We start from the raw sequence: 72,089 nt of genomic DNA, 5'->3' as shown, positions 1-72,089 counted from the left end.
TGCAGGGAGGGCCAAGGCCAGGCATTGTGAAGGGAATAGAATAAAGGTGCAGAGTTTCTTGAGATGACAGTTTTCTGTTTGGTTTGATGAAGAGGTGTAGGTTTTATGTTCAGTTAAATAATCTACACTACCAAGTCTTAATATTTATCAAGATACTAATTAATAGTTGGATCTTTAAACTCAAATAGTGATCCAGAACTTGTATTATTAAGTATAATATTATTGGAAAGAAAGCCATTTTCAGCAAGTATTTTTTGAGTACATATTATGTGCCAAACACTGTTCTAGGCACTGAGGATGCAGCAGACTTTCTACTCTCGGTGCTTGCGTCCTGGGAAAGAGTGGGTAAGGGTAGAGAGAGACAGTAAATATATATATGCATACAAATAAAATATATCAGGTGGCCGTAGGTGCTGTGGAGAAAAATGTGGCAGGGAAATGAGTTGGGAATGATTTGCAGGGAGAACCTCTTTAATAAGGTGACATTTCAGTGGGGAACTTTATGAAGTGACAGAGTGAAGCAAGTGGCTACCTGGGGGAAGAGTGAGGCTGTCAGCAAACACTATTCTGCTAAGCTCAGTCAAGGACCAATAAGGAGGCCATTGTCACTTCAGTGGAGTGAGCAAATCAGAACGGGTAAGATATGGCCAGAGAAGTAGGCAGGAGCTAGGACCTTTAGACCTTGGTAGGGAGTTTGGATGGTGGTGTTAGAGCATTACAGAACTTAATTTTTTTTAAAGAGCAGTACTCTCGCCAAATCAAAGACATTTAATTACACATTGCCCTCCTGTCATAGGTGTATATAAGTGTCCTTGTGGTAGATCAAAGTATTATAGCAGGCAGGGATGTAAGAATATAATGTATATTGCATTTTAAAAACCAGTACTTTTAGTTTGCATTTTAAATATTTATACCAGGAATCCCTGTATATAAATGCTATATGATAAGTAGATTTTGGTTTGATCAAAATGTCATTATTTTAGCTAAAAAAAAAATCTAGGTCTATTTTTCTTTTTAAAAATAATTTTAAAAGGATCTGCACGACCACTTACCAATGAATAGAAATAAGGCACTCTTTCATATCATGTTCAATCGAAAGAGTATGACATGGAGCCAGAAGTGATCGTCACATAAATAGAATTTATATCAGCAGAGTTCTAAGCTTACTTCAATTATTGAAAATTAATTCATTTCCAGACTTCAGCATCTGATTTTCAGAGTACAAGAAGCTTGATGGAAAAAGAAACTGAATGCAATCAGCCTCTCCTTATGTGTTTGGTTTAAAACTGTTTAGGCTGTCGTATGTGATATGAATCAGAGAGACTTGATAAATATTCGTTAGAACACCTAGATGCTCACCTTAGTGGATGTGTAATTGCCTGTGAAATTCAGACTGAAACAAGCAAATTTAGAATAAAACGGAATGTTTAATAATTGTACTTTCACGTTTCTAAGACATTTGCCAAAATAACAGGTGATGACTTCATTGGAGAGCCACAAGAAGAAAATGGATCTTGGCAGATGGTCAGCAATTTGAGGTTAATGAAACGCAGCTCATGTACAGAAATTGAGAAGCATTTTATTTATTTTTAGGGAAATCACTACTTTTACAGTGCTTTTCAATTTGGAAATTACAATGGTAGTAGCAGAGTATTCAGAGAATATTTCCCACCAGGCTAGGAAAAATTATTGTTCAAATATTTGAAATGCCAGGAATATTAGATTGTGACTAACTTCATTGCATAAAGTAGCTTTTCTATGAATAAAGTTTTACATAAGTTTGAAGACGAGAAAATATGAAGATTTGTAAATAAGCTGTAGTAATTAAAGTTGTGTTATACTTTCATAAATATTGACCTTCATATCGATGGCCTTGAATAGACAATCCAGAAACAGCATTCATTCTATACTATAATTTAGCACATAATTAAGGTAGCATTCAAAATCACTGAATCAAAGTGTCTAATAAATTATGGAATACTAAATAAATATTTTTAAAAGCCCAAGAGCTTTCCTGTATAACAAAATTTCCTACAAAGACAATTATCAGCAATTGGCAAATAATAATTACTTTGGCTTTGCCTTCCAATAGCCAAATGTCTTATTCTGTTCATTGCATTGACTATAATTTTCTGAACAATATTAAATAATAGTAGTGCTAGCATGTCTTATCCCAGATTTTACTGGGGATGCTTCTAAGGTCGTACTGTTGAATGTGGTTTAAGATAGCTATACTTTAACACGCTATAGCTATACTTTAACAAGGACATGAGGAAATGTCCTTATATTCCTAGTTTACCAATATTTATAACTTTCTCTCCCATCCATAAGAGGAGAGAGATTTTGCTCTAGTCTGTACTGTATCCCCATAGTTTAGAAAGTGCCTGGCACAGGTGAGCACTCAATAAATGCTTGGCAAATGAATAAGAAATTAAGAGGATTGTATCAAGAAAACATATGAAGTGTCAATAAAATTTTCCGAAAAAATTTGAGATCTTAATAATTTATCTAACAATATTGGAATTATACATATAGAAAAGTTGTATTACTGGGATTGACATAGACACACTACTATATATAAAATAGATAACTAATAAGAACCTACTGTATAGCACAGGGAACTCTTCTCAATACTCTGTAATGACCTATATGGAAAAAGAATCTAAAAAAGAGTGGATATGTGTATATGTATAACTGATTCACTTTGCTGTGCAGAAGAAACTAATACAACATTGTAAATCAACTCTACTCCAATAAAAATTTTAAAAAACTAAAAAAAAGAGAAAAGTTGCATTAGAAAAATATATCCATTATCTTAAAATAAGTAAAATTTTTGATAGTTTGTACAATAATTAAAGTACCTTAAAATGCATAAAGATCTTTAAACTGGTCATTAAAAAAAATAAAGAACAAAACCCAGTTTGACTGACTTTTACCTCCTTCAAGTGAAAAATAATTTTCAAATTGCTTTAGGTAAACTCTACTTACATGGACTAATCTTCAGAGGCTTTGGCATTTTAAAGAAAAACGTTATATAGCACTAAGTTTTGAAATGGTTAAAATTAGTCCCCTAAACATTTAAATAGATGGCAAAGTGTATATTCAAACATTAAATTATTTATTTAAAAATATAACTGTTAGGTCTTCCCCAGTGGCGCAGTGCTTGAGAGTCCGCCTGCCAATGCAGGGGACATGGGTTCATGCCCAGGTCCGGGAAGATCCCACATGCCGCGGAGCGGCTGGGCCTGTGAGCCATGGCCGCTGAACCTGCGCGTCCGGAGCCTGTGCTCCGCAATGGGAGAGGCCACAACAGTGAGAGGCCCGCGTACCACACACACACACACACACACACACACACAAATATATATATATATATATAAAACTGTTAGTTTTGCATTTAGTAGAAAAGTATAGTATTTATTGAAGTTTATTCAGCTAGTCATTCAACAAACATCTACGAAATGCCTACTACTATGCACCATGTGCTGGGCTTTTGGAAGAGGGCTAAATAACATTAAAGTTTGTTAGGGAGACAGACATTACAATGTAGCACAATAAGTTTTATAAGAGGAGTACTGAGAGTATTGTTTTGTTTTTTTTTTTAATTTTTATTGGAGTATAGTTGCTTTACAATGTCGTGTTAGTTGTTAGTACAGCAAAGCAAATCAGCTGTACATATACATATATCCCCTCTTTTTTGGATTTCCTTCCCATTTATGTCACCACAGAGCACTGAGTAGAGTTTCCTGAGCTATACAATGGGTTCTCATTTAGTTATCTACTTTATACATAGTATCAATAGTGTATATATGTCAATCCCAATCTCCCAATTCACCCAGCCCCCCTTTCCCCATTAGTATACATATGTTTGTTCTGTATGTCTGTGGCTCTATTTCTGCTTTGTAAATAAGATCGTCTATGCCAATCTTTTCAGATTCCACATATATACATTAATATACAATATTTATTTTTCTCTTTCTGACTTACTTCAGTCTGTATGACAGCCTCTAGGTCCATCCATGTCTCTACAAATGCCCCAGTTTCATTCCTTTTTATGGCTGAGTAATATGCCATTGTATATATGTACCACATCTTTATCCATTCCTCTGTTGATGGACATTTAGGTTGTTTCCATGTCCTGGCTATTGTAAATAGTGCTGCAGTGAATATTGGGGTGCATGTGCCCTTTTGAATTATGGTTTTCTCTAGGTGTATGTCCAGTAGTGGGATAGCTGGGTCACATGGTAGTTCTATTTTTAGTTTTTTAAGGAACCTCCATACTGTTCTCCATAGTGACTGTATCAATTTACATTCCCACCAATAGTGTAATAGGGTTCCCTTTTCTCCACACCCTCTCCAGCATTTATTGTTTGTAGTAATGAGAGTATCTTGCAGACAGGTCTTTGAAGAATTGGAGCTCAAAGTAGAGTTGAAATTTGGCTTGGATCTATACCAACCAGACACAAGGCATGGGGGAAGGAGATAAGGACACTGCAGGTATGGGACAGCATATGCAAAGGCACAAAATCCTGAAAGTACATGAAGTGTACAGAGAATAGGGAGAAATGCAGTGTGACTAGAGTATTTGTACTTTCAAAAGTTCAAGTTGCACATTTGGTTGAGGGTGTAGGATCTTGAGTCAATGAGTTCAAATTCTGATTCTGCCACTCGCTAGCTGGATGACTTTGAGCAGATAACTAAGTCTCAGTTCTTTCCTCTGTAAGATGGAGATAGTAATAGTACCAAGGGCTAGTAGGAAGACTACTAACTAGAGTAAGACTCAATAAATGTTAGTCATCTTTACATTGGTATATAGATAAATCTGTTAGTGACTCCTTTAAGTAGTATCAAGTAGTGATTTGCTTATGTAGTGCTGAGAATTATTTACCTCATGTTTCTTTTTAACTTAAAAAGCAGAATAATTCTTATGTTAGTGCTAATAATGAGCTCACTTTTCCGTAAAGAACCCAAGAGGAAGTATCACTTTTCCTGAGCAAAAAGACTGTAAACACGTTACCTCAGCTCCTATCCACTTTAGAGAAAAATTCCACCCCAGAATCAGTGGTTTATGCAACTGCCAGTAATAGAACTCTATAGCTTTAAAATTCTGAAAGAACATCTACTACGTGGTAAATAGCCAAAAAGCATAACACTTCTATTAATTCACACATAAGCATGTGGCTTTGCAAGTATTTTAAAATCATTTGCACTAGTGTCTGTCCCTTGGAAGTGTAAGCTGTATTTATATGTCTATTTCTTGCCTCAGCCTGTTGCACTCAGATTTCTGTGCCTATTCTCTTTTGACTTCTCTGACAAATATTGTAAATTGATGTCTAATGACAAAACCCAGTGATTTTTTTTTTTTTTAGCTTTTAGTTTCCATCATCTCTTTTCAGAATTTAACATGGTTGAAATGCCTCTGCTTTTTTGAAATTCTCTCTGTGCTTTGGCTTCATGAAGCCACACTCACCTGGTTTTCTTACATCTGCTTTCTTACATCTCTGACTGTTTCTTCTTGGTATGGTTCATCTTTCCTCTTTTCATTAGCTGTCCCTGAATGCTGGGGGTCTGCAGGGTACTTTCTTTGGCTCTCTTCTCATTCCACACACTCTCCATAGTGTATCTCATCCTCTCCATTGCCTTCAGTGAGCAGACGTATGATTAGATGAGTCTCAAATTTTCTCTCTCTCCCTGACCTCTTTCTATGGCTTCTGATATGTATCTGTCTCCAGTTATCAACAGAACATCTCCATCTGGCTGTCCCAGAGACACTTAAAATCATTATGTCCCATTTGAAGTTAATCCCTTTTTTTCTCAACTTATTCTTTCTCCTTCATTCTGATCTTGGTGACTGGCGCCCCCTCACAACCTGGAAACCTGGGAGCTAGCTTAGATTTCTCTTTTTCCTTAGCCAAATGCCCTCCACATATCCAATCAAGTGTCCAAGTCCTATGGATTCTACTTTAACATTTTTCGGCCTCTTCTGTCCATTCTCCTTACTCCCAGCTTCTCACACCTTGACTCCTGCCATATATCCTAAGCAATCTCCTGTCCTTCACTCTTAATTAGTCAAGTTGCTTTTATTCCCCTATAAAACTTCTCTGGGGGCTTTTCATGCAAACTCCACTGTATCATGTGTCACATTCAGCCCACCTTTGCCTCTTCTTTCCTTCCACACTTTCTTTCCTGGTCACATGGCTCCATGCTGTTGTAAACCTTTTCCTGAGCTGCTGACTGCAAAGCCCTTCACCAACCATGCGTGCAGAAGTAGAATTGCCCAGTCCTGTGTCTTCACTTGTATCCATTACCCAGATAGGTTTTATTGAACTTATTTGTTTACATGCATTATTTATTCTGTATCTCTGGCATCTCATAGTTTGTATTTAAAACCATTTTTTTTGCATCAATATCAACAGATATTTATCAAGCACTTCCTCAAATGGGAAAATGAGAACTACCTTCAATGTCTTTGACATTGTCTCAAAGTGCTCTATCTCTAGCATGTAATAAATCTTTTCTGACTGAAAATTAATGTGATCCCTGGTTGCATATATTGCTGGTTTCCACTCCAATGAGTCTGTATGTTCTTTGAAAAGACAATGTAGTTATGCCTTACTTGAATTAAATTGACTTGATCTCTACAACCTTCCCATAAAATATTTACTATTATCATCATCATTGTCATCATAACCCTGCTCCTCAGCAGCATCATCACCCCCATATTATACGTAGTAGGGAAATGCTATGGTGGTCTCTAAGTATACAACCTAGCAGGCTATCCCAGAGGTCCTGGAACTGAAATGCTCATAAACCAAATTAAGATGCTCAAATCATTTAGTTTGTTAAATCTACTTAAAACATACAGTGAGAAGCAAGAGGAAAGAGAATAGGTAGGTTAAGACATTTAGTGAAAGCAGGTAGAATGACCACACTACTTGTGGGTCACTTAAGGCTCCTATATCCTGACTCTTTGCCTCAACTGCCTACACCACAGATCGTGTGGTTATAAGAACCAGAGTTGAGGGCAAACAAGCAAGTTCAGAGGTGGAAGGTTCATGGTCCCAAAATGCTTGTTCTACTGGAGAGATGAAAAGGCAAGTATGCATGGCCACAGCTATAGCTCGGTGATGACTTGGTGGGCAGCAGTGCATGCTTTAACCACAGGATAAGTGGGCTAGAATGGGTAGATACTAGTGGGTGTCCAATTTGAGTTAGGTAAAGCTGAACCATGCTTTGTGAACATTTAAGGTTTTGCTTTCCATCACTCTCTATCTACAAATTAACACTCTCATTTGTTTCATCAGTTTAATCTACATTTAACACATAAGTGTCTATTATTTTTTCTTTTTTTTTCTCATTAAACTTTTTTAATGGGTCTCAAATTCTGTGACAGATTTTTGGTCAAGTTGTTTCCATTAAGAAGTACTGAGTTTAAAAACTAATAACTTAAAACTGCCACACACAAAACAAATGGTCCACAACACATTCTCCTTTCCTTCTGAAGGTTTTACGATGCATTGTTATCATTAACCAGTCTTTTGCTATTAAACTTAAATGGCCAATTGGACAAAGTTCTGGGGCCGTTCTTCCACCACTGATTAAGACTGGGGTGGCAGGTATTGGGGATAACATTCATTTAGCCCTTTGAGCTTTCTGTGCAGACTTGGTGACCTTGCCAGCTCCAGCTGCCTTCTTGTCCACTGCTTTGATGACACCCACAGCAACCGTCTGTCTCATGTCACGAACAGCAAAGCGGCCCAGAGGAGGATAGTCAGAGAAGCTCTCAACACACATGGGTTTGCCAGGAACCATATCAACGATGGCAGCATCACCAGATTTCAAGAATTTGGGGCCATCTTCCAGCTTTTTCCCAGAACGACGATCAATCTTCTCCTTCAGCTCAGCAAACTTGCAGGCAATGTGAGCTAGGTGACAATCCAGCACAGCTGCACAGCCAACACTGGTTTGGCCTGGATGGTTCAAGATAATCACCTGAGCTGTGAAGCCAGCTGCTTCCATTTGTGGGTCATTTTTGCTCTCACCAGCCACATTGCCACGACGAACATCTTTGACAGACACGTTCTTGACATTGAAGCCCACATTGTCCCCAGGAAGGGCTTCACTCAAAGCTTCATGGTGCATTTCAACAGATTTCACTTCAGTTGTCACATTGACTGGAGCAAAGGTGACCACCAGGCCAGGTTTGAGAACACCAGTCTCCACTCGACCCACAGGGACAGTGCCAATACCACCAATTTTGTAGATGTTCTGGAGGGGCAAACACAAGGGTTTGTCAGTTGGGCGAGTTGGTGGCAGGACGCAATCTAGAGCTTCAAGCAGTGTGGTTCCACTGGCACTGCCATCCTTACGGGTGACTTTCTATCCCTTGAACCACAGCATGTTAGCACTTGGCTCCAGCATGTTTTCATCATTCCAGCCAGAAACTGGCACAAATGCTGCTGTGTCGGGATTGTAGCCAATTTTCTTAATGTAGGTGCTGACTTCCTTTACAATTTCCTCGTATCTCTTCTGGCTGTATGGTGGCTCGGTGGAATCCATTTTGTTAACTCCAACAATTAGTTGTTTCACACCCAGAGTGTAGGCCAGAAGGGCATGCTCACAGGTCTGCCCATTCTTGGAAATACCTGCTTCAAATTCACCAACACCAGCAGCAACAGTCAGGACAGCACAGTCAGCCTGGGATGTACCTGTAATCATGTTTTTGATGAAGTCTCTGGGTCCTGGGGCATCAATGATGGTCACATAGTACTTGCTGGTCTCGAATTTCCATAGGGATATATCAATGGTGATACCACGCTCGCGTTCAGCTTTCAGTTTGTCCAAGACCCAGGCATACTTGAAGGAGCGCTTCCCCATCTCGGCAGCCTCCTTCTCGAACTTTTCAATGGTTCTCTTGTCGATCCCACAACATTTGTAGATCAGATGGCCAGTAGTGGTGGACTTCCCGGAATCTACGTGTCCGATGACAACGATGTTGATGTGCGTCTTCTCCTTTCCCATTTTTGCTTAGGTTTAGCGGTGGTTTTCACGACACCTGTATCCTGGCGGCAAACCCGTTGCGAAAAAGCCATTAGTGTCTATTTATTCTATCTATGTTTAACGTGTCTTATAGGTTAAAGATGTACTTACTATGTATTCTTAACATTTCTTATGAATTTCATCCATCCCATTGTTCTTTAAAGCAGAGTCTAAAATTCTTAAAGCAGAATCAAAAATTCTTAAAGCATACAGAAAACACTTATTCTGTTATGAATGAAGCACATTTCTGAGGTACAGGGCCATTAAACCACTTGCCTAAGATCCTCACATTTAGTGCATGGCAGAAACAGGGTTTCAAATATAGGAAATCTAGCTCTAGAGCCCACTTTTTAATCACCATCCTATCTTGATTCCTAATTTGCCTGAGAAAACACAGCTAGCAAGTCTAATCACAAGCCCAATGCTCTTTCTTGTAACTACTCTTCATGTATAAGTACCCTTGGGGCAGATCTGTCTTTTTCTTCTTTGCATTCTTATCACCAAGCATAGGAGCTGTTGATCAAGAGAATACCTCATGTTACATTTCTATTTTTAAGTTTAAATGGCCTGAGTGATTCCAATTTAACATTCAAGAAAATTTAACCTTTTGCATTTAAAGTTACACTGTCTTCCGTATCTGATTTTAAACGGAATTAACCTAAAGAGATCCAGTTGCTAGAAAGCAAAAGATAAGGATCCATGAACTGAGATCTAGCTCTGATTGTGAAATTGACCCGTTCAAAGAGGTTAAGTTGTTTCTCTATGCTTCATTTTCTCCAGTAGGAAAATAGCCCTAGTAATTCTTATCCACCCCCTTCACCAGGAACTGTTACATCTACTATTTTTCCTATCACTAGAATGTCATTAAAAAAAATAATGGTTGGGAATTCCCTGGAGGTCCAGTGGTTAGGACTCCACGCTCTCACTGCTGAGGTCTCAGGTTCAATCCCTGGTCAGGGAACTAAGATACCACAAGCCACGTGGCATGGCCAAAAAAAACAAAAAGGTTTCTGCATTACGGATTAGTAATTATAAAATATGTAACAAAATCTATCTATATATTCATAAAATTAACTATACACATATTAACAAGATTTAAAAAACAAATGTTTATAACCTTTTAAAGTAACATTTTATGCCACATTTGGACATGCTTAACAATCTGCAATGTGCTAAGATTCTACAGTTTTTCTCGTCCACTTGACTTTTCTGAAAGAAAAAAAATTAACAGCCTTCTGGAAGAAGCTAAGATGAATTACATGTTCTTAAAAATATATATATATATATATATATATATATATATATATACACACACACACACACACACACATTTTTTTCTCTAGGAAGTTGACGATAATCACAATGTATACAAAACCATTTAGAACTTATCACAGAGGTTGTTTAACCCTGGCTGCCCATTAGAATTACATGGGAAACAAAAACAAAACAAAACAAAAAAACCAATGCTCCAGCCCTATATCAAACCATTGAAGTCAGACTCTCTAGGAATGGAATGTAAGCAGCTGTATTTTTAAAAGCTCCACAGACATTCTACTAAATACTTGACCAGCCCTCTTCAAAACTGTCAAGTCATCATAAACAAGAAAAGTCTGAGAAACTGTCACAGACCAGAGGAGGCAAAGGAGACATTGATGACTAAACGTAATATGGTATCCGAAGTGGGATCCTGGAATAGAAAGAGGGTATTAGGGGAAAACTACGGAAATCTGAATAGATTGTGGAGTTAATAGTAATATACCAATGTAGGTTCCTTTGTTGTGACATATGTACTGTAGTAATGTTGTTAACAATGGGAAACTGGGTGGGGAGTAGATAGGAACTCTCTGTACTAGCTTTGTAACTTTTCCATAAATCTAAATATATTCTAAAATAGTTTACTTAAAAAAATCTATCTAATATGGAACCAGGGTTGAGAATCACTTACATAGATTCCACTTACATTTTACCAGAAAACAAAAGGACCCTGTGAAATATCAAGCCCAAGTGCCAGTTCCAACATGTATGGTCCTAAAGTCCTGACCCCTAGAAACAGTGGGCTGCTGCATTAGAACCGGTTACATTTCTAGAGGCACCTCCAGGGAAGCACAAATGGACTAATTGTAATAAACGTAACTGGAATAATCACAATCCTGATAATTAATTGCTTCCAAGATACAAAAATTCAAGAATGACTGCTTAGTAAAGGAGAAAAAACTACTCACAACCCATTTTTTATTTTAGAAAGCTTTCATTTTGATATATATGAGACGTATATATATCTGGATTCAATATAATGTCTCCATTATGGTACCTTAGTGGTTTGAGAAAATTACGAGTGATTTATCTTTACTAAGAGCTGTTAGTTCGCTTCTTATCTGTAAAGGAGATTTAGAACTGATCAGAAAGTTCTTCAATATCGAGTTAACTTTTCCTCTCCTGCCTCTCTCACTGTGGTAGGAAGAAGGCAAGGAAAAAATATCCTCTAGTCCTCCATAATGAAGTCAACCTGGACTTAGCTTGGTCACACTTCTCTTTTCCTAACCATAAAAGATATTTGTCATCTGTGTAAATCTCTAGAGGAAAGTCAGAATTGTACCTGAAGAAATCACTCTGCACAAGTAAACATTTGACAAACAACAAGTACGTGGAGATGGTGTTTCAAAACCTCCTTAAAGATTTTTTTTTTCGTACATTATTTTGTTCGGCAAAAATGTCAACGATTTATAATCCAGAACCCCTAGGCATCGTGGAATTAACAAATGGTATTAACAGTTTGTAGTCATCTGGATTACAATCCAGCTCCCTAACTCCACGCCACACTAGTTTAATAATTTCTCTGAGCTCATCTCAGTTTCTTATCTGTAAAACGAACGGTTTGGACTAAGCAATCCTCAATGTACCCTTTCATTCGGACACCGAGATTGGGTGAGAGGGATTTAGAAAAACAGACTGGGAGTTTTAGGATTTAGGTCTTTGGGTTCTGGTGGGCGAGATGGTATTGGAGAAACTGTTCTCCTGTTTGTGTTTTTAAAGTCGGAGGGATAAGTGATAGGGTAAGAATGCCTGAAGAGTAAGAGTATGACAACGACCGGGCGTACGTTCAACCCCCCGGATTTTTCTGGGACTGGCAGAGTATGCGGAGAGTTCGGTTGCCAGGCAACCGGTCCTCCTCTGGGTGGGTGGAGGACCCCAGTTGCAGGTGTCTAAGTCACTGCCTCTTACTTTAGCCACGGTTCCTTCTTCTAGAAAATTAATGAAATATGTAGTCTTTAAAAGTATATGATTTTTAAAGCCAAGGTTTGGCAGTGCTATAGCTGAGTTTTACTCGAGGTGGGTTTTCTTTTTCCAATTCTCAGGCGAGACGCGAGGCGCCTCTCTGGCAAGGCCCCTGCCCCCGCGCGTTGCCGGGCAGGGCTGGACGCCGCCTGCTCCTCGCCCCCCGCCCTCCCTGAGCTGGGCCCTGGTCTTTCTCGGAGCCGCCATGGGCTCGGAGATGGATCCGCTGCTCCTGGCCTGGAGCTATTTTAGGCGCAGGAAGTTCCAGCTCTGCGCCGACCTGTGCACGCAGATGCTGGAGAAGTCCCCTTATGACCAGGTACAGGCCGGACCCCGTCAGCCCTGTGGATCCCGGCAATAAGGCTGAGGGCTCTGGGGGATTCCCAGGTCCCCGGGAGGGGTCTCCAGGGAAGAAGGCGCAGGGCGAGGTTGACCTTGTGGTCAGCACAGGCACCTGGAGCGAGACCCCCTGGAGCCTTGGCCGGTGGGTCCTTGCCCGCGGGACCCACGAGTGCTGTGCCACGACCGCCCCCTCCTCAAACTTCAGCAGCCCCTTTCCTTCAGACGTCGCTTAAAGGAACAATTTGGTGACGAACTTTGTTAGTTCCTTTATACTTGCATGTGGATGGGCTCTTAAGCTCGCTGCACGTACGATATTGATTTCTAAAACCATTATGTATAAACATAAAGATCTGTAACTTCCCACTCCCTGTTGAAATAGCTGCCTTTTTTTCTTTTGATCAAACGTGTAATCCTTCTGCTTCATCTTAAGACTGTTGTCCAAGAGTGGGGAACCTTCGATGCTGGGGCTTGAGTGCAACTTGAGGCAAATAATGCAAATTAGAGGAATGAGAATCTGGGAGAGGATAAGATACATTCATTATTAGGAGGGATGGGAAAAAAGTTCCTGTAAAAGAAGGAAAGATGGCATTGATTATAGTAGTTTATTTAGGGTTTCTTAAATAAAGTATAATATTAAGTAAAGTGAGTGAAAAGGCTTTTATGCTAGGTATAAGAGAGGTACAACTCTGGGGGTCAGGTAGTTCCTGGAAGAGACAAAAAAGAAAAAGGGAGAGCAGAACTCTGGTAGCTTGTGAGTACGTCTATTAAATGCAGAACGTACCCATGTAGTTAGAGTTTCCCAGCTTTTCCTCTAGTGGTGTTGCCTTGGAGATGTTAGAAAAAAAAGGAAAATTGAGGGGGAGTTCCGTAAACTGAGGCGTGAAAACTGTCACTGGGCTCTGCCTTAGTGCCCAGCAAATGGATTGAGGATAACCTATGAAAGTGAATCTTTTGGCCTTCGGATAGATAGCACATCTCCCACAGAGCAATCTGTGTTAGTAGGAATGCTAAACTAGGTTGTGCTTGTGTTAGGTCACATTGGTTAATAGGACTGCATTTCCATAGACAAGCACGCTTCCAGATATGTTTCCTGGCATTGTAGTCCCACAAATGCTGCTTAAAAAAAAAAAAAGGATTTCACCCTCAAGTATGTTTGGGAACCACGACAAAATATGGACCCCTTTACATTTGTACAACCAAAGTTTGTTACAAGCTAGTGATGTACCAGACATTGTTCTATTTTTCCATTGAGTTAGGATAGTTTCCATTCTGTGTTCCAAAGAACAACAGTCCCAAGAGTGCTCAGTGAAAGAAAGTTTCCTCATTAAATGCATTTGGGAAATGTATATTCCCTACTTAGAGATTCGTACTAAAGGTTCTGAGGAGTTCTGCAGAAAGAAACTTTGCCTAATTTTGATGAATGCAATAGTTCTGAAACTTATTTGATCACTGATTCCTTTTTTGGCAGTGGGCGAGGCTCAGATATCTTTGCTGTTATCATCCTAGGGAGATGTTGTCACATTAGGAAATGTGTTATAGGCAAAGCAGCAGTGTTTTTATTAATGGTTAAGACCTTATAATCTTTTTTAAACCATTTTAAACCATTGAAGTATAGTTAATTTACAATGTTGTATTAATTTCAGGTATACAGCAAAGCAATTCAGTTATACATACATATATTCTTTTTCAGGTTTTCTTCACCCTGCTATCCCCTTTGGTAACCATAGTTTGTTTTCCATGTCTCTAATCTTAATGATGTAATCATAGTGACATTCAGTACTGCAATTCAGGTTTAGTTTGTGCTAGACACTGTGATCAGGACTTTACAGTGTTCAATGACCTTTTATTGAGTGCTTGCTACTTGCCAGGGATATATTCTATAAATTATGTGTATTTCTTTGCTTAGAATAACCTTGCAAAGTATGTAACAAAGATAATAGGTAACATTTATTGAGTATTTACTCTGTGTCAGGCTTGATTCAGAGGGTTTTATGTGTTATCTCATTTAATCCTCAGCTATTTTAGGAAGTTGGTACTATTTCCCCCATTTTACAGATAGAGCACACTGAGGCACATGGTGAAGTAATTTGTCCAAAGGTACAAAGCTGGTAAGCCCATTCCCTTTGTCTATCCTGTGCTGCTTCTTTGGTGCTTATGTAGCCTAATTTTTCAAAACTCTGTGTTTCTGAACTTTTTCCAGTACATTTTCCCATGTGCTGTTCCTTTTTCAAGATTTTTAGCTAAATGGGAATTTGACATATCTGTGTACTTGGATTAAAGGCTCTGAGAAGTCCTGAGAAAAGGTAACCTGCCTAATTTTGATTAAGACAGTATTCTGAAACTTACTTGACCACTGACTGATTCCTTTTTTGGGGGAGAGGTACAAATTTATCCTGGGGAGATGTTGTCACTTTGGGAACTGCATAGGCAAAGCATCAGCGTTTCTATTAATGGTTAAGAAGGAGCTGTAGCGGAGATCTTGACCCCTTTCCTTGTACCTAGGGAGAACAGGGTGAACAAATTAAGAACTTCATTTAAGGTCTCCAAAATTAACAGCTAAACAAGGCAGTAACTTGGATCTTTTTATTTGGCCTCTTATATCGTTCCCTTTAGGCCTTGCTGGCCCTCTTGGAAAATTAAGACTTGTTACAAGGAATGGTTAGTGGATCTTATTTTGATAATGGTAGTGAAGAATAAAAGATACAGGATCATACCGGGAAATACTGCTGTTGTCATTGGTTAACCATCTGACATGGTTAAGATCATTATGGCAACAGATCTTGTTAAGTCCTGGCCTCTTCCACTGTCCTATTTATTGTGGATTTGAAATAATACTTCGTAATGTGATACATAATTTTAATATCCTAGAAATGTTTTTTTTTAATGTAATTCTTTGTTACTGTTTTATTGTTACAAGCAGGGGTTGATATGTTTAGCTCCTACAAGTATCAAAGGCTGCCGAGGAGAATCTACCAGATCTAGAAGAAATTTATGACATTTTTCCCCTTTCTAATCCTTTTTATTTGTTATGCTGAGATAGTTTATTTAAGAAGGAACTATATATATTCTCAGAATGACGAGTAGCACTTCACCAGGAACATAAGTTTTGTTTATGTTTTGTTTTGTTTTTTGTGGTACGCGGGCCTCTCACTTTTGTGGCCTCTCCCGTTGCGGAGCACAGGCTCCCGATGCGCAGGCTCAGCGGCCATGGCTCACGGGCCCAGCCGCTCCGTGGCATGTGGGATCTTCCTGGACCGGGGCACGAACCCGTGTCCCCTGTATTGGCAGGCGGACTCTCAACCACTGTGCCACCAGGGAAGCCCGGAACAGAAGTTTAACTTGATGTTACCTTGCCAAACCGGCCTTTGGTTTCCTGGTTAGGGCCTCTGAAAAGTTTACATGGCTCACTCCTATTAGTTATTCTTTGATCCAGCCTTTAAACACTGCGCTTTTTCTCTGTATGCTTCTCTTAGCACCAATTTGTGCATTTTGTATCCAATTGTTATTTCATTTTGGAAATATTTTCCATTATGATTTCCCCAAGCTTAAAGCAATCCTGCTTTTTTCTTAATTAATTAAAAAGAATTTCAATATTTATGTTAGAGTGCTGATGCATTTAATGAAGAGCTTCAGGAAGCTTTAGGAGGTTCCTTTGATTAAAAGCTTGAAAATTCTCATTCTTTCTCTTAGAATATGAGTCCAGGATGGCAGATCTGTATGGAATGGCACAGAATCTGGCACACAGGTGCCGTCATTATGTATTTTGCTGAATGAGTGCCTTGATCATATTCATATATGCATCTGGATGGTGTTATTTATGTGTGCCAGCTTCCACTCTGTTTATGGAGATCACCCTAATTGCCTGGTGGTCTTTGCTTCTCCCTGCCCCCCATCCTAATTCTCAGCACCATAGGTTCTTATATGTGTTCACCTTTTCATACACATGTAATCGCATTATGGACATTCTTAATTCATTTCTTATCTCGAGGGTCAGTTTTTTTTTTTTTTAATCAGTTGAGTAAATTCTTCCTGGATCCCTCCAGGAGAGTGTTTCTGATAGTCATTATCATCATTGGTATTTCTTCACAATGCTCTTGTTTCAGTGGAGGAAGTTAAATGGAGAGACTAGCAATCTATGAAAAGCTAACGGTAATGTGATCAGAGCAGGGGCAGATGACTCTCAGCCCCTGCGGTTTCCCTGGTTTATCTTCATGTACCCCTTTAGCCTCATGGGCTTTTCTTTGAGGCTTCTACATTTTAAAGTAGAATATTTTTCTTCTGCAGCTTCTTGAATTACCATTGCTGTGCCACGCAACTGATCTGATTACAAATGAGTGACTTTGAAGCAGTGCCTGGACACATGGAAGAGAAAGGAAATTAAAATATTTCTCCTGAGTGCCAAATGGATTCATTTTTGCTCTTGCTTTTTTTTTTTCTAGAACAAAAATAGCTTTTGTTTTTTATGTTAATATTCACTTTGGGTTTTGCTTATTTTTCTCCCAGATGAGGAGAACCTCTCTAAAGTGATTTGCTATTTGCTAATCTTTTTATAACCTGGTCCAGGGAGCTTCAAGAAGACGTTTTGGTGGTGATACATTAACCTTTTGGAATGAAGCCCACCTCTAAGACTATTTCTTCTACATTTAGTTCTCCTTTAAGAGATACCATTTTGGTATAGTATCATCAAAAATATTTAATTAGTGCCTTGTATTTTCTATTAGGACATGTGGATTTTATTTAGTTTTGATTCTTGCCAAAGTCAGAGTAGTCAGGTTGGCTGGAGAGGTATGATATACTGTGGACCAGCTTGTTTCCTTAGAGTTACACAATTTTATTTGGATACAGGAGGACTGAAGGGTAGGTTGAAGGTAATAACATGATGTTTGGGAAGGGTTCCTGAAAAAGATGGATTCTGAACTGCTTTTCCCAGATGCAGAATGGTGTGAAACAGAGGGCAGGGTCTGTAAGCATGAAGGACATTAAAGTTCTGATCAGTTAAGAATAAAGAAGGATAACTGGTTAATTCATCATCGTAGTTTCCCCATTTGACAAAAGACAGTAGGAACAATCAATTCATAGAGAAGTGCTATCTTCTGTCAAAGTTTTCTCTAAATCGTGACTAGAAAAGTGGTTAAAAGTTATAAGGCCTAAAAGAGAGAAATGCAAAATGGCCTTCCATGCAGCAACATGACCTAGAGGGAATGCTTGCTTTTACGGCTCATGTCGGTCATCCTGATTAGTTGCTTAATCTGATTACTGTTCTTTGTGTTCCATATGTCAGATTCATGGCTTTAAAAGCAGCCCTGATTTTAGCTCCAGTATAATTCAACAGTTCATAAAACATAGAGGTAGTCGTTGATTTTTTTTTAAATATACTTTTCTTAATGAGGTAGATTTCTGATAGATTTTTAAATTGTTAAAATCTGTGATTCTGGGAGTGGGAGGGTTAGCTGTTTATCCGAATGGGGGTAATTCACATTTTTCTTGCCACCCCCAATCTCTGCTTATAATGAGAGAGGAGGGGGTTATTACTGTCAATGGTTTGAAGGTGGAGAAAAGGCTGAAAGCCACTGGCTTAGATGAAAGTTCGAGAAGCAGGGGTCCCCAGTGAGCTGTACGTTAGTAGCTGGTTGAGACAATGATCTGGTGATCCAAGCCAAATAAACATCTTTCTGTATGATTATCTAATTTATTTCCTCATTGGGGCATGGAGACTTATAACCAGGCATTCTTTTGATTCTGTACTCTGCAGAGCAGTTCACGTTGCTGAATTTTACAGATTGCATTCCCACTTGGCTCCTTGGTCACTAGATTTCCCTAAACCCTCTGAAATGCATTCATTTCTCTGTTCTCTTACATTCTTTTCCTTCCTGTTTTTGCTAAATTCTGAATAATGACTCTGTAGTTTAAGAGCAGAGTTGGGCAGACTCATTAGCCAGAGTAAGTATTGGTGGCAATTTGGAAGTTGCATTCAGAATCATCTGGAGATTTAATTCCCTAAAGTAATAGCAACAACCTAAGAGAAAAAGCTATACCCTAGGGAGGAAGGAAGGAAGCAAACTACTGTGAATTGAAGTTTATGCTGGTGAGTTTTTGCTGGTTCTAGGCAGTGCCACTCTACTTTCCCTGTCTTCGTACTTTCACGGAGATTCAAAGGGAAGTTTTAATTTGATGTGCCATAACTGGGAGTCAGTTCTGAGCTCTGAAAAAGGAAGTAATAGAGAGTTGGGTGCTTTTCTGTTCATTATGTACATGTATTTATAAAGAAATTCTGTGTGGTTAATACTTCTTGTTGAAAGTACTACCACCTTAGACTTCATGAACTACTGTGGTATAAGAACTCTGAAAATTATGAAATAATCTTCAAGGTTTTATTTTTAAAGCTATCCTATAAAGTAGGCACTATTGCTCTAATTTGAGAGGAGGACTGGGTAATGGAGGTTGTTCAAGGTCATGTAGCTAAGTGGCTCCCTGTGGATTAAGCCCGGGTTTTCTGACTCTAGGCCTGGGCCTGATGCTTTCTACTCAAACTATGCTGATAATACCCATGGAAATAATTTGCTAGACCAAGTGAACCTAAGTGGTTTCCTGTATATGTGGATTAATTTAAATCATAAAAACTATAATTGAGAGAGACCCAGATGAAGGTCTTAGTGATTTAAAAATTAAATCACTAAATTTGGGCTTCCCTGGTGGCGCAGTGGTTGAGAGTCCGCCTGCCGATGCAGGGGATGCGGGTTTGTGCCCCGGTCCGGGAAGATCCCACATGCCACGGAGCGGCTGGGCCCGTGAGCCATGGCCACTGAGCCGGCACGTCCAGAGCCTGTGCTCCGCAACGGGAGAGGCCACAACAGTGAGAGGCCCGCGTACCGCAAAACAAAACAAAACAAAACAAAATCACTGAATTTGCCCTGTCTCTAAATTAAAATATCCTGACTCTTTCCTCCATCGTTCTGCTGCTCCTGGTGGATCTCCAGACCAGCCATACCTGGCCTTGGTCTTCCCACACTCTGCAGTAGTCTGCGTTCCGGCCTTGCTATGGTCTCATATGTAAAGCAAAGTGCATGCTCTTGACTGAGAGAGTCTAGGTTCAAATACTGCCTGCACACTTTGACCTCAGAATTATCCGTAAAATGGCCATGATAACATACCTACCTCAAAGGGTTGTTGTGAGGGTTAAGTTCATTAACACATGCTAAGTGATCAAAAAAGTGAGCTGCTATTATCTCTACTTAGCTAGAGATATTTGCAGGTGGGATTCTGTCATATTTTTCTGAAAGGATTGTTGGTAATCTGGAGAGCATCTGTGAGGAAAGTGTCCAGTGAAATTGGTGATAAAATGATGTTGAATATAGTTCATAGATCATTGGTACACAATCATTTCCAGAATAATCTCTCTTTTTACCCTGACTTCCTTACCTCTTATGTTCTGCTTTTCTGTCCTCCATCTAAGTCATCTGTGATTGGTCCATGCTTGAGTATGGCATTTAACACATTGTACTGTAATTTATTTAATTATGTGCCTTCCCACATAGAATGTTTTCAGTGCCTCTCGGGGTTCCAGGGATGCCAGGAGAATGTTGTGGAATTAACGTATTCTCTGCTTACTCGTGGTTAAGCCTTGCCTCCATCTTCCATCCATACCACCTCACCGGTCTCTACACCTTTCCATCCTCTCGCTTCTCGTTTTCTTCTCATTTCACATCAGGTCCCTAATGTTCTTTACCTGCCTGGTAAGTCGTAAGTGCGATCCTGCGGGGCAGGATGAGACACAGAGAGCATGAAGGCGTTCATTGGTGAACAGAGCGCTCTGAGGCTGAGCTGCCGGGGTCAGTTTGGGCCACTGGAGGAATCTCCCTGCAGACTAACAAGCGTCCAGCATTTACTTACTCTCCGTGGCTCTGTCTCCTTTCACTGTTTTCCTTTTCAAACACTGTCTACAATCACCTCTGGTAAACTTTTTTACCTGTTTCTATATGAAACGTATCTTGTATCTCTCCTACACTTTACCCTTCAATCTTGCCTTATGTATCCAACTCATTTTTTTTAATCTCCAAGGTGGGCTGGCAAGAAAGAGCTCTGGCTTCTTTGTGTGACCTTGAGCAAATTACATGACATCCCTGAATTTGTTTACTGATCTGTAAAATGGATAATAACACTTACCTGCCTCCCTGAAATGGTTGTTGTGGGACTCAAATGAGATAATGGGGGGGTCATTTAGACACGTATACAAATAAACAGAAGAAAGAATAGAAGGGGTTATTTCTTCTGTCATCTCTTTGCCTGTATCAGTGTATTTCTCTAAATATGGATTGTGGGATCTATTCTTTTTCCAGCTCTTTCTTCTGCACGCTGGCATTGAAAACCTCCAATTGCTGTGTCTTCTTAGTTGCTGTTTTGTGTTCTGTTCTGATTGCCAAGTATTCTCTAACTCCCACCCCCTAGGGCTCTCACTTTCTAGCTTAGTTTAGCCTTTCCTCTCTTGTTGCTACTCTGTGTCATGTGAAATTGCTTATCCTTGCTTGGTGACCAGATGGTTTACACATTGCTTGCACACATAATATATCCTTTAAAAAATATTTCGGGTATTCTTTTTGGATTTTAGAGCTGTAGAAAGCAAGGAAAGCAAGGATTTTTTTTTCTTTCCTTTTTCTGTTTCTTAGTAGCTTTCCCAGTAAAACATGCTGCAGATTGAGTGTTCAGAGGCTGCTGACTGTAGATGTGAAAGTGTAGATCTTTTATAAATAAATTTGTTATAAATCTGTGTTTTTAACCAATGCATTTCTATTTAATTTTGGACAGAAAAAAACCCTGAGTTTATCAGCACCTGACCCTGATATATATTACATAGTCTATTTACAAAAATTTCTCGGAAGACATTGCAGTCAGAATTAATTTCTTATCTTTAGCCACTGATCCCATTATGTTTATGGGGAATAGAAGGGTTTATAGTATGTGGATTTTCCTCCTCCTCCTCAAGGGATTAATGTCTGAATGCTTTAACCACCATGAACTTTTTTTTTTTTTTTTTATGAACTTGTTTTTGAATATAAAAATAGCTTCCTTGGTATAGTTGTAAAAGTATTTTTAATTCCTGAGATACTGTGAATTCATTAAATATGTAAAGATCTCTTCTCTGTGCTCTAAATGAGGTAACAGTAATTAGAATTTTCTGATCATAGAAAATTTAGCACTCTTCAGTGGATAGGGTGTTACTTGTACAGAATTTGTGAGGGCACTTTTGGGGAAAGATTAAAGTTCATGTTTGGGTTTTTATTGAATGAGTTTGAATCCACCTACAAATACTTGGTTGGTCATTAAGACTTTTAATTTTAGATACTGTATCATCCTAAAAATGTTTACAACCTTCTTAATGCTTTCCAGGAACGAGATCCAGAATTGCCAGTGTCTCAGGTAAAGGTTTAGCTGCAACCTTTAGTTTAGAGAATAGTTTAATTACTATTGCTTAGTTGTTGCTATAGATTAGAAAATTTGCTGCCTATCTACTTGTGCTGTTATAAAATTAGCTATATCTACCAATCATTCTGTAGATATAAACTATTATATTTCTAATACTTTGTGTCGATGGATGTAAAACTAGGGCACTCTACTCATTAAGACTTGTAGCTTAAATAGAAATGACCAATATTGACCTAGAGGATGAGAAAAATAAAGGCGGAGGCAAGGGGAGTCAGAGGCTTAGAAAGGGAGCCAAGATGTCAGGAGTGTCTGAAAGGACTGTGATGGATTGGATCATAGGTCTTGAGTAAAGAGTAGGCCGACTCCGCTTGGGAAGGTCTTGTTTTTAGAGAGAGGTGCCTGCCACTGTGAGGAAGAAAAGACTTGGTCAGACAGCCACATCTACCAAATGAACTTTGTTAGACATGAGAGGTTGCCAGAGAGACCTGCTAACTGGATGAGACAGTAGATGAGTGGAAAGGGAACCCAGGAAGAGGAGGTCTGGTTAGGGGGCCTCCTGGCCAGTGAAGCTTTTAGCCCAAGAGTGTTTCCAGTAAGTCTGGGAATAAGGAGAAGGGACGAGAGAGATGTAAATCAGAGAACTTAAATATTGTCAGGGGTTTGCCCTGCCAAGCAAGAGTGAATTTTAAGTGTTTTTTAGATAAATAAACAATTTGAACCTCATGGGGTTTACATGTGTAATTATCAAACCTTTTAGAAGAAAGTAGTATACAAAATACTCTGATGGAGGCCTGTGTAGTTTCAAACAAACATGGTAAATAGGTTAAAATGTAGTACTCTGTTCTTTAAAAGGATGACATTTGTCATTGGAATGTTCATAATCATGATTTCCAAATTGATAGAGCGTGGAAAACTATTTTTTGTATAATACATGTACAAGTCATAAGAATCACCTAAGGTATAAATAGAGTAAGTAATGTGCCTTTTGTTTTCAGTAATTTTGGAAGATTTTGATTAAAGTTAAAATTAAATTAAAACATCAATAATTTGCATTGTTGGTATGGTTTGAAAACTTTCAGTGGTATTTGAAAGTTTCAGACCAGCACAGGGACTTCATGAAGGACCTGTATTTGACGTTTCCTGCTCTGTTACTATAGACTTAATTGGATAGTGATCTAAAAGAATCAGAAGGGAACAAGGCTGACTGGATTCTTTTGAGCTCACTATTCACACTTTTTGCCTTTCCTCTTTTGCAGGTTTTTATCACTTCAAAATAAATGAGGCTTTACAATAACAATTCAACATTTTGTGCCTACATTTTCATTTTCATAGAGTAGGCAGAGTGTCACATGTTACTGATTCTCATGATGTCTAAATCAGGTTAGACAGACTGTTCTTTTGGTAGCTTTATTCTAAGAATAACTTAGTAAAATTGTTTCTTACCTGTCTTAAAAGGCTTTACATAGCCTTGCATTCTGTATTAAGAGGAACAAAACAGTGTAAACCTGCTTTACTCAGTCAGTAGAGTTTTAACCTTTTAATTTGTCTATTTTTATCACTGAAATTGGATTAACCTCACAGAAGGTAGCACAGGGAAGTCAGTATTTTCCTGATGTTAGCTGGCAGACAGTTGCCTCAAGAGTAGTGTCCTGTATATAGACTAACTCAGCAGGTAAATGAGATGGGATTGTGTTTCGCAGATAAAAAAGGAAATAATTGATGTGATGATTACTCATTTAGATTGGGAGGATCTATGCTTTTCCCTTAAAAAAAATTCCTAAGCGTCTATTATATTTATCGATTTTACAGGACTTCCAATACGTAGGTATTCAAATTTATCTACATAAACTGCATGACCCTGTCATTTATTAACAACTTAGGTATTTCTGATAAAAACCAGTTTATAGTTTTATTCAGATTCAAGTGGCAGTGTAGGGTTACCAGTTTGCTTTGTTATGCATTTTATTTTATTTTTTAAAATTTTTATTGGAGTATAGTTGATTTACAATATTGTATGCATTTTATTTTAATCACTGATTAGTTTTGAACTTTAAAAAAATTTAAACAGGCAGAGGAATTTAGGGCTGTAAAACATGCTTGGCTTGCCTCCAAAATAAAATGTTTTCATTAAATTCCGAGAATTGTTCCTGTTGCCCAGAGCAGTTCTTTGAATACAATCTGATGTTTAATCAATCAGTGATACATGATTTTCAAGGTCATTTTTTGTTAGGATAGAAGGAGGAAAGTCAGGAAAATTAATATTCTCAAATACTGATGAAATTTAAAATTAAGTAATGGTGCAAGTAGATCTTATTGCAGATCTTTAAATATCAGAAATTCACATCATTATTTCTACTTCTTAATAATGAGGTTTTAGAAACTGAAACAAATATAGATTTACCTTTTTGAAAAAGTGAATTCTTATGGAATAAAATTTTTAAAAAAAAATCTTCCTATTTGGCTTCTGAAGCATATATTCATTTGGTTGGGAGGGAATAGTGGATTTACATTCCTATGTTTTGCTTAGCCTGATGTAAAATAATTTGCACCTTCTTAATATTTGAGGGGTTAGTAGAAGGATAGAAGTCAAGAAGCATGATGGATTGGACTATGAGATAACAGAATGGGTATGAAAATAGTTTAAAAAATATGTGCATGGATAATTAATATCCAACTGTATAAATGATACTGTAATAATAAAAACTTGACTTTTAGAGAGTCAATTTAACTAGGACTCCAAATCATACTCCTGAAGCTTTATTAACTCCTCATCATGGCATACAGGTGGCATACAGGATCTCTCACTGGCCCCTGCCTTTTTCTCCAGCTTCTTCTTAAGCAGCTTCTCCTCAGCTGAACCTGATTCTTCTACCACACTCTTGTTTCTCCATATGAGCCCTCAAGCTGGCCTTCCTTTGCCCTATGCGCTCTACCTGGCACGCACTCTCCTGTCTTGGCGGTGGGGCAAACTGTCCTCCTTTACCTTTTCTTCCACCCCAAGGCAGCTGCGTGCCTTTCTTTGTCCTTCTATAGCATGTTCCAGGTTTTCGTTTTTACACTTTCCCCATAACACTGAAATTCTTATGAGCTAGAACTTGGGCTGTGACTTACTCATCTCTGTTCCCAGGACCTGGCATGCAGTAGGTGCTCCCTGGGAATATGGGAATGAACTAGTGAAGCCCACATCCTGCTTTACTGTGTGAACAGAGAATGCTGCCGTCCTTCCTCCTGTCCACCGGAGGTGCTCAGCAAAGAATATGCCCTTTTGAAAAATTAAAGCCATCAGATACTTGCAGGGCAATAGGAACTGTGAGGACTTAAATCAGGATTACTTATTTCCATCTTTAAAGTTAAATAAAACCGTTAGTCCAAGCCAGTGATGAGCGACGACTTCCTTGACCCCTGAGAATAGCTGTATCAATCTGGCAACTTTCCTAATCTTTGGTGGCTCCCACAGTTAGATGCAGTTCCAATTGGAACTGACTTTTTAAACAAAAAAATTAGTTCTTTGGGTCCATATTCTTCTCATTCAATTGGGTTAAATTTACACATAATGTTTGAAATATTTTATTCTAAGTTATCTGTTAAGAATCCAGTAAACCTCAACCAGAAAAGTATAAGACAAAACCCCAATAATCTAATCAAATGTAATTTCACTTGAGGAACCTAAATATATTGTGAAGACAGCCTTTTTTTTTTTTTTCCCTGTGGTAGGCTGTCTCTTGTGATGACAAGCTCTGTGGACAGCTGATATTATATATATCTTTTTTTTCATTTCAACATTATTTTTTTAATTTATTTTTTAATACAGCAGGTTCTTATTAGTTATCCATTTTATACACATTAGTTGTATATATGTCAATCCCAATCTCCCAATTCGTCCCACCACCACCCTTCCCCTCCCCCGCTCCCCCCACCACTTTCCCCCCCTTGGTGTCCATACGTTTGTTCTCTACATTTGTGTCTCTATTTATGCCCTGCACATTCAATCCCCTCTTGGCATCTGCTTCTGGGAGGACCTGGACTCACACAGGGGAGATAATACCTCATGGTGAGGACCAAAGGCAACAATGTAATTTCCTTTTGTTCCCATTAAAAGGAAAGCATGAAGACTTAAAAATTCTTTTTCTTTAAAAATTTTTAAAAATATACATTCCAATTACTTTAGCCCACAAAAGGATCTCTGCCTTCTAATTCTTGTAAAACCATTTTCCATGTAGCTCATTTGTCACATATCGTGCATTGCTTTGCCTTGTTATTTAATCCAGTAGGTGATACGTTCAGGAAAATTAGGATCCATGTCTTTATCTTCTCACATTTCCTTCTCAGAACCTAGCCCAGTGCTACATAAGTAGGAGGTGCTCAATAAATACACGCTGATGATTCAGTGCATCTCGATATCCTTATGTGAGGACTCTCTGGTCCTCTTGTAGCCTCCATCTGTTCCTCCCTCGGTCCCTTGCCTTCATGCAGCATGCTTCACAGCCAGATTCCTAGTATGATGAGGCCTAACCCCTTTCCAGATTTCCCTTGCTGCTGCTCCCCCTGTAGTATAGAGTCGGTCCTATACTGCTGCCTCAAGTGTTGCCTTCTCCCCAAATCTGCCATAGGACACCAAGCTTTATTGCTCCCTGCTTCTATTGAAGCAGAAAGGTAAACTTTTCTGATAAAGTAGTTTTAAATATTTCACAAGGTATTTAATTGTGCACACCTTTACGTCTGATTTCTCAGGGTAAAGCAAAGCTGATGAGATATTTTCTGGGTTCCTTAATTACCTTTCCATTTTTTCCCCCACTTTCTAGCAGGTTTACTAGCTGATCTACTGGCTAGATCACAAAGCAACCAAGATTGTGTTGATTAGTTATTGGGAAGTGGGAAAAATTAATCCTAGTTCAAGGATTCCAATTTTTGGAATACCTATTGTGTACACAAACCATAGGTGTGATGGAAAATTCAGAAGTGAACAAGGTAAAAAAGCTTGTGTTCTGGCGGAAGGGAGGGCAAACATATGCCCAAATAATTATAGTGTTGGTTGAATATAGTAAGTACATAATAATAGAAGTATAAAAGAAAGTGCTTTCTAAGAAAGACAAGAGGGAAGTAGGTTCAGAGTTAAACTATCAGGGAAGTCTTCACGAAGGACTTGGCCCTGAAGGAGAAAGGCAGAAAGGACACGTGGTTGTAGCTTTACTCATCTGTTTTCAAATTATTATTCTAGTCAAATTTTCTATAAGGATCTTCTTTCACTTATAAAAAGGCATGTTAGAAGACTACTAGGTAATTACCACACTTTTGTTTACTAGGTAATTGATCTATTGATTGTTTCTTGATTAATAATGACCTTGCCTTCTTGTATTAGTTCCTGGACATAGCCCTTTAAATTAGTATCATGCATTAAGTATGGTAAACATGTTTGATAAAAAATTAGATAATAATAAAGGACGGCTGATTTCTATAGGCTATGCACTACTTCTAATGCAATTTAAGACATGCTTTATCTTATCTATGCTTTTTAGGCAGCCTGGATTTTAAAAGCACGAGCACTAACTGAAATGGTGTACATAGATGAAATTGATGTAGATCAGGAAGGAATTGCAGAAATGATACTGGATGAAAATGCTATTGCTCAGGTTCCACGTAAGTACTGGTTTTTCAGTTAAGTAAATGAAAAGCCATTAGGAGGAGGAATACTCTCTATGTGTACTTTTTTATAATAAAAGTAAGACACATACATGCATGAAAAAATATTACCTCTATTCTGCCTTATAGTACAAAGGCACAATTATATTCTCTTAAACTTAAGGTGTGAGATTGATGTATAACTATTTTTCAGTAGAAGCTATATTATGCATTTTAAAATATTTTATAAAAAGGCATTCTATCTGAGCTGCTTATCTAATATATCAAAGATTGTTTATCTGAGAGTCTAAACACAGGAAGCATCCAAACAACAGAAGTGTTCTAAAAAAATGATAATTTGAAAACATCACTTCATTGTAATAATTGATGATTTGCTCTAATGCATGATGTGAGGTGATGGAGTGATTTGCTAGGCAGTGACTGTCCCTCAGGATTGTCACAGTGGCCTAGTCCCAGCTTGCAGGTGTGCTGCTGTGAATGGTATTGGATGATTACCATGACATACGGTATCTTGCTGGTAATTTGTTAGTTGTGACAGTTATCAGTCATTTATATATGTTTGGAAGGTAATAGCTGTTTTAATGCTTCAGTGGAAATTGAGAAAAAAAGTACATATGTTTCATGTTAAGATGTCTTTTTTCCCTATCATTTTGCTCTTTTGGAGTTAAAATATCTAAATTCCAAATATTGGGGATAACTGATCTTTTATTGGGAGAAGAAGTTTGTATGAAAAATAAACTATGCGTATAGAACTGTCATTTTGATGTGTTGGAGCTTTGGAGCCTGCCTGTCTTGAGTTTGAATGCTGGCTCTACTAACAGGTTGACCTGTTTATTTAAATCTCTAAGCCTTTGCTAAATGGGTTAGTACTACCTACCTTGCAGAATTAGTGTGGAGATTAAATGTAATAACAAAAGTAACATGATAGGTACTCAATAAATATTAATCTCAAACACATTTCTCTAGATACATTTCCTGTTACTAATGTCTTTTTCACCAGGCTAGCACATTTGTGAAAATTGCATTAGTGGACAGTTTTTACAGATCAATAAATAATATACAAATTGAATTTGCCATCTCATCTTATAGGTCCTGGAACATCTCTGAAACTCCCTGGAACTAATCAGACAGGAGGGCCTAGTCCAGCTGTCAGGTATGTTCAGTATACTCCTATTTCATTCCCTTTGCCACTAAATATTGACCAGGCTGCATGAGAATCTTCCTTTATTGATCTTCTTTGTATTTTAACAATTTACAATCTTCACAGGCCGATCACTCAAGCTGGAAGACCCATTACAGGTTTCCTTAGACCCAGCACACAAAGTGGAAGGCCAGGCACTATGGAACAGGCCATCAGAACACCCAGAACTGCCTACACAGCTCGCCCTATTACCAGCTCATCTGGAAGATTTGTCAGGCTGGGAACGGTAAATTCTGTCAGCTTTACCATAGCCTTGTATGACCAAAGTAATTTATGTTATGTTAATCATTTTTCACTATTTTTATAGTAGACAATTATATGGAAAAATTTTGAAGGTGATTCTTTTTACTTGTGTTGGCTTTATAATTTTATGCACATTAAACTCAATTTGTGTTTCAAGAGAAAGTTTCAGATTTCTTGTTCTATCATTTTTCCCCATAGGCTTCCATGCTTACAAGTCCTGATGGACCTTTTATAAATTTATCTAGACTGAATTTAACAAAATATGCCCAGAAACCTAAATTGGCAAAGGTATGTACTTAAAATTATTTTATGTTATGAAGTAATGTTCAAAATGTTATCATAACATTACAGGAAATGGTTAAAAATTTGTGAAGAAAAGACCTTGTCTTGATTGAAATGGAAATGTTTAATTATTCTAATATCTAAAATTTCTCTTAGTATTGAGTTAAGGAAAGTCAATCAGAAATAAAGCATATATACCATTATAATAGGAAATTCTTTTTCTCCTAATAAAGAACAGCAATTTATAACAAAGAAAGCAGATGTTACCCATTACCCACCATCTTTGGGTAATGAAGTTTAGGAGATCATCTGTATGTGTGTGTATTTTTCTTTTTCAGCTTGGACTGTTCTCAGAAAAATAATTTTCTATCCTTGTAGGATTTTAGAACTGTCAAAAAGAAGATAAAAAAATGTTCTCTTTCTAATTAGTAATTAATCAGGCATCTCAATAAAGATTTCTTGAGCCAGACAGCAGCAAGCCAACTACATTAGTACTTCTAACCATTAAATGCTCCTCTAAATTAAAGAGAAAGTGAGAGCAAGAGAAAAAGTGATAAGAGAGTGAGAAGGGAGAGGGAGAGGGAGAGAAAGGAGGATGTTCGTGACCTTTCCAGTACAGAAAAGTTTAGAGGTGAGCATGGAATAATTCAGAGCCAGGAGCAGTTAGCTTCTGGAAATTGGTGTAAGCCTAGCTCAGGTTTTTAGCTGTAATCTCTATGAATTCTGTGCATGAGTGCTGAGCTCATTCCTATTATCAGTTCTACTGGTGTTTAACATATTTAGTAAATATTAAACACTCTAGGGAAAATGAAAAAGGACACTAGCCATACAGACTTGAAATTTAAATCAGGAAAAGGAATGCCAGTTGGCAAACAAGGAATCAGACTATAATAATGCCAATGATGTTTTTCTTTTTTTTTTTTTTAATTATTTTATTTTTTTACTTTTGGCTGTGTTGGGTCTTCGTTTCTGTGCGAGGGCTTTCTCTAGTTGCGGTGAGCGGGGGCCACTCTTCATCGCAGTGTGCGGGCCTCTCACTGTCGTGGCCTCTCTTGTTGCGGAGCACAGGCTCCAGACGCGCAGGCTCGGTAGTTGTGGCTCACAGGCCCAGTTGCTCTGCGGCATGTGGGATCTTCCCAGACCAGGGCTCGAACCCGTGTCCCCTGCATTGGCAGGCAGATTCTCAACCAGTGCGCCACCAGGGAAGCCCCCCAGTGATGTTTTTCTTAATTTCTTATTTGATAGCAACCCGGTCAACTTCATTTAGCAAAATCATAAACTTTTACTTATTTCCCTTTCCTTTATGAGGAATATCTGATTCCTTATCTTTTTAGGCCATTTATTTGAGGTGGCTGAATGGCTACTTAATACCATTGTTGTTTTCTAACCAGGGAGTGTAGTCAGTAGAGGCATTTCCCTCAAATTAGGATGCTTCCAGGACAGACCTGGTCTATGTTACTAGATTTAGACGAGCTAGATTTTGCACTTATTTAGTGTGTTGTAGAAATAATGCCAGGTTTCTCTGTCTTTGGTCCCCAACTTGCCTTGACTTATCAGGACTCGTTTCTAATATTGGCATATTGCTTGGGGTGGCTGGTGACTCCTTGACACTGTCTTGGGTGTTATAACATCCTTTTCATGGGAGTGGTAACACCAACTGCTCTCATAACTTTTAAAAATTTTTTTAATAAGAGAACAAATGGAGGATTAGGAATAGTTTTCTAAAGAGGGCCTCATCCTAATTTCTTTTTTCTTTTTTTGTTTGCCTTCAGGTCATCTCTGTTAATAATCTTGATATCTTTCAGGGGTGCTAGCCTCTTTGCAAGTATAAAATAATGGTATTATGGACAAATGTAGTACCACCAAGAGGTAGTCTGGTAAATGCTCATTTATCCAGATAGGTTGGGGGCAGTATTAGAATAATGATTCTCAGCCCTGGCTGCACATAGAGGCATCTGCATATTAAGGAAAAACTCCCTGCTTTACAGTTAAACTCTACTTTGTTTTGGAAAGAACTTCCAGATTTTCCCATGTCTAAAGTGTCATTATTAATATCATAATCACTGTATAATACATGCAGTTTTATGACAGTCCTAAAGTTGGTCTTTTCATTTGTCTCTTTCTGATAAAATAGTATGTGTAATATGAAAAAAATTGCTGAAATATTTGAGCTTTCCAGTTCGTACTCTGTGAAAACAGGAATCAGTTATAAGTAGCCTTATTTTAAAATGAATGGTTGTAACAAATGGTGGATAGACCCTTTACTTATAAATCCCAGGCACTTTACAGTACTTTGTTATTTTGGTTCAATCTAGCTGCTGTCAACATGGCCTTTGAGTTTTGATATGACAATAAAGTACCTTTGTCAAAATAAAAGCTAATGCATTTTTTTGCATTTTTTTTCTTCACAGGCTTTGTTCGAGTATATCTTTCATCATGAAAATGATGTTAAGACTGTAAGTTTTGAATTTGCGCTATTTTTTAATGTGATTTTTATGACTTTGGGGATTTAGATTCTGAAATGTTCTATTTCTTACCTTATAAACAGATGGAATTATGAAAATTGGAGATTTACTGATACTTTCAAATCCACTGTCAGTTTCAGTAGGAAACTTTGTATAACTATAGAAGTCATAAGACTTGTGCCTGATCCATAGAGTAGTAGACCTCCATTAAAGGGCAAGATATAGATAATTGAGAATGCTGCGTAGTATGTTTGTGTTAAAGTTTATTTTTGATACTAATAGTTAGCATTGTTGATCCATTTTCTTCTTTGGTCCATATAGTGATTATAGGTTTACTAATACATGTATTTCTGGTCTCTTTGTAGTGTTCCCCATCTCTTCCCCTTTAACATTTTATGATAGAAAATTTCAAACATGTGCAAGTGGAGAGTATAATGAGCCTGTATCAACCATCACCCAGCTTCAACAATAATCAATAATCAGTCGTCTTGGTAGCCTTTCAACGGAGAATTTTAAGGTTACATGCTCAGGACTTCTCCATTTGTGTCATTTTTCAACATACTAATATGCAAATGAGCAGTAACTTCACAAATCTTGTCCAATCAAATGTAGTTAATTCTACAGTGTCTAATGATAGTATTTTCTGTCATTTTCTTCTTCAAGGAAAAAACCTTATATATTAAGTATTCAGGAAGACAAAAGCATTTTTCTCAATTGTGTTTTCTATGTGTCAACCATTATGTTATGTACTAGGAAAACTAATAAAAATATGATATTTGTTCCTGCCTCTACAAGCCATGTAATCTAGCTGAGGAAATAAAATTGACATAATGAAACAGTTAAAAAGGTAATTGCCGGAATGTGAAATTAGTACCGAAGATCAAGGGGAAAAATCAGGGGATAATATTAGTAAAAATCCATAAAATCAGTAGGATTTTTTGGAAAGGGTGGGAAAAAATGTAAAAGAAGGGTAAAAACAGGAGCAAGGTATGGAAAGAGAAATAAATAAACCACATTCTCAAAAATGGGGGTGTCAAAGAGACATTTTAGAGAAAGAAGTGACAGAACGTGATGCTAGATTTGGTATGGGAGACAAAGGAAAGACACAGCTCAAACTTGCCTCTTAAAGATGCTGGAAGAATGGCCGTTTTACTAACAGAAATGGGATTATTAGGGAAGGACGTCAGTTTGTAAAGAAGCTGAATAATTCACTAGAAGGCATTTTTAGTTTGAAATTGTGAAAGGCTATCCAAGTGGAGATGTCACTGCATGTATTGGAAGCTGTGACACTAAAATATAGGGGTCCTGGGCCAGATACACAGAGTATGGGAGCTATCGATAATGAAGTGATAGTGGATGTGGTCACATCGAGAAAAGAGAAAACTAAGGTTGGGGCAATTGAGAAACCATGCACATTTCTGTAAATAAAAGTCAGTACATGCCATTTTCACTCAGTATAAAGCTGGTCAGAGGGTTTCAGGGTGATATATAAAATCATGTAGTTACACTGTCATTAAAAAGAAACATTCAAATACCACCCCATTTTATAAATGAGTAAATATTTGTAATTACTAGAGTATCATAAAGCTATATCCTGACTTTTTGAAGATTAATTCATTTATTGCAGAGACATTTATTCTTTCATCCAACATATTTTGAGCCACTACAGTGTGCCAGGCACTGTCCTAGGCCCTGAGATTACAAGGTGAAGCAATCAGACAAAATCTCTGCTCTTTTGGAGATTACGTTCCGGTTGGGCAAGGAATAGAGATAGTTAGCAAACTTAAAAATATATAAAATGTCATGGGATAAGCAGTATAAAAATAAAGCAGGGAAACCAGGTAAGAGAATAGATGACATGGGGGAAGATGTCCTTTTATATGGGCTGGGAGGTGGTCAGTGAAGTCCACTCTGAAAAGACATTTAAACAGAGACCTGTATGAAGGGAGACAAACCATATGGTTAGGTGGAGGAAGAGCACGTACATCAGAGACAACTTTAACTGCAAAGGCCCCGAATATTAGCATTCTTGGATTGTTCAAGGAACAGTGAGGAGGCCACTGTGGCTGGAGTGAGGTCTTTGAAGGGGAAGAGTTGTAGGCAATGGGTTCAGAAAGTTGACAGATCATATGCTGTTTATAGGTCATAGTGATGATGTCTTTATTCATCTTGAAGATGTTGTTCTGCATCTTGGCATTTACATAATTTTGTTGAGGAATGTTGTTTTTTCAGCTACATTGAAAAAATAGAATTTGTTCTACGGAAAACTGTATTTCTGCCTTTGAGTTCTTAATAACTTCCTTCCTCTCCCTTCTTGGGGCAGTATTGGCAATGTTGACAAACTGAAGGGGCGTGTGGGTTGGTGATTCTGGAATCTTTATTTCCATATGCTCTTTAATTTCGTCATGCTGAAGTTGTCGCAACTCTAACAATAGTGAAAGGATGACTGTTTTTTAAACTTTAGAGGTTGGAGCACTATTACTTAGGAAGGTCACTGGGACGCCCAGGTGGATGTATTCACAAACATGTTGTCGAGATCTGCCAAGGTTCCCTGTTCTTATGGACTTATATAAACTTACGCCTTTTATTTATGACCTTCTAGGTCTTTATTAATATCTAGATATCGGATTGATTGACTTATTCAAAGATCCTTAAATATAAGTATATAGTAATTTATTTTAAAAAACCGGGGAAGACTTTAAAGAAATATAGCTCTCTGTAACCTCTTTAAAATTTTAATAGCTTTTAATTATGAATCTTATTACTATGACAGTTTTGTTTGGTTCTTAAGTTATTTTCAACGTAAGTCAGAAGTAAAGAATAGAATTAATTCAGTCAACAAATAATTCTTGAGTGCCTCTTACCCGCACAGTGACATTGCAGAACAGAGATGTTTTAAGAAGTGGATGCCTGTCCTCGGGGAATTTAGAGTCCATTTGAAATAGTCACAAGTGGTTTTGTCTAGTGCAGCCCCAGTCTTCAAATGAAGAGTGATCATTAATATGTAATTTTTTTGACCATTTTTATTCTACATCAGTGATCATATTAATTTCCTTAATTGGTTTAGACAAACATGTGGGTCCTACATAGGAACCATATCTGAAAGCAAAATCAGCAGCCTGTAATCAGCACTAAGTCTAATCTTGGAAAAATTAGAAGGTGTAAAAAAAATTTAGAATGACATTTTTCTGAAAAATAGAAGGTCTGTTATATTAAACATGAAAGTGAATCTGATCTATTCGCTGGAACAGGTCTTTTAAAGGATTAAGTTAAAATGAATATATTCAGATATTTACAATTTACTCCTGAACTGAGCTGATTGAAATATGGTTCTCTGGTATTTCCAGAGATAATGGTAATTGAAATTATACTTTTTTCTTCATTTTTCACTTCCATTTTTACCTCTTGCTTGGGGGGAAAAAGAAAAATAAGCATATGAACATAGTGTGCTTTTAATTTCCATAGCTTTCAAGTAGAGGTGTTGATTTTTCAAGTCCATTAGAACCTCAGCATGGTGACACCATTCCTTTATAAATAGTTTGCACATTTAGAAGTCTCCCCTGGAGCGAGGGAAGATGCGGAACACAAGGAAAGTTATTTATTTTGCAGTAGGAGATTCAAGGAGCTCTTCTGGCATTCATTTCAGAAAAGAGTTAATATTAAGAAATGGGCAATAATATGGGATGCATTCTGAGATTATAGAACTGAAAATCTAAGAGTTACTTTAACTGAGCTGTTGGATATCATCATGATGTTAACACTGACTAAAGAATAAAAGGTTTTCAACCTTAAGAGAAAGAATAACAAGTATTATTAAAAAACCAGAATTCTTTTTAAACTAATAACCTGAGTTTTTATTCACCAAATCTTTATATGAGCTTCAGATTTCTGTGAGCTTTGAATTTGTATAAAGATTGACTTACTTTCCTCTTTGTCCAAATGGTTTCCACTTTTTTGGTATAGAATCCTAATTCCTAATGAGATGTCTCTTGTCTGATCTTAAATAATCACTAGAAGGAACAAACTAGAAGACGTTAGAGAGAAAGGGATAAACACATGTAAAATGCAAAAGCAGTTAAGAAGATCTTTTTCAGTCTGCAGCGAATGAAAGTCTGACCTTTAGAATTACTGGCATGTGAGGTAATGTCAGAATAATGGAATGATGGTTGTTAAAAGACGGCGGTTACCCAAGTACCCCAGCTCCTTTCACTCTTCTTCATGACCCTGTTTTCAAACCTTTTTCTATCTGCATACTTGATCTTTCTTTATTTCTCTACACCTGTCGTTAAAGTGGGGCCTGCTGTTGGGCCTGCCTTACGTGGTAAAGGCTTGACTCCCACTGGGTTTGGAGGCATTTTGGTTGGGAGAGGGTAAAAACTGACGGATTTTTAAATACCATTTTCGTACCTTGTATATTAAAATTGTATTCAAATAGACTGTACATCTGCTTCCCTTTGATCACTGTTTACTTCTCATCTGCTGTCAGTCCTCTGGTCTGGAACTGATTATTTATTTAGGGAAGATTGGTGGGGCCATCTGGAGACATGAGCAGCTTGAGTTTCTGTCTGATTTCTAATGCATGTTTTGATTGATGCTAATTATATGGTTTATTTCATTATTTTTTGTTTCTGTTTATTGTTAGAAAAGAAAATCCTAATCTAAAATGAATTGTTTTTCAAAGGCTTTGGATTTGGCTGCCCTTTCCACAGAGCATTCTCAGTACAAGGACTGGTGGTGGAAAGTGCAGATTGGAAAATGTTACTACAGGTAAAATTTTGATTATTTGGGAAAGGCTTAGAAGCAGCAACATATTTTAGAGTCTCAAATCTGGTAACCTTTTCTGGGGGATAGATTTCCTCATGAAGAAAGGAGAACTGTGTCTTTGGCTTACGTGAGGAAGCATTTACTTAGCAATCACATGATGGCACTAAGAACTGACACCTTTAGAATAGTAAAATTTTAGAGCTGGGAAGGGGAAACTTTGAGACCATCACATCCAACACTCCTTTTCAGACGAGGAAGCTGAGGCCAGAGAGAGGTTGTGATTTGCATCAGGAACTAGTCAGTAACAGACCTAGGACTAGAATTGAGTCTGTTCGTTCTCGCTCCACTCCTCTTGGCTCTCAAGTCTTTCCTCCCTCCCTCCCTCCCTCCCTCCCTCCTTCCTTCCTTCTTAATTTTTATTGGAGTATAGTTGATTTACAATGTCGTGTTAGTTTCAAGTGTGCAGCAAAGTGAATCAGTTATGCATACACATATATCCACTTTTTTTTTTTAGATTCTTTCCCCATCAAGTTTTTATTTCTACTGATGCCTCACGTCTGTAAAGTGCTTTATAGTTGAGATAGCTTGTCCACACATTACATTATCTCACTTAAATCTTATGGCACTTTGGATATAGTTGCTATTATTAGCCCTTTGTCCAGATGTGAGAAACTGAGCCTCAGAAAGATAAAGTGACTTTCCCAAATTCATGTAGCTAGTATGTGACAGAACGAGAATTTGAGCTCAGCTTTCTGATGCCAGTTCTTTTACTATTTGCACAATCCCATGGTGTTTCTCTAGGATCTAAATTGTCTTACACTAATTTACTTAATGTTTAAACACATTTTTAAGCAAATTAATTGAGAGATTAAAAAAGTTGTAATAATTTATGCATATTATATAGCAACTGGTAAATAGGATCTGAAATGATTGCTTGATATTGAAATGCACTTGGAGCATTTGAAAAATAGTGACAAATGAAAAATTTTATTTTATAAAGATAAATATGTGTTTTATTATTCAAAAACAAGGTAGACTAGGTACTGTGAGTATCCTTCGATGGTTATTAACTTTAGTTATTAGTTAAATACTGTGAGGAAAAGGAAATATATAAATAGAATAAAAAGGATGCTTATTCTTCTACTATTGAAATTAAGACGATTTTCCATTTAGATATTTCACATAGAACTCTGAAGTATTTTTTCCTACTGTTAGATTGAGGAAGTATTTTCTGCTAAAAGGTAATTTTGGACAATTATAACATTAAACTCTTATGAATATAATTTCTGAAGACAAGCTTGAAATCTTGAGCTTCTAAGCAAAACTCTCAGAAATCTATAATAATGAGAGAAAAGCACAACTTGGATTCCTTCTGCCATCCATATAAAATGGCATTTAAATGAGTATATTTTGTCATATTAATTATTGTTCTCCTCTGTTCCTTAATAGCTTCTTGTCTTATTATGTATTCAGCATTCATTCATTTATTCATTTGCTCAAATGGCTTACATTTGAATGGAGGAGAGAGAACAGGAAACAATTATAAATGTGGTTCCCATTATGATAGAAGCAAGTGCAGGGTGCAGTGGGAGCCCAGAGAAAGATGTCAAGGATGGATTGCCAGAGGATGTAGCCCCATATTGACTTCTGTCTCTTTGTTCCTGATCATTAAGTTCTACTGGTTCTTCCTCTGCAGTATCTCTTACAGTTGCTCCACTGCTACCCATTCCCACACCAGTGCTTTAATCCTGGCTTTTAGTGTCATTTGTTTGAATTGCTACATTAGGTACTTATCTGGGTTTTCTGCCTCCATTTTCTTGTCCCATCAATCCTTCCTGTATACTCCACTGTCAGAGTAACTGTTGCAAAAAAAAAACAGCTCTTGTTGGATTCTTTGGTTAATCTCCATTATCTCTGAAGTGAAGTCTGGATTTTAAGTGTGGCACCCATGACTTTGTCCCAGTCTACAGCTTTTCACTTTTCTGTTACTTCTCTCATTCCTTGTTGTGTTTTCCTTTTCAATTAAACCCAACAACTCAGCACTCCCCTGACATGCTGTGTACTTTCCTGCTTGTGTGCTTATGCTGATAGTTTGCTTCCATCAGAGATATTCCCTCACCCCCACCCCATCCTATCTAGCTGTCAAAATCTTGCCTGTTACTTCCCCGCTGAAACTTAGTTTGCTCCTCCGCTGTGCTATCAAAACACTTTTTTTCTCATTGGCCATAATGCAATTAAATTTATTTTACAGTATGTTTTGTTTCAATCTTTACTGGTGCCTTCAGAACATGGTTGTTACCTTCATTTTTGCAACTCCTTACCATCATTAAATGTGCATGCAGTTGATCCTTGACAATGTTTATTGAATTAAATTGGGGAGAAAAAGTTGGCAGTTGGTGGAGATCATCTCTGGACTCTGATTCTTTGATATTGTCCTGTGTTTGTGAACTTGACTGATGTTTTCATTATTCCTAGACTTTCTTTACACACGGTGGCCACTCCATTTCCTCTGCACAGGAACCCATGTGATAAATTCCTTTTTGATAGGGCTAGAAGAAATGATCTCTTAAGGGTACAGTAATAAAACACATATGACTCATTCTTTCCTTTCTTTGGTTTCCAGGTGGTTCAATAGCTCTGATTGCTTGTTTGCTTTTTAATTTGTTTATTCTCCATTTTTTTTATAAATCTATTTCTGTTTTCATATTCTTATTTTACATGTATCTTTTTATTGTAATCCCTTTTAAATCATTTTTCGAAAGAGACAACTTAGTTACAAATATAGACTCTCATGGATAATTAGGTGTTCATGGAATTCAGTGACTGAACTTCAGCCATGTGTTTAAGACTTGAATGTTCAGTTGAAGCTTTGTATATAAATATAAAGCCGTTCTTCAGAACTTCAGAGTTCTCTGATAACATTTTATGAATACTCCTTGTAAAAGTTGTGGGACCTTTGAAGCGCTAGGGGCTTCTACTACATCACACATCCTCTAACTTTAGGCCAGATTTTGGGGTCACTTTTAACCTCATTGTCCCACATTGTCCATTGTCCCACATTGTCCGTTGTCCCAAATAGCTGGGTATAGCCATGCCAGTACTTGAGGCTTAGGTTAGGAAAAAAGAACAAAGCTATTCTTTCAAGAATGAAAGTAACATAATGGACCATATTGTATGTTGTTTTGACTTTATTTTACAAAATAAAAGCACTGTCATAAAGTGCTAAGTAGCTCTTAGATGTCTGGGGATGAGTAGTTATGAGAAAGCCCAACAGATCTATTAAAGACAGGCTGAAGTGCGCTTTAATGATTGATTTCATTTCCCTGGGCAGAAGAAGTGCGTGTTGACACCAGAACAGTTATATTTAGGCAAGGAACAAGTCTGAAGTTCATAGACTAGATACAAAAAAAGGAAAAGAAAATGTTTGTAGAATAATAAAACGGTACAGCTGTTTTACTCGAGTGGCAATTACTGTTTACCTCAAAATTGTTTAAAGTTTAAAAATGGGTTTATGCAAAGTCAAAAAATACCTTGAAATAAGTGAAAATGGAAATACAACACACCAAAACTTACGGGATGCAGCAAAAGCGGTCCTAAGAGGGAAGTTCCTAGCAATAAATGCCTACTCAAGAAACAAGAAAATTCTCAGATAAACAACCTAACTTTACTCCTCAAGGAACTAGAAAAAGAAGGACAAATGAAACCCAGAATTAGTAGAAAGAAGGAAATAACAAAGATCAGAGCAGAAATAAATGAAATAGAGATTAAAAAGACAGTAGAAAAGATCGATGAAACCAAGAACTAGTTCTTTGAAAAGATAAACAAAATTAACAGAACTTTAGCTAGACTCACCAAGAAAATAGAGAGAGTACTCAAATAAATACAATCAGAAATGAAAGAGGAGATGTTACAACTGATACCACAGAAATACAGAGGATCATAAGAGACTACTATGAACAATTACAGGCCACCAAACTGGACAGCCTAGAAGGAATGGATGCATTACTAGAAACATAAAATCTTCCAGGACTGAGTCATAGAAATAGAAAATCTGAACAGACCAAGTACTAGTAAGGAGATTGAATCAGTAATTTAAAAACTCCCTACAAACAAAAATTCAGGACAAGAGAGCTTCACAGGTAAATTCTGCCATTCAAAGAAGAATGAATACCAATCTTTCTCAAACTGTTTCACAAAATAGAAGAGGAGGGAACACTTTTGAACTTATTTTATGGGGCCAGCATTACCCTGATACCTAAACCAAATAAGGACACCACAAGAAAAGAAAATTACAGGCCAATATCACTGATGAACATAGATGCAAAAATCCTCAACAAAATATTAGCACATCAAATTCAACATTACACTAAAAGGATCATAATAATGATTAAGTGGGATTTATTCCAAGGATGCAGGGATGGTTCAATATATGCAAATCAACCAATGTGATACACCACATTAACAAAATGAAGGATAAAGATCACATGATCATCTCAGTAGATGCAGGAAAAGCATTTGACAAAATTCAACATCCAGTTATGATAAAAATTCCTAACAAAGCGGGTGTAGAGCAAATGTTCCTCAATATAGTAAAGGCCGTACATGACAAGCCTGCAGCTAAAGTCATACTCATTGGTGGAAATCTGAAAGATTTTGCTCTAAGATGAGGAATAAGATAAGGTTGCCCACTCTCACCATTTTTATTCAGCATAGTATTAGAAGTCCTATCCAGAGACGTTTAGGCAAGAAAAAGAAATAAAAGGCATCCAAATCAGAAAGGAAGAAGTAAAACTGTCTGTTTACAGATGACATGATACTATATATAGAATATCCTAAAGACTCCACCAAAAAACTATTGGAACTAATAAGTGAATTCAGTAAATTTGTAGGATACAAAATGAATATACAGAAATTTGTTGCTTTCTGTACACTAATAACAAACTATCAGAGAAATTAAGAAAACAATCCCAATTACAATAGCATCAAAAAATAAAATAACTTGGAATAAATTTAGCCAAGGAGTTGAGACACCTGTACACCAAAAACTATAAGATATTGATAAAAAAATTGATGAAGGCATAAGTAAATTGAAAGATATTTCACATTCATGGATTAGAAGAATTATTGTTGAAATGTCCATACTACCTGAAGCAATCTACAGATTCAGTGCAATCCCTATCAAAATTACAATGGCATTTTTGAAAGAAATAGAACAAACAATCCTAAACTTTGTAGGGAACCACAACAGACCCTGAAGAACTAAAACAACCTTGAAAAGAAAAACAAAGCTGGAGGCATCACATTCCCTGACTTCAAACCAAATTACAAAGCTATAGGGATTGTATAAAGTAGATAACTAATAAGAACCTGCTGCATAAAAAATAAATTAAATTAAATTTTAAAAAAAGTTATAGGGATCAAAACAGTATGCTGTTGGCATAAAAACAGACACATAGATCAATGGAACAGAATACAGGGCCCAGAAACAAACCCATGCACATGTGGTCAATAAATTTACAAAAGAGGGACTTCCCTGGTGGCACAGTGGTTAAGAATCCACCTTCCAATGCAGGGGACACGGGTTCGAGCCCTGGTCTGGGAAGAACCCTCATGCCAAAGAGCAACAGCCCTTGCGCCATGACTACTGAGACTGCACTCTAGAGCCCATGAGCCTCAACTACTGAGCCTGAATGCCACAACTACTGAAGCCCGCGTGCCTAGAGCCTGTGCTCTGCAACAAGAGAAGCCACTGCAATGAGAAGCCCAGGCACCACAACGAAGAGTAGCCCCCTTCACTGCAACTAGAGAAAGCCCGCATGCAGCAACGAAGACCCAATGCAGCCAAAAACAAATTAATTAATTTAAAAAATTTATAAAAAGTCAAGAATGTACAATGGGGAAAGGACAGTCTCTTCAATAAATTGTGTTGGGAAATAGGACAGCCACATGCCAAAGAATGATGGATCACCATCTTACACCATATACAAAACTAACTCAAAATGGATTAAAGATTGAATATAAGACCTGAAATCATAAAACTCCTAGAAGAAAACATATGCAGTAAGCTCCTTAACAGTGGTCTTGGTGATGAGTTTTTGGATTTGACACCAAAAGCAAAGGCAACAAAAGCAAAAATAAATAAGTGAGACTTTTTCAAACCAAAAAGCTACTGCACAGCAAAGGAAACCATGAACAAAATGAAAAGGCAACCTACCAAATGGGAAAAAATATTTGCAAATCATATATCCATATAAACAAACAGGACCTAATTAAACTTAAAAGCTTTTGCACAGCAAAGGAAACCATGAACAAAATGAAAAGGCAACCTACCAAATGGGAAAAAATATTTGCAAATCATATATCCAAAAGGGGTTAACATCTAACATATATAAAAAAAACTCATGAAAGTCAATAGTAAAAAAAAATCTGATTAAAAAATGAGCAGAGGCTCTGAATAGATATTTTTCTGAAGAAGACATTACAGATGGCCAACAGGTACATGAAAGGGTGCTCAACATCACTAATCATCAGGGAAACTCAAACCAAAACCGCAATGAGATATCACCTTACATTTGTTAGAATGGCTATTATTGAAAAGATGAGAAATAGCAAGTGTTGGTAGTATGTGAAGAAAAGGGAACCCTCATGCACTGTTGGTGGGGATGTAAGTTGGTGCAGCCATATGGGAAACAGTATGGAGCTTCCTCAAAAAATTAAAAATGGAACTACCATATGCTTCAGCAATTCTAGTTCTGGGTATTTATCTGAAGAAAGTGAAAACACTGACTCAAAGAAAAGATATCTACATCACCATGTTCATTGCAGCATTATTTACAATAACCAAGATATGGAAACAATCTAAGTGTCCATCAACAGATGAATGGATAAAGAAATATATGTAATATATATATGTGTGTGTATATATATGTATATATGCAACGGAATATTATTCAGCCATGAAAAAGAATGAAATCTTGCCATTTGCGATGGTATGGATGGACCTTTAGGGCATTATGCTAAGTGAAATAAGTCTCATAGAGAAAGACAAATACTGTATGATCTCACTTGTGTGAGGAATCTAAAAAAATAAGATAAAGAACAAAGCTCATAGATACAGAGAACAGATTGGTGGTTGACAGAGCTGGAGGGTAGGGGGTGGGCAAGTGGGTGTAGGGAGTCAAAAGGTACAAACATCCAGTTATAAAATAAACAAGTCATGGGAATGTCACATACAGCATTGCAGCAATAGTTAATCCTGTATTGCATGTTTGAAAGTTGCTAAGAAAGTAAACCTTAAAATTTCCCATCACAAGAAAAAATTCTGTAACTATATCTATATTCTGTAACTATATTAACAAAATGAAGTATATATTCTGTAACTATATTAACACATGTATGGTGACGGATGTTAATTAGACTTACTGTGATGATCATTTTGCAATATATGCAAATATCAAATTATTATGTTGTATACCTGAAATTAATATAATGTTGTATGTCATTATACCTCACTTTAAAAAAATGGGCTTTTATCTCAAAGCAGATGTTTTCAAAGAAATGTCATCTTCAGTTCTTCCAATCAAATGGAGGCTCTAAGCATTTATTGAGGTCATGTGACATATGTCAGCTGATCATAAGCTCTTTGGGTGGTGAACTGGTGTGACCTTGCTCCCTGGCAGCTATGAGTCCTGCTGTGACTAGGCTTCAGACAGACTCTTTACATACCATTTAAGCATTCGGCAGTGAATATGGGAAAACAGGAATCTTTTTCCTAAACTATATAAACATACATGTTAATATGTATGTGTGTATAACACCACCTTCTTTGCTACATGCTTACTCTTAGATGTAATTTGTCTCTAATTCATATCCTCAAGGTATGAATAAATGCTGTAGTATTTATTTTAAATTGAATGTCTAATTTTTTAAATGGCTGTTCTTAGGTTAGGAATGTATCGTGAAGCAGAAAAACAATTTAAATCAGCCCTGAAGCAGCAGGAAATGGTAGATACATTTCTCTACTTGGCAAAAGTAAGTATTCTTAATTTGAGTGGAATTTGTCTTCTCAGGGTAAATGTTTAAATTCTGACAAGTGCATGGGGAGAGTTACCAGTTTGTTTAGGAATATTTGACAAGTTAATGTGTTCAGACTTACGTTTTTGTTTTTGTTTTTGTTTTTTTAATAATAAGGGAAAAGGTGAGAACACACGGAGAATATCCATCTCAGGAAAAATTGATTGCCGTGAAAAATAAGACAACACCTTTGAAATATTGCCCATTAGAACAGAAGAAAATGCCACAGGCTTACTACCCCCATGGGTAACAAGCCCCAGAGAGGCACTTTTCTGCAGCACACTTGTCTCCCACCTAAGCAGACTATAGAGAGCAGGGATTGTTTTTATGTAGGTCCTTCACTTTTTGGCTCTGCCATTATTACAAAAACAACATTTCCCATTTACTGAGCACCTACTCAGTGGTAAGGTATTCTATCGGGTCTGTTCCATATGCAATTTAACCCTCATAGGAACACCACAAGGCAGATTTTAACATTTCCTTTGTACTCTTAAGGAAAGGGAGACTTAAAGAGGGTAACTAAGATGTTCAAGCTCACTTGGCTATTTGCCAGCATTCAAACTCAGGAATTCCTGATTCCAGAGCTGACTCACTGCCCTGTAGTGCCATCCACAAACCACAACAGAAGTGAAGGGCCACCTAGAATTTTCAGTATTGGAATAAAGTTACTTCTTTACCCTCACCAAGGCTACTTTAAAGGAACATTTGTTGAAGTGGTGGTTAGGATATCATCTTGCTATATCTTTAAGAATTTTTTAAATTTAAGAAGTGTGGTAAAAAAAAAAAAGTGTGGTAAAGGAGGTTGAAAAGAAGATGAGATGTAAAAGGAAGTGCTACTACTTTCTAAATATGGTATTGCACTAATACGTATAAAATGGATAACTAATAAGAACCTGCTGTATAAAAAAATAAAAGAAAATTCAAAAAAATATGGTATTAACGTTTGCATACTAAAAAGAAACAAAATGGAAGTTCTGCGATATAAACTTACTGTGATAATCTTAGTATGTTTATAGTGGTTTTTCAGAAATATTTGAAACTATCTGGTTCTAAGTATCTTCTATACATTATATGTTAAAATTCTTAAAGAGTTTTCTAAACATCACAGTAAACTTTTCTGACAGCTTGAAATTATAACTCAGGTCACAGTATTTGACTATCATCTTAATTGATAATCACTTGCCACGTGGTTAAAAAAAATGTACTTTTTAACTATTGTTAAATATGACTAGAGTCATATTTAATAGTTCTAATTTGACTATTTTTTCATAAATTGATTTGTTTAAATCCACTGTTGCCTACGTGACTATATAGAGGTACAATTTACTTATTTTCTTTAATATGTGAAGGAATTATTGCTCAGTAATAGAGACCAAGCAGATTTTAGGAACCACATTATTTCTAAAAATTTTAGATTGTTAATTTAAAAATTATTAAATATTTTATATTACTTAGTATATGGAATTCTATACTCACTATATTTTAAAAAGCAGTTCAGAAGCATATAAGGTAATAATTGAAAAGTTTTCATCCATACCCTTCCCTCTAATCGCACACTTTAGCAGTAAACACTGCAAGCAGTTTTCTGTGTATCCATTTGGGCCTCTTCAAAGCACAATCTGAATGTTTAGGAAGAAACAGAGGATCCAAGATCATGAAGAAAAAAATGTCATAATCTTATGTTTCTATACATAAAACTATAATTCTCTTATTTTAGAAATTCCTAATAAGTATATGGTTTATCCACGCTAATGTTCCAGTTGCTAATTAAGCAGAAACTATCAAGTGCCAGCCCTCTCAACTCCCTGACCCTGTACCCTACAAATCTGTTTCTCCTCTATTTCCGAGGGTCCTTCTCCCAAACCGCCATCTCCAGAGGCTCTCCCCGGCTGCTCCTTCTCAGACCTTCTTCCATGGGTCGTCCCCTGTTTCTCCAGCATCTTCAAAATCAGCCTCATAATTGGTCTTTAGTGCCAGCCTATAGATATACTTATGTCTGTTCCATCCTAGAAAGATTTTCCCTTGATCCTTTCTTTTCTAGTCCTGGCCAGTCTCTGTGACAATAGTAAGTCCACAGTAAGTGTTTGCTGAATGAATAAATGAATGAATGTTTCATATACAACATGTGGAGATAAAAGTATAGTATCATTATTGGAAATTAATCCAACAGATTTCTGAAATTTTTTTACTATAATATCTAGGAGATAATTTGTTACTAAGCAATAATTATAAACTTGTCATAACAAATGCTATTATTTTAAGAACCAGTACTTTTATCGAAATGTATCTTGGTTTTAGGTTTACATCTCATTGGATCAACCTGTGACTGCTTTAAATCTTTTCAAACAAGGCTTAGATAAGTTTCCAGGAGAAGTAGCCCTACTTTGTGGAATTGCCAGGATCTATGAGGTAAGGTTCATATCCTTCAAAAAGTTGATGTAAAATTGAGGTTATATGCTACTTAAGTAAGGTCATAGTCCCTTGGGGTCTTATAAAGGATAACAGTTTATAAAATTATGATTGTTAGCCTGTGATTTACCAACAGAATAAGAGATTTTAGTGTATGCATTAGTCAAACTAAGTTTTTATTATGAAGTATTTCAAACATATAGAAGGGTATAGAGAATGGTATGAGATAGGGTTTTAAATGTTTCTAATTTCAAATATCTTTTAACATAGAACAGTTCAAATAAAGGTCTGCCTTTCAAATGAATAAACAAAAGGCCCCAAGAAAAATTAAAACCGCAACCAAATAAAATTAGCAAGGATAAATCATTTTAAACAAGTTTCTGTACAGAACAAGCAATGAACAATAGGCAGCACAACATGTTCATTTAGAAGAAACAAGACCAAAATGAAAGTGATAAATTTAAAAAAAGAACATAAAGGGAAAGAATCCCTCCAGAGAAAAGTATGATAGACATGCAGAAATCGCTTAAGGCATATGTTGTGTAGGCTGCAACGCTAAGGAACAAACTTTAGTAATTAACCCTCAATCCATTGTCACATAAGGAGAAAAGGAATACACTGGAAATCTTTGTATGGTAAACCTTATTTGAATTGTTCTATGTTAAAAGGTATTTGGAATGAGAAACATTACCCTAGGAAATATTATTCTTGTGGTCCTTGAACTTTACTGTGAATAGAAGTGACTTTGGGAGTGTTTTGAGAGTGAGGCCCATTTTCTGCCTTCTGAATCAGATGTCCTGGAAGGTGGGATGTAGATTTTTGTCTGCTTAGCAAGCTCACTAGGTGATTCTGAAGTATAACAGAGTTTGAGGATCATTGCAAAATTCATTTCCTTATTTGCAGTTTTGTTTTAAATAACTAAAAATCTAATTAGAGTTAATATTCTGTGAATTGGTTCAAAAATAACCACTAATAGCTAGTATAAAATCACTTAAATGATACCACGGTTGTTTATACACTTGAAGTGACATTTATATGCTTGGAGATATTATTTAAAGGACAAAAATAGAATCTGTGTTTATTCATACATATGAAAATTTATGTGCTAAGATTGTCTATTAAACCAATTGGATTATTTAGTAGTTTAGAAATAGAGCTGGATGAATAATGATTTCTTATACTAAAAGAACCCATTGCTACCAGGTGCCTCAAAGATTTAAAACCATGAATGTTCCAGAAGAAAATACAGATGAATTATCTGTATAAACTTGGAATGGGGAAGACCCTCCTGAACATGATACTAAGTCAGAAAGCCATAACAGAAAAAAATTGACAAATCTGAGAATGTAAAAGTTAACTTTTCTATATTGTAAAAACAAAAATACCAATAAAAGCAAACCCAAACAAAAAAAGGTAAAAATATCCAACAGGGCACATATTTGCCATACCTGGGACAGAAAAAAGGGCTTCTTTTCATTTCCTCAGTTTATACATTGCTTAACAATTGCTGGGTTTCAGGTGGTTTCCAATTGATGGAAGACAATTGGCTGAGAAGACACATGCCTGTGCATACACACACTTATAAATTCTCATTTTGGTCAAGCGTGTAAACACGGAGACTCGGTATTTCCTCAGAGCAGTTGTGGAGGTGAGATCAGTGTGACCGTGTTGTCCTTCCAGCCCACACAGTGGCTGCTGACCGTCTGCACGCCAGTAAAGTCCCCCCAGAGACGAGACAACAGCCAAACCCCAGCTGCATTTCAGCTACCCCGCTGCCCTTTCATACCGGCGCCGGTTAACACACATCTGGAACAACTCAACCAAACCATCTGTGCTTCTCCTCTGAAGGGAATGTTTATAAACACAGGGCCTCGCTGGGTTTTGAGCTGAATTCAGCATCAGCACAGGCTCATTGCATCCAGAAGGAGAAAACGGTCGGTGTCCAGGGATCCCCGGGCTACAGTTGTGTCTCCAGCTCTCCTGAGCCCAGGAGGGTGGTTTCCCATCCAAGCCCCTCATACACATAAACCAATAATAAAAGGACAAGAGACAGGATAAGAAAACTGGCAAAAGACACGAATCCACAATTCACAGAAAAAGAAATGTAAATACCTGGTGTGTTGAATGTCTAACCTCAGTAATGATTAAAGAAATAAAAATTCAAACAATAATGTCATTTTTTACTTAATCAGGTTAACAAAGATGAATAAGTTCCGTGGCATTTAAGGTTGTCAGGGGTGTGGAGGAACAGAGGTCATGTATGAACATTGTTGCTGGAAGTGTACATTGGTACAAGCTATTTAGAGGCTATTTGTAATTACTTATGAGATTTTTAAACATGCATTTAAATTTATTTAACACCAGCACGTATTTTATAATAACAGGTTTGAAAAACTGCATGTAAGGTTGTCAAAAACATGTTAGTTTCAGTCTAAAATTCCTAGAGAATACATAAATTAAGTCCATGCCCATCAATCAAGTATACAAACATTCTAAAATGTTCTTTTTTTTCTTTTTTATTGACGTATAGTTGATTTACAATATTATCTTAATTTCAGGTGTACAAAACAGAAACAGACTCACAGACATAGAAGACAGACTTAGGGTTACCAAAGGGGAGAGGGAGTGGGGGAGGAACAAATTAGGAGTATGGGATTAACAGATACAGACTACTAAAGTAATTTTATAGAACTGAAAGCCTTGAAACAATTGATCATTGAGGCTGGAGTCTTCTTTGAATTGGACATTACCACCTGTTTCAGACTGAGTCATGTCCCCTCCCCCTACCTCACAATTCATATGTTGAAGCCCTAACCCCCAATGTGAGGGTATTTAGAGATAGGGCCTTTGGGAGATAATTAGGATTAGATGAGCTCACGAGGATAGGGCCCTTGTGATGGGATTAGTGCCCTTATAAGATGAGACAACAGAAAGCACTTGAGCCCTCTCCCTCTGTCTGTTTCTTTCTCTCTCATGAGAGGACACCGTGAGAAGGTGCAAGCCAGGAAGAGAGTCCTCACTAGAACTTGACCATGCTGACGCCATGATCTTGGACTTCTAGCCTCTAGAACTGTGAGAAAATAAACTTCTATTGTTTAAGCTGCTCGGTCTATGGTATTTTGTTATGGCAGCCCAAGCAGACTAATACACCAAGTTTGGCAGCTGTAACACTGAATGAAGCCTTGTACTGTGGGGTGCTGTTGCCCTGGAAACCAGATAAGTCATGTTCAGGGGGCCCCATGGTTCATGGGGCCATTAAGGCTCACTGGTCAGGTCACATCCTGAGTGTGAAGATTATTCTTTGGAAGGAGAAAGTCTTAGTCTGCTTGGGCTACTATAACAAAATACCATAACCTGGGTGACTTAAACAACAGAAATTTATTTCTCACAGCTCTGGAGGCTAGGAAGTCAAGATCAAGGTGCTGGCCCTTTCAGTTCCTAGTGAGGGATCCTCCTGGTCTGGATACCTTCTTGCTCTATCCTTGCATGGTGGAGAGAGAGATCATCTCTCAGGTGTCTCTTCTTTAAGGGCACTAATCCCAATTATGAGGGCTCCACACTCATGTCTTAATTACTTCCCAAAGGTTCCACTTCTAAATACTATCACATTGGGGATTAGGGCTTCAATATGAATTTTGGGAGGACACAAACAGCCCATGTCAGGGAAGGACTTATTGTACGTATAGGGGTGGGGATTACAGGGTGGTGAGTTCAGATACTCATTTGTTGTTTCCTTTTAGTTTTACAAGGCTTTTGTTTTACCAAAAAATAGAAAATATACTTCTATTGAAATTATTTTTTATACTTTTCAATTGGTTCTTGTGTTCTTAAAATATTAACGTGGAAGAGTTGTGTATAAAAGCAGTGTAGAATTCAGGAGAAAATTAACTCAGAGTTAACTAACAAATGTATCAACATCCCTGTGTTTTGAAAAAAGTTTAGGTATTTTTCAGCTATAAGCAATGAATGAAAAAGCCTCTTCTCTTTAGGAACCAAATCCTGGAAGCACTTTGAATAAGAATTTCAAATATAAAGCATGTGAAAAAATACATATAAAGCATGAGTTTGGATCAATCTGTGGACGTTATATCAGGGTTTTATGGGACTAGTAAATAACACTCCTGTTTCTCCAATTTGAGAACCAACTGAAAAATAGATACAAGATTCACATAAATGGAGGATAAACCGTTAATTTTATTATTGATAAAAGCAGAATTGGAGCATGTGGCTCTAGATTATGACCAAAAGGACTTAATATTGTTCTATCTCTGAGTTACACAGACTAATCCATCCTGTCACAGACATGAGTGTACCCTACCCAGGAGAGCCTGCTCTACACAGCAGGGCAGAGAATGTGGGCATCTTATAGGAAAGTTGACTTCTAAAGAGACCCAGAAGGGGCTGAGACAGCCATACTCATTTGCCTCATGGGAATGAGGGAATGAGTGGGAAGAAAGGCCCCCAAATCATTCTAATTATCAACATTTCTCAAAGTGTGGTTCAGAGATTCCTGGGGAAGTCCTTTCTAGGAGTCTATAGGGTCAAAACCATTTTCATAATACTAATAGTATTGATGAAATTGGTGATAAATTTAATAGATGTAATTTTTTAATTGAGATATAGTTGATATACAATACTGTATAAGTTATAGGTGTACAACATAATAATTCACAATTTTTAAATGTTATACTCCATTTATGATTATAAAATATTGGCTATATTTCCTGTGTTGTACAATATATTCTTGTAGCTTATTTTATACATAATAGTTTGTGTCTCTTAATCCCCTGTCCCTGTCTTGCCCATCCTTCCTTCCCTCTCCCCAGTGGTAACCACTAGTTTGTTATCTATATCTGTGTCTGTTTCTTTTTTGTTATATTCACTAGTTTGTTGTATTTTTTAGATTACATATATAAGTGACATCATATAGTATTTGTCTTTCTCTGAGTTATTTCATTATGCATAATACACTCCAAGTCCATTCATGTTGTTGCAAATTTCACTTTTTTTTATGGCTGAGTAGTATTCTATTATGTGTGTGTGTGTGTGTGTGTGTATAATCACATCTTCTTTATCCATGCATCTATTGATGGACATTTAGGTTATTTCCATATTTTAGCAATTGTATGAACTTTGGGGTGCATGAATCTTTTCGAATTAGTGTTTTTGTTTTTGTTTTTTTCAGATATATACTCAGGAGTGGAATTGCTGGGTCATATGGTAGTTGTATTTTTAGTTTTTTGAGAAACCACCGTACTGTCTTCCACTGTGGCTGCACCAATTTGCATTCTGACCAACAATGTACGAGGGTTCCCTTTTCTCCACATCCTTGCCAGCATTTGTTAGTTATGGTCTTTTTGATGACAGCCATTCTGACAGGTGTAAGGTGATATCTCATTGTGGCTTTAATTTGCATTTCTTTGATGATTAATGATATTGAGCATCTTTTCATGTGTATGTTGGCCATCTGAATGTCCTCTTTGGAAAAATATCAATTCAGGTCTTCTGCCCATTTTTTAATTGGGTTGTTTATTTTTTGATGTTGAATTGTATGAGCTGTTTATATATTTTGGATACTAACCACTTATCAGTCATATGAGTTGCATATATTTTCTCACATTCATTAGGTTGTCTTTTCATTCTGTCAGTGGTTTCCTTTGCTGTGCAAAAGCTTTTAAGTCTATTTAGGTCCCATTTGCTTATTTTTCCTTTTATTTCCTTTGCTTTAGGACAGCGGCCCCCAACCATTTTGGCACCAGGGACCAGTTTCGTGGAAGATAATTTTTCCACAGATGGGGCGGGGGGGTGGTTCAGGTGGTAATGCGAGTGATGGGAAGCAATGGGAGCTGCAGATGAAGCTTTGCTCGCTCGCCCACTGCTCACCTCCTGCTATGTGGAGCAGTTCCTAACAGGCCACGGACCGATACTGGTCCATGGCCTGGGGATTGGGGACCCCTGCTTTAGGAGACAGATCCAAAAAAATATTGCTACAATATATGTCAAAGAGTGTTCTGCCTATGTTTTCTCCTAGGAGTTTTATGGTTTCTGGTGTCACATTTAGGTCTTTAATCCATTTTGAGTTTATTTTTGAATATGGTGTGAGAAAATGTTCTAATTTCATTCTTTTACATGTAACTCTCCAGTTTTCTCAGCACCACTTATTGAAGAGACTGTCTTTTCTTCATTGTATATTCTTGCCTCCTTTGTGGTAGATTAATTGACCATAAGTACCTGGTTTTATTTCTGGGCTCTCTATTCTGTTCCATTGATCTATATGTCTGTCTGGTTTTGTGCCAGCACCATACTGATTTTGTTTGTTTGTCGTTGTTTTTGGCTGCACCGTGCAGCTTGCAGGATTTCCCTGACCAGGGATCTAGGGATTGAACCTGGGCCATCACAGTGAAAGCCCAGAATCCCAATCACTAGGCCACCAGGGAAGTCCACCATACTGTTTTCATTACTGTAGCTTTGTAGTATAGTCTGAAGTATGATTCCTCCAGCTCTGTTCTTCTTTCTTAAGATTGTTTTGGCTATTCAGGGTCTTCTGTGTCTCCATACAAATTTTAAAATTATTTTTTCTAGTTCTGTGAAAAATGCCATTGCTATTTTGATAGGGATTGCATCAAACCTGTAGATTGCCTTGGGTAGTATAGTCATTTTAACAGTATTTATTTTTCCAATCCAAGAACATAGTATATCTTTCCATCTGTTTGTGTCATCTTCGATTTCTTTCATTAGTGTCTTATAGTTTTCCAAGTATAGATCTTTTACCTCCTTTGATAGGTTTATTGCTAGTATTTTATTCTTTTTGTCGCAATGGTAAATGGGATGTTTCTTTAATTTCTCTTTCTGATAGTTTGTTGTTAGTGTATAGAAATACAACAGATTTCTATGTATTAATTTTGTATTCTGTAATGTAACTGAATTCATTGATGAGCTCTAGTAGTTTTCTGGTAGTGTCTTGAGGAATTTCTATGTATAGTCTCATGTCATCTGCAAACAGTGACAGTTTTACTTCTTCCTTTCCAATTTGGATTCCTTTTATTTCTTTTTCTTGTCTGGTTGCTGTGGCTAGGACTTCCAACTCTATGTTGAATAAAAGTGGTGAGAGTGGGCATCCTTGTCTTTTTCCTGATCTTAGAGGAAATGCAGAAATCTTCAACAAAATATTAACAAACCAAATCCAACCATACATTAAAAGGATCACACCATCATCAAGTGGGATTTATCCCAGGGATGCAAGGATTTTTCAATATTCGCAAATCAATCAATGTGATACACCACATTAACAGATTGAATACTGAAAACATATGATCATCTCAATAGATGCAGAAAAAACTTTTGAGAAAATTCGGCATTCATTTATGATAAAAACTCTCAAGAAAATGGGCATAGAGGAACATACCTCAATATAATAAAGTCCATATATGACAGACCCACAGCTAACATCATACTCAGTGGTGAAAAACTGAAAGAACTTCCTCTTAGATAGTTGTTCATTTGTTTGTCTTCCTACCAGATGTAACCTCCTTGAGGACAGTACAGCCGTCTTTCCGTATCCAGGGGGGATTGGTTCCAGGACCCCTTGGTTGCCAAAATCCATGGACACTCAAGGCCCGTATATAAACTGGCATAGGATTTGCATAGAACCTACCCACATCCGTCTGTATACTTTAAATCATCTCTAGATTGCTTATAATACCTAATACAATGTAAATGCTATATAACTAGCTATAAATACAATGTAAATGCTATATAAATACTTGCTAGTGCAGCAAATTCAAGTTTTGCTTTTTGGAAATTTCTGGAATTTTTTTCTGAAAATTTTTGATCTGTGGCTTGTTGAAATCGTGGTTACAGAACCTGCAGATACAGAGGGCTGACTGTAATTTTATCTTATTGTTCACATTGTGTCCCCAGGGCCTAGAACAGAGTCTGGCATATGGTAGGCTCTTAATAAATATTTAATTGAATAAAATAATCTAAACCAGTCAGAATAAAAATAATTTCTTGTCCAATATTAATACAGTATTGCTCTTCTGTCTTGATGGAGAATAGGAAATGAACAATATTTCATCAGCCACTGAATACTACAAAGAGGTTTTGAAACAGGACAATACTCATGTGGAAGCCATTGCATGCATTGGAAGCAACCATTTTTACTCTGATCAACCAGAAGTAGCTCTCCGGTTTTACAGGTACACTTTACATTCAATTTGTAGAACTGCTTTCCTATGAAATAGTGATGCAACAGTAATAAAGATGGGATGAAAATGTAGAGAAATAATGTTTAGGCCATGTCTATGAGACTAAAAATTCAAGCACCCAGATGTTTTATGAATATTAAAGCTATATCTAATAATTTGGAAATGCACAAGTATTTGGCATCTTGCAGAAACACACCTGGATAATTGCCTGAGTTTTAAACACCTTGTCATTGTATAAATTGGCCGTTTTGTTATCCGCCAATAACAGGTTAACAGTTCCTAGAAGCACTTCCACATCACTGCCTCCATTAATACCACTGTACATAATATCAAGACCCTGAAGGTAAAATAGTCATGTGATTTGCAAAGAGCAGTGGGCCCCAGGCCCTAATCCTGATGAGGACCTTAAACAGGCTTCCGGTTTTGTGAAGTATTGTCAACTCTTGTCCAAATATTTTTTCAAAATCTAAACAAATTATTCTCACTGGTTCTTTGAACACGTACTTATTTTATCCTATAGATGGTTCCTGAAATTAATTTTTAAATTATGATTTCCTCTTTAGCCCCTGGGTAGTATACAAGGAGATAACTGGCAGCTGACAAGAGTTCTTTCCAAATATATGTTGAAGCAAAAAACAGTAATATGAATGTAGCCTGTGCACATACAGCTGACTCCACTCGCCTACCCCCATGGGTTCCTCGGGGCAGCTGGGGTGATTTTCATATGCTTATTTGAACTCTCATCCTTTGGGATTAATGACACATAGAAGCAAAATGAGGTTCTTGAGCTGCAGTGTGAAAGCTAAGTGGATAACACGGGGATCCTCTGACAATCTTATCTTCCTGAGTAGAAGCTCATCGGAGGTCGTTAGATGCAGCTAAACCACACAATACAAATAACCAAAAACAGCATCCAACTCAGCTGAAAACTTGGCGGTAAATGCTAAACACAGGCCTCAAATTTGACTAGAAGCTCTTAGAAATTTACCTACAAGCACCAAAGCTGTATGAGGCAAAAATGTGTGGGTTTTACTTTATGTGACTATTTATTATTTTGATTCTCTAACAAAGCTTTTGGGGAAAAAAAAGTGATGTAAGTTATTTCTGACCTTGCCTCTGGATGCATTTCCTATGACTAGTACCATTACAAAAGACATGCTTTTGTATTTGCTCTAAAATATTTTTCATTTACTATAATACTTTGTGTTCTTTGGAGGGTATTAAAAATTATAAAGTGAATTCATTTCTAACTTCGTAAAAAATATGTCTTAATATTTATAAAGTTGGTCTGACACCAAACTATGTGTGCTCTTTTTCCAAAAGGCGACTCCTGCAGATGGGTGTCTATAACTGCCAGCTTTTCAACAACCTGGGGCTCTGTTGCTTCTATGCCCAGCAGTATGATATGACTCTGACCTCATTTGAACGTGCCCTTTCTCTGGCTGAAAATGAAGAAGAGATAGCTGACGTCTGGTACAACTTGGGACATGTAGCTGTGGTATGGTGTTTCTGTAATATAATTTCTGTAATAGAGAAGGTAGCCACATGTTAGTTTGAAGAAGTTTTCAGATATTGGAAATCCAGGTTTGGTTACAGTCTTTGTAGCAATTTGGAGATTGCTAGGGGTCACTGCCGCTCATTTTATCTTCTTAGGTTAAATCCTCTTATGTACAATTCACACTTGACTCCTGTGTTGGTACTATGTTGTTTATTCTGTGGTGGCCACAAGATTTGTATGAGGAAAGGAGGACGGAGGTGGCAGGGGAAAGTGAATGGATTTGTGTGTACGAGTTTGTGCTTTTCTTTTGTAGGGAATAGGAGATACAAATCTGGCCCATCAGTGCTTCAGGCTGGCTCTGGTCAACAACAATAACCACGCAGAGGCCTACAACAACCTGGCCGTGCTGGAGATGCGGAAGGGCCACGTCGAACAGGTCAGTGAACTACTGGGTTACTGTGGACAGTCTTCTTTCTTCAAAGAAAAGCTGTCACGTGCAGCTCTCTTTACATTATAATTTTAAAATGAGTTCTGGAGTCTGACTGGCCTGGGTTTGATCCCAGCTCTGTCACGTGTTAGCAGTGTGACCTTGGACAAGTTACTTAACCTTTCAGTATCCAAAACAGAGCACTTGATTTTATTAGGACAAATCTGCACTTCCCCAGGCTTCCCTGTCTTCGTGAACTGTTCCACCACTCACACCGCCCCACATCCGCCATCCAGCTGCTCAAGCCGAAATCCTAGGACCCACCCTCGAAACCTGTCTTTTCTGAGTGCCTTCCCTGCCACCCTTTGCCTCCGTGCTGTGCAGTGAGCCCTGTCAGTTCTACCCCCACCTCTTCAGTCCTCCCCTCCCGGCTCCCTTCTCCAAGCTGCTCTCATCTCCTGCCTGGGTGGCTACAAGGGTCTCCTAGCTCTTGCTTTTGTTTCCACTTCCATCAGCAAGTAGGCGCACCCTATAATACATCTCCCTCAGAGCATCCCAGAGCAGGGGTCCCCAACCCCTGGGCTGAAGCCTGTTAGGACCCCGGCGGCACAGCAGGAGGTGAGCGGCGGCTGAGCGAGCGAAGCTTCGTCTGCCATTCTGCATCGCCTCCATCGCTTGCATCGCCGTCTGAACCGTGTCCCGCTCCCTCACCCCCGCCCGTGGAAAACCTGTCTTCCACAAAATCGGTCCCTGGTGCCAAAAAGGTTGGGGACCGCTGGCCTAGAGGATATTTTTTAAAAACAAGATTATTTTATTACTACGTTGCTTAGCATCCTCCAAAGGCTTCTCCCTGCACTTGGAATAAAATTTGAACTTCAAACCTTAGCCGACGGGGCCCCACCTAATCTAGCCTCTGGGTCCCGCCAGACTGTATCTTTTGCCACTACTCCTTCACTACTGACTTCCAGAAACATAAGCTGCTTGCTGCTGGGCAGTGCCTGTTCTTACTGTAGTGCCTTTGGAAAATACTTTCAGATCCTGAAATGACTCTTTTCTTTTTATCATTCAGGTCTTAGCTTAATTACCACCTTTTTAGAAAGACCTGCTAAAGGAGCCCTCAGGTGCTATCACATCTCCTACTATTTTTTTCTTCACAATACTTAACATTTTACCAGATATTTTCATCTTTATGTGTAGAGTGTAGAATGCTAGCTGCATGAAAGCAGGGACCTTCTCTGTCTTCTAACTGCTATATTTTCAGTATCGAAAACATTGCCTGACACTTGGTAGGTGCTTAGTATTGGTGGAATGAGTGGATAATAAATAAAATAGGGTAATAACAGTACTGACCCGAAAGGTGTCCTTGTGAAGATGAGCAGATCGTGCATGCAAAGCCCTTGGTGTAGTAAAAGCACAGGATAGATGCTTAATAAATTGTTTTATTATTACTGTTATTATTTACATAACAAGTTTAAAATTCTGAATACACTCATACAATATTAATGGCAATCAACATCGATAGATATTACATTCTCTGTTTTACAGATGAAGAAACAGACTAGAGGAGGGTAAGTAACTACCCAAGGTCACAGACGTAGTGAGCAGCATGCCAGGATGTTAACCTCCAGCCTGGTCTCCTAAGCACGTTGATAAACTTAATAAAACAAGCAAAGAAACGTCACTGGATGCTGCCTTTGTTTCACAAAATTTTCCCGAAGTAAATAAGATGGATTTGTATTTTTTAAACAAAAACTAACTACCCTAAACTGGGAACTTGTTCTGTCATAGAACTTTGCCTGTGTCCATTTGAAGCAAGTGTTCTTTATGATTTTCTCTGTTTCCATGTTGGTGATTTTCTTTCCCTCCTACCTACTGTAGTTTCTCCAGCATACAATTGATTTGAAATGTTTTGGTGAAGGGTTTCATTATTATTAAAAATTATAGCTCAATTAAAAAAAATAACAAATCATAAAACAAAATTTAATATCCACTATCCTATTTAAACTATTATTTATTTTCCATTAAAAAAAGATAAAAGAATTTGTCCTCAGGGTCATACATAGAAGATCGGCTACAAGTTGAAAGGCTGTTCGGCAGCTTGGAATGCTGAGTTTGTGATCTTAACAATGAGTGTACGGGCATCTCGTGTCTCTCAGTGGTCTCTGCAATGTGTGATCCTTTGAGTCTAGAGGGGACAAAAAAATGATGTGAATTTTGTCTTTTGAGTACTTTAGAGAACAGAAAGCTTGTCATTTTCAGTCGCCTTCAGTTGTCATTTTCAGGTCAGCAGTATAATAAATGCTTGCTCAGTGTCATCCGGCACAGAAATTGGGGATTTGAATTTACAATGGTTTTTTGGTGGTTTTTGTTGTTGCATTAGAGAACAGGTAATTAGAAGCCTACTAAATCAATCAACATCAACAAAAACTAGATTAATAAGACTTTTTAGCATTGAGAGCATTATTTTTCAATTGTACATCATACTGAAATATAAGCTTTGTAAGATCAGTGTTTCTCACATAACTTTTGGATTCCATCATTTTTTCCATATTTTGAAGCATTTTATTATTAATATAATTTTGGCAAGATATAGGTAGTTCCTGGTTATCAGTAAGTTGTATTTCATGAGGAATTCATCTTATTTATTACAGGGTTATGTTTATTAAAGTCCTATCCTGGGTAAAGTATTCTTTTACCAAAATAAACAAAAAAAATCACAAATACAGTGCTAATATATGCTCATATAGCTTTGGTTTCTCTTTTCTTTCCTTTTTTTTTTTTTAACACAGGCAAGAGCACTGTTACAAACTGCTTCTTCTTTAGCACCCCACATGTATGAACCGCATTTTAATTTTGCAACAGTTTCTGATAAGGTATTCTCTTTCTTTGTCAATTTATCATCTGACCTGTTTATTTCTTGCTTTTAAAAAAATGTGCAGTTAAATAAGGACATTCTACCCATAACTTCCTGAGATATTATTTTTTTCAACACTTAATTATTATGTACACGTATGTCTTCACTTCGAGGGACAGTTTAATACACTTTAAGTATATTTATCACTGAATATTAGCTAAACTTAACACCATTATAGATTGCAGAAGAATTATTTTATGTTTTCAAATATGACATTTAATCATTGAAAAACTATTCATTAACTCCTGGTTTGGGAAGGATTTAGTAATTAGCGTTTGCAGCAAGGAAATCCTGTATATTATTTGTAGGTCATATTGCCATCAAGTCTGGCATGCTGTAAAATTAGGGATATTAGTGAAAGCTGTTTTAGCTATGAACAATATAGGAAAAATGCAACCACTGATACTGTGTTACAAGTCAGTTAACATCCAAGAGCTAAAAGGAATCATGTGCCATTTTAACAATAAGAGGAAACAAACAAAAGTCATCTAATGACTTTTACTTGGAAACCTTACTTTAACATGGAAGTTGAGTTTTGAGGATAAGGAAATGGCTAAAAATGTTTGCTGATGTAAAGACTCTTTCTTTATAGACCAAAAGACATTATAAAAATCATTTTTCATAGCATGAATGTGAAGTCATTTGCACTTTCATTTCTGTTTTGAAAATAAAATAAGCTGTTATTCATAAGTTGTCATTTTTGAGTGCGTGTTAAGTGCTGGCCACTGTTCCAGGTGGTCTCTGAACCGCTAATTCTCTCAACAACCCTGCAATGTAGGTAACACTTACCTCCCCTACTCATTTTTTCATGCAACTGATGTTTCATTTGTTGAGCCTCTGCTACGTACCGGGCACTGTTGTCGGCACAGAGGATGTTAGCAATGAGTAAAACAGAAACCTGTACTTCATGCAGCTTATATTCTAATGGAACCCAGGGCTTCTGGAACTTAAAAGACTTCCCTGGGCAGAACTCATGCCCAGCTCCCAAGGATTCCCACATATTTTCCACTGCACTGTGTTGCCACTTAGTTAAGCCACAAAGAAGCCTTGATTACTTTCTTTCAGGACTATTATTACATTTTAATAATATATAATGCAAATGAAATATTTCTTTAAGCCAAAGGCTACATTTCCATAAGAGAAAATTGCATGTTGAAAAGAAATGCTATGATTTAAAAAAGGAAACTTACGTTTTTAATTCATATGCATGTTACCAAAAAACTACCAGAAGTGAATGATCTAGATTTGTTTTGGTTTTTTTTGGTGTGTACACACTAAAAAGCTTTCTCTTTGTAGAAATGTATACATGAATCAAGATACATTCATATGGATTCGGTTACTGTGTGTGTTTTCCTTGGGGACTGGACTTTAACACAAAGTTTATTGAAAATCAGATATGTCGGGCTTCCCTGGTGGCACAGTGGTTGAGAGTCCGCCTGACGATGCAGGGGACATGGGTTTGTGCCCCGGTCCGGGAAGATCCCACATGCCGCGGAGCAGCTGGGCCCATGAGCCATGGCCGCTGAGCCTGCGCGTCCGGAGCCTGTGCTCCACAATGGGAGAGGCCACGGCAGTGAGAGGCCCGCGTACCGCAAAAAAAAAAAAAGAAAAAAAAGAAAAGAAAATCAGATATGTCCTTTATAAACTTTTAAAACCAGGTTATCTGCCCAACATTACTGTGTTAGCAACCACTTAAAAGCTCCCAGAACATGTTATTGTATCTTAAATACAATAGTTTTTACTTGAATTTTCTGTCTAAAAGATAATACCCTAATCAAAATATGTCATTGTCTGTGGTACATTACAAATAGTTTTCTTACCGAGCTGGCTGTTTTAGCATGCAGATATCAGTTTATTTTTATGATAACTATCAGTGACAGGAAAAGAAAACACAGGTTTATGAATTCATATCTAGACAACTGTAATAGAGCAGAAATTATTTATTAATTGGTTATTTTACTTTTCTCATATTTTTTCAAGATTGAGTTGTAATCTAGGTGAAAAAAATTTTAAATCAAAGTAGCACAATTAAGCAATTCACCTTGGGTTTCTGCATTGTGCAGATACTATGTCTTTTTTTTTTTTTCTGGTTCTCATTCTGTGGTCTTATTCTGGTCTGGTCTTTCTTACAGATGGGAGATCTACAGAGGAGCTACATTGCTGCTCAAAAGTCTGAAGCAGCATTTCCAGATCACGTGGACACTCAACATTTAATTAAGCAGTTAAAGCAGCATTTTGCTATGCTCTGAGTTTTCCTCAGACTAAAGATATTCTTAGGGAGGAACATTATGCAAGGGAAAAAGTAGTGTATATATATGTGTAGTACAGACCTGTGCTTGATATTAGCGAAGGTGACATAAGGAAATCTAAACCAGAATGTTTAAAACTTTATAATAATAACTTTATAAGATAATGTTATAAAAGACAGGATTTAAGCATTTGTAAGCAGATTATGAAACCTCCCACATTATATGGTAGATGTTTGTTTATAATGTTTACAAAACATTTTCACGAATTTCCTCAAATTTTTATGAATGCACATTTTTAATGTCCTGGCCATTAGCTATCATGTAGCTTAAGAGGTCTGAAATCTGCCTTTAAAATTGCACTTCTATGACTAAAGGTGTATATACTTATCCTTGGTAGAGACTTTGGAGATTAAAATTTGTACTTAAAGCTATTTTTTATCAAATGCTTTGTGAGACACTCTACTTTTTCTTATATATTATGCTTTAAAATAAATGTGTATAAAACACCGTCATTCCGTTATTTTTCAGGAGTTTTTGTTTCAGTCATCTCAGTTAAAAAAAGTTTTCCAGAAGTCCAGGAGTCTTAGAAATCAAGTCTTTATTCTAATTTTATTTGAAATGATATATGATCAATTTTGCTTTTTCCTGAGAAGCTGTTTATGGGCTGTCATGTTGTCAGTATAAGAATATCAGGATTAGAAATGGAGTCATAGGCCAGAAGTCCCCTGTGGTCAGCCCTGAGAAGGCTAGGCTGGACCCAATACTGTGCGTTGTACAATCCTAGACAGGCTGTCCTCTCCAGTATTTAGTGGAATTCTCATTGAAGTGTTCATACAACAAAATGTGTTAAAGGGCCAAGGCCGCTCACATTCATATTTTGGGCTTTGGGCTCTATCTCTGTTACTTTACCTTTTTTTAACTTTATGAAAACTATTTTACAGGTATTTATTTGTTTCTGTTCAGATTATACAAATAGTACTACTTAGCTGACAGAACACAAAAAATGTGAATTCAAGGAATAGATTGTTTGAGGCTGGAAGTAATTTCAGAGACTATGTAGATGAATCTCTCCGTGGGACAGGAGGAGGCCACGCCCAGAGTCACACTGCTGGTTGGTAAGGCTGGAAACAAGACCTGCTCCTGCACTTCAGGCTTGAACCTCCCCTGGTTCTCCATGATACGCCAGTGCTCGTTCAGCTTGCGAGAATTTCCTCAAGCGCGATCAGATTTCCTAAACTGTATGCAATATTTAGGTTCAAATTTTATATTGTGAATTATTTTCTTAGTTAATTTAAAATAAGAACTAATAACAGTGGCTAGCGTTTACTGAGGGTGTTGTATGTACCCAGCACTGTTCTGGAGCACTTGATATGGAGTAATTCATTTAATTCCCATTGCAGTCCTACGAAATGCTGTTACTCCCATTTTACTCATGAAAAAAACGAGGTACAGAGCAGTCAAATTACGTGCCCAAATTCTAAAGCTATTAAATGGCGGAGCTGGGATTCAAATGCACATTTAATACAGTGGTTAAGAGCACATACTCGGGAGCCAAATGCACATTATTTATAAAGGAATGGGTATAAGGGTAACAGCAGATTTCTGTGTGGCCCTGGAGTATGTGTTCTTAACTACTATGTCAAATCTCCTCTTAGTGTTTCTCCTGTAAATAAAGCTACTGTTGTTTAAAATGAATGTTACATGCATTAGTAAAGTTGAATTATAAGGGACTATTAACACAGCAAAAAAATTAATGAGCCAGCATTCCTAAGGTGATATGGAGAGATTTTTGTCTTGAATTTATGTTAATTCAATGTGAACACCAATGCAAAGAATGAGTCAGGATGGCTAAGGGCAGAATGATGACATAACACTGCATCAGAAGCTACATATATTTTGTAGCAAAATTATTTCTGGACCGTATAACTTCTGGCTTCTGTGCCAACGTTTCTATATCAGGAAGGTTAACAATTGTCTTCTACCATGATTAAAAAAGTGTTCTATCCATATATAAATTGTTCAGCCGAAACTAACATTATTGGGCTTCCAGCTGATGAAAACGAGATATGGCAAGAAGGCTGCCTACAATGAATAATTGCTGAGGTTAGAAGTTCTTCCTTTCCAAAAGGGTCACATCTGAACCAGTTCCCTATGGTACCACTGTTCTTTTACATATCTGAATGGTATTTCCCTGGATCAGATCACCCATCAGGATATAATTTATGGCCTAGAAATAGGAAAATTAATAAAGATAACACATTACTATAGTTTCCACCAACAACTCTTTATTAATATGAGGGCTTTAAAATTTTTTTTATTTATTTATTTTTGGCTGCATTGGGTCTTGGTTGCTGCGTGCAGGCTTTCTCTTGTTGCGGCGAGTGGGGGCTCCTCTTCGTTACGGTGCGCAGGCTTCTCATTGTGGTGGCTTCTCTTGTTGTGGAGCATGGGCTCTAGGTGCGCGGGCTTCAGTAGTTGTGGCTCGCGGGCTCTAGAGCACAGACTCAGTGGTTGTGGCGCACGGGCTTAGTTGCTCCGCAGCATGTGGGATCTTCCCGGACCGGAGCTCGAACCCGTGTCCCCTGCGTTGGCAGGCGGATTCTTAACCACTGCACCACCAGGGAAGACCAATATAAGGGATTTTTATCAAGAGCTTTCAGCTGGAATTGAATTTAAGCATTCAGAAAAATAACAAAGATTTTAGAACTACCACAGGAGGACTCAGTCTTGGAAAATAATGAACCCAGAAATTAAGTTTTGGTAAAAGGCCATTACTGGATAGTTTTAAATTCTAGGGAATAGGCAAATTGGAATGATCTATGGATATGTTCCAGAGTTCTAAAATGGTTATCTAGGCTCAGATATTAGGGGAAAAAGTTTATCTATTGATTTGAAAATAACCACAGTTGTACATCCTTCCATATTGATGGGCTTAGTCCTATTTTTGGCTGACTAAAATTTTAACATTTTTGAGAGATGCTGTCATTTTACGTCCTCAGTATTAAAGCCCAATTCTGGAGATAAAAGAATAAGGATTACATAATGATTAAATTATAACCCGTGGAGGCTATATTTCTTGCAATGTGATACTTTCCCTTACCTGAATCCTGACTAATAAGGAGTAATTGGTAAAATGTAAATGATGGGAACTCTTGGAGAAAGCCATCACGTTATCTTAGGGAAGGAAAGGTCATATTTAGACAGATATTAGGAAGAAATTTTTTTCCTGTTTTAAATCAGAGAAGATAGATCTTCTTCCAGTGTTTGAAACTCAAGTTTCTATGGGCTCCAACATTTTCTCCCTACTGGATTTTCTCTCTTTCTCCTTTTTAAAACATCACAGTCCCTGTAAACCTTCCCCTTTCTAGAACTCCATTATCTCCTTTGTCAGAACATCTTGAAAGGGCAGGTGATGTTTGTTGCCTACTTCCTCATCTTCCATTTGTTTCTTGACCCGCTTCAGTCTGGCTTCAACCCCTACCACTACTCAGCTGCTCTCACTGAGGTCATTAATGACTGTCATTAACAAATCCAGAGTTGTTCTTTTTTTTAACGTAACAGTTTTTAAAGATAATATTCATGTACCACACAATTCTTGCTTTTAAAGTGTGCCATTTATGGCTTTTAACATATGCACAGTTAGGCAACCATCACTATAATCAATTTAGAAACACTTTTGCTATGCCCAATAGAAACTTCATATCCATTAACAGAATTTGTTCATTATTATTATTTTTTAACATCTTTATTGGAGTATAATTGCTTTACAATGGTGTGTTAGTTTCTGCTTTATAACAAAGTGAATCAGTTATACATATACATATGTCCCCATATCTCCTCCCTCTTGCATCTCCCTCCCTCCCACCCTCCCTATCCCATCCCTCTAGGTGGTCACAAAGCACCGAGCTGATCTCCCTGTGCTATGCGGCTGCTTCCCACTAGCTATCTATTTTACATTTGGTAGTGTATATATGTCCACGCCACTCTCTCACTACGTCCCAGCTTACCCTTCCCCCTCCCCGTGTCCTCAAGTCCATTCTCTAGTAGGTCTGCGTCTTTATTCTCGTCTTGCCCCTAGGTTCTTCATGACCATTTTTTGTTTTTGTTTTTAGATTACATATATATGTGTTAGCCTACGGTATTTGTTCTCTTTCTGACTTACTTTACTCTGTATGACAGACTCTAGGTCCATCCACCTCACTACAAATAATTCCCTTCTAGAGAATTTTAAATTTCATTTATTGTGTTGTTCATCACTGTTTGTTTGCTCTTTAGTTATTCTAGGTCCTTGTTAAATGTTTCTTATATTTTCTCCATTCTATTTCTAAGATTTTGGGTCATCTTTACTATCATTATTCTGAATTCTTTTTCAGGTAAACTGACTATTTCCTCTTCATTTGTTAGATCTGGTGGGTTTTTACCTTGCTCCTTCATCTGCTGTGTGTTTCTCTGTCTTCTCATTTTGCTTAACTTACTGTGTTTGGGGTCTCTTTTTCCCAGGCTGCAGGTTCGTATTTCCCATTGTTTTTGGTATCTGTCCCCAGTGGCTAAGGTTGGTTCAGTGGGTTGTGTAGGCTTCCTGATGGAGGGGACGAGTGCCTGTGTTCTGGTGGATGAGGCTGGATCTTGTCTTTCTGGTGGGAAGGTCCATGTCTGGTGGTGTGTTTTGGGGTGTCTGTGGCCTTATTATGACTTTAGGCAGCCTCTCAGCTAATGGGTGGGGTTGTGTTCCTGTCTTGCTAGTTGTTTGGCATAGGGTGTCCAGCACTGTAGCTTGCTGGTCGTTGAGCTGGGTTTTGGCATTGAGATGGAGATCTCTGGGAGATTTTTGCAGTTTGATATTACGTGGAGCTGGGAGGTCTTTTGTGGACCAATGTCCTGAGCTTGGCTCTCACACCTCAGTGGCACAGCCCTGACACCTGGCTGGAGCACCATGAGCCTGTCATCCACACGGCCAGGTACGTGCGGAGTTTCTTGCCTTTTGGGAGGTCTGAGGTCTTCTGCCAGTGTTCAGTAGGTGTTCTTTAGGAGTTGTTCCACATGTAGATGTATTTCTGATGTATTTGTGGGGAGGCGGGTGATCTCCATGTCTTACTCTTCCACTATGTTGAAGCTCCTCCCTCAGCAGAATTTGTTGAGCTTGTAGATTGATTTGGGGACTGTTGCCATCTTAACAATATTAAGCCATCATCACTCTGATGCAAAACTCGTCAACAAAATATTAGCAAACCAAAGTCAACAGTATGTTAAAAGGATAATACACCATGATCAAGTGGACTTATTCCAGGGAGGCAAGGATGGTTTCACATTGGCAAATGAATCAACGTGACACACCACATTAACAAAATGAAGAATAAAAATCATATTATCATCTCAATAGATGCAGAAAAAGCATTTGGCAAAATTCAACATCCGTTTGTGGTAAAAAAAAAACCTCTCAACAAAGTAAGTATAGAGGGAATGTACTGCAAAATAATGAAGAGCATATATGACAAGCTCACAGTTCACATCATACCAACAGTGAAAAGCTGAAAAATTATACTCTAAGATGATGAACAAGACAAAGATGCCCACTCTTGCCACTTTTATTCAATATAGTATTGGAAGTCCTAGCCAGAGCAGTTAGGTATGAAAAAGTAATAAAAGGCATCCAAATCGGAAAGGAACAATAACATTGTTTCTATTTGCAGATAACATAATATTATATAAAGAAAACCCTAAAGACTCCACCAAAAAAACTGTTTGAACTAAAAAGTGAATTCAGTAAAGTTACAAGATACAAAGTCAATATACAAAAACCGGTTGTGTTTGTATACACTAACAACAAGCTGTCAGAGAAATTAAGAAAACAATCCCATTGACAATTTCATAAAAAGAATAAAATACATAGGAATAAATTTAACCAAGTAGGTGGAAGACCTGTGTACTGAAAACTATAAGACATTGATATAAGAAACTGAAGGCACAAATAAATGGAAAGATATTCCACACTCATGGATTGGAAGAATTAATATTGTTAAAATGTCCATACTATCTAAAGCAGTCTACAGAGTCAATGCAATTCCTATCAAAATGCCAATGAAATTTTTCACAGAAATAAGACAATCCTAAAATTTGTGTGGAACTGCAAAAGACCCTGAAAAGCCAAAGCAATCTGAGGAAGAAGAACAAAGCTGCAGGCATCACACTTCCTGATTTCAAACTATATTACAAAGTTATAGTGGTCAAAATTGTATTGGCATAAAAACAGACACATAGATCAATGAAGCAGAATAGAGAGCACAGAAATAAGCCCACACAAAGATGGTCAATTAATTTATGACAAAGGAGGCAAGTATATACAGTGGGAATGGACAGTTTCTTCAATAAATAGTGCTGGGAAAACTGAACAGCCACATGCAAAAGAATGAACCTGGACGACTATCTTAAACCATACACAAAAATTAACTCAAAACAGGTTAAAGATTTGAATATAAGACCTGAAAACCATAAAACACCTGGAAGAAAACAGGCGGTAACTCCTTCACATAGGTCTTGGCAACGATTTTTTGAATCTGACACCAAAAGCAAAAGCAATAAAAGTAAAAATAAACAAGTGGGACTACATCAAACTAAAACACTTCTGCTCAACAAAGGAAACCATTGATAAAATGAAAAGACAACCGACTGAATGAGAAAAAGTAATTGCAAACCATATATCCAAAATATATAAATAATTCATATAAAAAACCCCAACCAAACAATAACAATCTGATTTAAAAATGAGCAGAGGATCTGAACAGACATTTTTCTTAAAAAGACATACAGATAGCCAATGGTACATGAAAAGGTGCTCAACATCACTAGTCATCAGGGAAATACAAACCAAAACCCACAATGATATATCATCTAACACCTGTTATAATGACTATTATCAAAAAGACGGGAAATAACAAGTGTCGGTGAGGTTATGGAGAAAAGCAAACCCTTGTGCACTATTGGTGGGAATGCAAACTGAGGCATCCCCTATGGAAAATAGTACGGAGGTTCCTCAAAACTTAAATATAGAACTATTATACGTCCAGTAATTCCACCTCTGAATATTTATCCAAAGGGAATGAAAACATTAACTCAAAAATATACCTGCACCACCATGTTCACCAAAGCATTATGCACAATATCCAAGATTTGGAAACATTAAGTGTCCATCAATGAATAAATGGATAAAGAAAATGTGACATATACAGATATAGATATTAGTTAGCCATAAAGAAGGAAATCCCACCATTTGCAACAACATGGATGGACCTTGAGGGCATTATGATAAGTGAAGTAAATAGACAGGGAAAGACAAATACAATATTATTCTATTTATGTGTAGAATCTTAAAAACAAACAAACAATAGATACAGAGAACAGATTGATGGTTACCAAAGGAAGGTGAGGGGTGGGGTGAAATAAGTGGAGGGTGTCAAAAGGCACAAACTTCCAGTTATAAAATAAATAAATCATCAGAATATAATGTACAGCATGGTGACTGTCGTTAATAATACTATATTGTATATTTGAAAGTTGCTAAGAGAATAGACCTTAAAAGTTCTCAACACAAGAAAAAATATAACTATGTGTGATGATGGATATTAACTAGCTTTATTATGTTGCTTATTTTGAAATATATACATATATTGAATTGTTACATTGTACACCTAAAACTAACATAATGTTATATGTCAGTTATATCTCAATTAAAAATTTTTTTTTAATTTAACAGATGTTTTAGTGTTTCATATTATGTAATGAAGACTTTTTGCTTTTTAAAAGGCTATCCTACCAGATCAGAGACTTGCAGACTCCTACTTTTCTTGTAGGAATTGCTTGGTCATTCTCACTAATTTTCTATTTCAGAGCTACCTACTGTATTATATTTTGACTGATATTATATATTTTTTTCTTATCTAGGGGAAAACATATATAGGTAAAACTCAGGTGCAAGTAATAATTTAGGGTGCTAGTGGCAGAGTAAACAAAGGAAAAGTTAGAGAAGTGCGTTTTCTTCCCATGAAAAGACTTTCAAAATTATGTGTTGGCTGAGGAGACTCTAGGCAAGTTATTAATTTTGGAAAATTTCAAAAAACATATATAGTACTTAAATCAAATGGAGTTTGTTATAAATTGAACTGATGTCTCAGGTATTTTCATTCTGCCAGCATTTGGTTCAAACGTACTTTCAGTTCCACCCTTTACGTTATTTCCTTTATGGCACCTTTGTGCCAGCCAAACATAAGTGTTAGTTCTCAGAATATTCGGTGCACCGTTGAGGTTTGGGGTGTGATTTTCTGTCAGCCTTGGATGCTCCTAACCTCAACCTCTGTATGTCCAAAGCTTAGGACCCCTTCGGATCCAGCTCCCTCACGAAGTGCTTCCTAATTAGGTGTCACCTATCTCTGAAGTCCCACAACAATATATCTGCACCTCCCCGTATCCTCTAAATGAAAACCAACGACAAACAAAAAATCAAAATAAGAAAAGGAAGGCAGAAAAGAGGGAAAAGTAGACAAAGAAGAGATGGCACAAGTTGAAACCAAGTAGTACAGTACATTTAAACCTAGCCACATCAGTAATTGTATTATATGAACTTAAACAACAGAATTTTATTTTCTCACGGTTCTGGAGCCTGGAAAGACCAAGATCAAGGTTCCTAATGAGATCTCTCTTCCTGGCTTGTAGGTGGCTGCCTTCTTGCCGTGTCCTCACATGGCTGAAATTTCTGGCCTGTCTTCCTCATCTAAGGACACCAGCTGTATTGAATTAAGGCCCCACTCTTATGACCTCATTTAACCTTAATCACTTCCTTATAGGTCTGTCTCCAAAGATAGCCACATTGGGAGTTAGGGTTTCACATATGAATTTGGCAGGGGTTGGGGGTTGGGGGCACACAATTCAGTCCATAGCGTGGTCTAAATTAAATGTAACTATCCCCAGTACAAGGCAGAGATGTTAAGACTGGATAAAAAAGACCCAGATACATACTACCTACAAAACACACACATTAAATATAAAAACATGAATAGGTTAAAAGTAAAAGTACACGAAAAGATATACCATGCTAATGCAAATGAAAGGAAAGCTGAAATTCTGCATTAATATCAGATAAAGTAGATTTTAGAGCCAAGAATATTACCACGGATAGGAAAAGCTGTTTGATAGTGATAAGAGGGTCAGTTCATCAAAAGGACATAAGCAAAAACAAATGCAAGGAGAAATAGACAAGTCCACAAATATAATTGGAAATTTGAATAGACCTCTCTCAGTAATTGGTATATCAAGAAGACAGAATATCAGTAAGAGTATAGCAAGCTTGAACAACCAGTATCAACCTGACATTTATAGAACACTCCACCCAACAACAAGTTTCAAATGCATATTAAACATATTTCTATTGAAATTATAAATCAATACCAGTATAACAGCATCAAGAATTTGAAAGGCCAAGTAGACCGTATTCTGGGTCATCAAGTCAATCTCAACAAATTTAGAAAGATTTAAGTCACACAAAGTGTGCTCTATGACTATAATAGAATTAAATTAGAAATCAATAACAGGAAGATATTTCAACACCCCTCCCCTTAAATATTTGGAAACTAAATAACACACTTTTAAA

At 37.3% G+C, this 72,089-nt stretch overlaps 1 protein-coding gene and 1 pseudogene across 5 annotated transcripts; one reads left to right on the top strand and one right to left on the bottom strand.

The window, feature by feature from the left end:
* Window positions 1–7,629: 7,629 nt before the first annotated feature.
* On the bottom strand, window positions 7,630–9,083 carry LOC112393885 (elongation factor 1-alpha 1 pseudogene; annotated as a pseudogene).
* A 3,382-nt stretch (window positions 9,084–12,465) lies between these two features.
* TTC8 (tetratricopeptide repeat domain 8) lies at window positions 12,466–62,957 on the top strand. Of its 5 annotated transcripts, none has more exons than XM_024736361.1 (14): window positions 12,466–12,634; window positions 27,594–27,714; window positions 28,807–28,870; window positions 28,985–29,144; window positions 29,360–29,449; window positions 31,855–31,899; window positions 36,590–36,675; window positions 44,616–44,703; window positions 47,044–47,154; window positions 55,213–55,352; window positions 56,685–56,859; window positions 57,173–57,295; window positions 60,076–60,159; window positions 62,333–62,957. In XM_024736361.1, the coding sequence occupies exons 1-14, from the start codon at window positions 12,521–12,523 to the stop codon at window positions 62,447–62,449; spliced, it is 1,518 nt and encodes a 505-aa protein (XP_024592129.1). In that variant the 5' UTR covers window positions 12,466–12,520; the 3' UTR covers window positions 62,450–62,957. The 5 variants fall into 5 exon arrangements, with proteins under 5 accessions (XP_024592129.1, XP_024592130.1, XP_024592131.1 ...); XM_024736363.1 differs by lacking the exon at window positions 12,466–12,634 and adding an exon at window positions 14,734–14,765; XM_024736364.1 differs by lacking the exon at window positions 12,466–12,634 and adding an exon at window positions 23,438–23,457.
* The last annotated feature ends 9,132 nt before the right edge of the window (window positions 62,958–72,089 follow it).

Source organism: Neophocaena asiaeorientalis, unplaced genomic scaffold (genome assembly GCF_003031525.2).
Source record: "Neophocaena asiaeorientalis asiaeorientalis breed wild unplaced genomic scaffold, Neophocaena_asiaeorientalis_V1.1 scaffold152, whole genome shotgun sequence".
NCBI classification, from domain to species: domain Eukaryota; kingdom Metazoa; phylum Chordata; class Mammalia; order Artiodactyla; family Phocoenidae; genus Neophocaena; species Neophocaena asiaeorientalis.
Note: the sequence above shows the minus strand (reverse complement) of the source record. Positions and strands in the feature narration are given on the sequence as shown.

Coding starts and splice junctions, on each gene's coding strand:
- TTC8 (XM_024736361.1), top strand. CDS start 12,521: ATGGGCTCGGAGATGGATCCGCTGCTCCTGGCCTGGAGCTATTTTAGG. Junction 12,635..27,593: donor AGAAGTCCCCTTATGACCAG/GTACAGGCCGGA, acceptor TATGCTTTTTAG/GCAGCCTGGATTTTAAAAGC. Junction 57,296..60,075: donor GGAAGGGCCACGTCGAACAG/GTCAGTGAACTA, acceptor TTTTTAACACAG/GCAAGAGCACTGTTACAAAC.